Consider the following 72,089-nt stretch of genomic DNA (forward strand, 5'->3'; position numbering starts at 1 on the left):
TGACGACTCGAAGAGGCATAGCGATGGTAGGAGCAAGAACGCGCACGCATACCTGTGCGCGCGCAAATTCTTGACATGCTCAAAATGGCCTGAAACGTACCCAAACTTGACCACGGTTGATTTGGAAAATTTTTAAAATTTGACGCGCGCGTACGTGCGCGTCGTGACCTTTGCATGACCTCTGTTGACATGTCCTGATGACTTGTCACCTGAACTTGATATGATGCAAATATGGATGATTTTTTATGATTAGTTGCGATGATATGATCAATCATTTAATTTTACAAAATGGCGCCTAGATGACGTCATCATGATTTGATAACCTTGAAAAGTTTCGTTTCGCATGTCCATAATGATTGCCATACATGACATGAAAATCAAGAAAATTGACATGCCCGATATTGAGATAAAGTGGTTACTAGCTTTGGCAATAAAAATAAAGAAAATTCTGACGAATATAATAGGTGATCTGTCATATTCATGACAGACCACCTAATAATAAAGGAAAAAAAAAAAAAAAAGAGAGTCAAGCGAGGTTTGAACCACCGACCCTAGCGTTACCAGGCAGATGCGTTATCCAGTCGACCACGATCTTCCGGACAGACAGGGAGCGCAAAACAGGAAACATATTGTCAATGTAAATTGTTGCAAGTAGAAAAATGTCATGATGACAATCCTAGTACAAATTCCAGTTTTGAGAATAGTACAAGGTTTAAAATGAAACAATGGACATATTGTCTAAAGGGTACATTCTAAGGTAAAACATATTGAAAATTTGGCGAGAAAAGACCAATATTTACGTAATTAGAATCAATTTACATGAGTGTTGTGACATCATGAAACAGAAAACACTAATTTTTAGTTCCGACGCCATGTTGATGACGTCACGATGTTTTTAAGGGTCAAATGTGGCATAAAATCATATCTCCAATTCATACTCTATTCGAATAGGAAAAAAAAATTGGGGGTCAACGGACTCCTTGAAGAGCTACAGTGAATTTTATATAGGCATATTTTGGGCCACTTTTGACTTATTTTGCGAGTTTGCACGCGCGTGTAAGGCACATTTGAATTGACGCGCATTTGCGTATTATTGGTCGTAAGAGGCTGAATGAGGTATCAAATTAATCAGAAGATCATGGACGATGGACAGACACAAAATAAATGACGACTCGAAGAGGCATAGCGATGGTAGGAGCAAGAACGCGCACGCATACCTGTGCGCGCGCAAATTCTTGACATGCTCAAAATGGCCTGAAACGTACCCAAACTTGACCACGGTTGATTTGGAAAATTTTTAAAATTTGACGCGCGCGTACGTGCGCGTCGTGACCTTTGCATGACCTCTGTTGACATGTCCTGATGACTTGTCACCTGAACTTGATATGATGCAAATATGGATGATTTTTTATGATTAGTTGCGATGATATGATCAATCATTTAATTTTACAAAATGGCGCCTAGATGACGTCATCATGATTTGATAACCTTGAAAAGTTTCGTTTCGCATGTCCATAATGATTGCCATACATGACATGAAAATCAAGAAAATTGACATGCCCGATATTGAGATAAAGTGGTTACTAGCTTTGGCAATAAAAATAAAGAAAATTCTGACGAATATAATAGGTGATCTGTCATATTCATGACAGACCACCTAATAAAACTTTTGGGAAAAATGACCTTTTAGCCATAATATGTATTGGAGTACATGGAAGAGTAGTCCTTGCCTTACATCACTATGACATCCCATATGCGGCCAATTTGAAGTCTCCATGGGTATAGTGATTACCACTATTTACAACGTTTAAAAATTCATAACTTTCTTGTTGTTTGTCCAATATTGTTCAAACTTTCACCTATTAACTTGTCTGATTTTTCTTTTTCTTATAAAAACAAGTCTTTATTTGGGTTGGATTCCCCTTTAAATGGTTCTACCCACCATTTAAAATGTTGGATTCAGCTTTATACAATGTTGGATGTAACATTTGGAAAAGGTTGTCACTGCTCCAACCTTTCAAATGTTGATTTAACATTCGAATTTTTAGAGTGTACAGCAATTTTATTTAGGGGACTTACTTTTTTGTTTGTGTATATACACAGACAAATTTACGCAATAATCTTTATAGAATGTTTAGCGATACACAGTTGAAATGATATCCATGTCATTTTCATGAAATTTTGCACACTTGAGATATTTTAGCACCTAAAATTTTTGGTTGGGGTGGACTCCACCCCAACAAAAAGTTGATGTGAATAAAAAGAGAAAAGTTCATCAAATATAATTACACTGAAAATTTCATCAAAATCAGATGTAAAATGACATTTTAAAAGTTTCGCTTAATTTCACAAAACAGTTATATGCACATCATGGTCGGTATGCAAATGAGGAGACTGATGACGTCATCCACTCAATATTTCTTATGTATTTTATTATGTGAAATATGAAATATTCTAATTTTCTCCTCATTGTCAAGTGAAACAACAATTAATTCCGCCCTGAACATCACGGTGGAATTAGCATTGTTTAATATTAAATGGCTACGTCTAGTTGGTCCTCATTGTTGAATCTGTAAAAAATGAAACATTGCCTAATTCAAAAAATAGAAAACAAAGAAATTGTGAGGGACATCATCGACGATCACATATTGCTTGCAACTGAGTTGTACATATCACTGTTTTGTGAAAATAAGTGGAACTTAAAAATGTCATAACTTTCTTATTTTACATCTGGTTTTGATGAAATTGTCAGCGCTTTGCTACTTTGATTATTCTCTATAATTCAAATCATCATTTTTCTGGGGTGGACTTGGCTTTTAATCAAACTCGAGGTCATATTCGTTATACTTTGCAGTACTACAGAGGAAAGTCGACTGGGGCCGATTGCACGAAAGGGTCTTTGCAAGAACCGTCTTTCGTGTCGCCCATTTATTATGATGCGCCATGTGGAACGCATTTTAAATAAATTACCTGCAAACATATTTCATTCATCCGTTAATGTAAACAAATATTTGTTTACAAAATGATGTGATATATCATGAAATTGTCTACAAATTGATTTAAATGCTAGCTAACAAATTTTAATTGTCTATCATGCATTTCAGAAATATCCCACATACAGGGCATCATAAAAGATGGGCGACACGAAAGACGGTCCTTTGAAAGACCCTTTCGTGCAATCGGCCCCTGAAGACTAATGAGAGGGGTTTAAAAAGTTGGTCCATATACTTTTTACAGCTAAGAGCTTCGTAAAATAACATATCACGATTTACTGTTAGAGTGCAGATGCTTGGGATAGATGATAATATATTCAATTAATTTTTTTTCAATTCAATTCATTTATTTTCTCTTTCAATCATTTTACATGAATGATAGTTCAGTATACATATTTGAAAAATATAACATTTAAATCATTTTATAATACAATAATACTATGAAATCGAAAGAGAAGGGGACCAACTAAAAAGCAGAGTTTGTAGGATGAAGGTCCCCTTTTATAAGTACATTTTATGAATAAAAAATAAGATAAAATAAAGAAATAAACAATATTGGATGGCTTTAGTTCTTGGAATATTTGCCGAAACTCTTGGTATATACCGGGGAATATACCCTTTTTTGAGCCATCCAATATTACATAAATATTTTATAGCTTCCCATTTTTTCAGCACCAGTATCTTTATCCTCTCCCCCCTTGATCTCTATTTTTTTTTTGGGGGGGGGTATGACTACCCCTCTTCCTCCCCCTCTGATTTACACTCTGTCTTTGGTTATACTTGTATTTAGGTTTTTCCAAAAATATATCCCCACGAAGTGATGTGTATAACGCCCTCTATTTTACCCATGAAACCCGTCACGTCATAGACGGCCGTGCTATTTTGGCTAAGTGGCCTGTATTGAAGTTTGACAGAAATAACACACACAGTTTCTATTGGACTTCTCGAACTTCCTGGAACTAATGGCTAAATAGCGTTTGTGTACATGTACGTGTGTGTGTGTGAATGGACTGTCATGTCAGGGACTTCTGCCTTCTGACTTTTGCGAGTCAAGATTTTCAACGTCGGTTTTTCATCACGATTTCGGCATCGATGAAGACTCTTCTCGAATTTGACAGGAAGGGGTTTTATTGATCAACGGAATAGTTTGATTCGTTGAAGGTGTATTTTGGTCGAACTTTTCAGGAAACCATCTCATTCGGACGATACGTGAAGAGGGTTCGTCAATTATGGCGTCCCAAGACGATCTCAAAACCCCGTATGATGATAACAATAAACATTTGTAAGTTGGTAATTTGATGATACGGGTTAAAATCGTTTGTCTGTGATGACACAATGGAACTTAATTATTTGATCTGTTATGTCATTAAAGTCGTAAGAGCATTTCGTTTATCGGAAAGATGATTCGTTTGAGTAGTGTTGAGCAGGAAATTCGCTCCACCCAAAATAGCAAATCTTGTGTGTAGTCCCACACTATCAAAATTGTGTCAGTCCTCTAGCTTACAGCAGAGTTAACTTGTTTTTTGTTAAATTTACGTGATCTTTGATTATTAAGGATTAATCGGGAAGCCAGGAGTATGCCAGTCTGTAATGTTGGTTGTAATTTGTGTATCATATTTATATTGCTTTGATTTGCTTAGTAAGACTAACTTTGTTACTGACAGACACTGTCATGACTGTTTTAGTTTTTGAGTGTTGAAAAAAGTGTGTGATTATTGTGTATGGCAGGACAATAAAATGGAGAAAGCTCTCTTTCTTGTGATGGGTCAATATGCTCACTAAAGCTGCGCTAACGAAAGCAGGAAATTTAACGATGATCAACATGTATAATAAACAGCGTTAGAAGTTATATTTCACATATTTTCGACACTGAATTTGAAGAGAACAGCGTTGATCATGTGTGTATCGGTGATTTGTAATTGAATTTTCAGTCATGATTCATTTTGCTGTTTTAGTTTGAAAATTGACATTGAACACACCCTTAGCAGGATTAATTTCCCAGAAGGTAATGTTCACTTGAATCTGCTGCCAAACTAACACATGTAAAAGATCAAGTTTTTTTAAAGTAATTTCCGACATACATGTATGTACACTTAAAGGTCAAGTCCACCCCAGGAAAATGCTGACTTGAATGAATAGATCTAGAGAAAAATTATACAAGCATAGTGCTGAAAATTTCTTCAAAATCGGATGTAAAGTAAGAAAGTTATGACATTTTAAAGTTTCGCTTATTTTTCACAAAACAGTGAATTGCACAACTACATTGTAGGTGAGTCAGTCGATGATGTCCATCACTCAGTTTTTCTTTTCTTTTTTTATTTTTTGATTTATGCATACAATACATGTATTTCATTTTGACTGAACCATATAGCGCCCCCTCGTCTATGCATGGGTGACCTAGGCATTTACGTCCGAAAAATCGGCACATTGTACCGTGCTGACCGGTATGATTGCATCTTGAAAGGACAGGGCAAGCGCAACTAGTTGGAACTGAGCTGAAGCTAGCGGTTTGTTTTTGGTGAAGATTTGTTTATATGCCATTTTGATTAGAGTTACGGCAAACTGTACCATAATTATCCCTTTTTCATATTAGAAGGATGCACATGAAAAATATTTCACATATGTATAAATTATTATTGGTAATAATTTTATTATGTGAGAAGTGAGATTTTTATTAATAGAGTAAATGGCGACAATAGTCAAATATGACTAATCGCCACTCAAACCAATATAAGAAGAAGAAGAAGTATTAAACAATGCGAATTCTGCACATTCAGGCAGGAATTGCTCGTATCACTTGACAATGAGAAAATGAGAATATTTCATATAATAAAATACAAAAGAAATAATGAATGGATGATGTCATAGTCTCCTCATTTGCATACCAGCCAGGATGTGCATACTGTTTTGTGAAATTAATTGAAACTTTGAAATGTCATAACTTTTTTATTTTACAATGTACATCCGATTTTGATGAAATTTCATTGTTATGCATGTTGGATTTTTCTCTTTTTATTCAAATCAACTTTTTTGTTGGGGGTAGATTGCCCTTTAATGTGATATGTAGAGGCCTAGATAAAAGAAGCATTCCTCTGTTTTCAATTTTACAAGTAGAGTATAAACTAGTACTAGTATATAATAAACTGCATTGGTATGCAGCCAAGGGTTAGTGTGTGTGGCTGTTCAGCACACTCAGCAATACATCACTGAAATCACCAACTCACTCTAGACATGTACACCACACATTCACTGACTCATTCCCACACTACAAAATCATCCAGCGACATGGAAAAAATTTTGAATAAAAAGTGAAATTTTCTAACCATAATCACCATACATGTATCTTGCATCAAAAATATCACTCTCGGTAGGATACTTCTTAATATCGTAGTTTAGAGACGAGTCTAAAAAAGTTGATTTTTCACGGTTTTCGCGATGTTCGTGGATTTTGAAAACATGTCCTCACGAAAAACTGGCACATTGGTGAGCCCGTGTCGACCACCATTTTTATCCGGAAGTCCTACAATGGAAAATAATAAAAAACATGAAAAATACGACAACGCCTCCTCAAAATTTAGCACCTTAAGTGTGGCCGTTGCGTGTACGCTCACTATTTTCACATGCGTTTGCAATGGAACTGCGCACCTGGCAGCGTTTGCATGGATTAAAATAGTTTGTGCTACATAGTTACTGGATGGGGAAAATCTTTGATTAAGTGGCGGCACACTAGCGCAGATTCTCTATTTCATTTTCTTTATTTTTTTTGGTTAATAATATTATAAATGCCTTTTGCTCTCCCTCTTTAGATGGCATTTTGGCGGTATCACGCGAGGGGAGACAGACAACCTCCTAATCCAAAAGCGACCCGGGACGTTCCTCGTACGAGACAGCCGGACGTGTCCAGGAGACTCCGTTCTCTGTGTTAGGTAGGAATCCATCTGGGAGACGTTTCATAAAGTTGTTCGTAAGTTCAATAGAACAACTTTAAGAACGACTGGTGATCCTTTCTTGACCATTAATGTGCATCATTGGTGGTTATTTTGCGTGTAAGATAGATTCATCGGTCGTTCTTATAAACTTACAGCTTTATGAAACACCCACCAGATGCTAGAGCAGGGAGAAATACAACATGGGGGCTCCAGTATAGTTGGCCCCAAAATTGCCCCCTAAAACAAAACTAAAAAAGGAGCAGGGCAATTCCACCGGTTGGGACAAATCTGTAACGTGAGTAACCGACACATTCCAAAGATTTGCCAGGAGCATAATAGAATTTCCCAAGTTTTGTTTTTATACAAACGATAGTCAGACTGTGTACTTTGTTGTGATACGGAGATGTTTAGTTCCTATCAATAATAATGGAGTTACAGCTCCAAGTATGAGTCAAGGTGTCTCCAAATGTAACGTGAGTAACCGTGGAATAGCCCAGCAACTGGAATTGTCATGGCTCTAATATCAATTCTATTTCAGTCTGGTGATATTAGTCTGGTGAGTTGTAAGCGATGAGCTTAGAATGTAATTCTGGAAAAGAATTTTTTTTCCCCTCTGTGCTGAAGTGTAAAATTTCAGTTGTTGAGGAAATGGATATCCTACCGCTTAATCCAGGCGGGATTGGATTAATCCACATCCAATACCAAACTGGGATTCATATTTTCAGCCATAAATGTATCACTTTGCAACAATTCAAAGTTTTCATATTCTTTAGAACTTTTTACAACTGTATAAGTTGTATATATTTGAAGTACACAGTACCTGTACATGTAAGACAGAAATCAAAGAGGAAAAAGCATTTCATGTACAGTGTAGAAGTGACGATCACTGCTATCCAAATATGTGATGTTGCAATTTTGCACTTTCATACAATTAAATTTGAATGAAACCTTTGGAACAAGTAGGCTTATGTCGAAACACAAAAATCAAAGAATAAGAACAAAGAACGTTCGAGGAAAATCAGACAAATAATGAGAAAGTTATGAGCATTTGAATATTGCTATGGAGATCCTCCCATTGGCAATGCGACAAGGATGTGTGATGTCAGATGTGAACAACTTTCCCTTTGATGGACTACAAAATACCCCCAAAATGTCTCTTTGCTTTTTGTTATGGTGATACAAACTCTTTATCCATGATGTATCCTTTATGATATCTGTATTTCATGCCCACATATAGAAAGAACACATGATCGATCTACTGATCGATGTGATAATAGAGGCAGTTTAAATAAAGTAATGGCAGGCCTGCCAACTTCTCCGGGTTTTCCGGAGTTTCTCCGTTTTTCAGAATTTATAGCGGCCCAAAAGCGGAGAACTCCGTTTTCTTTGTATTTCAGATGATTTTCTTTTTTCTTTGGGAAATGACGCACTTTCCGTCTGCATCTGCCTACGGCTCTCTTTCTCTCTCTCTGAGTCCTCTCAATGTTACATTTACGTACGTACGCACGGTAGTATATACCGTGCGTAACGTTAATTAAACGCATGCACTACGCGCGCGTACGTGGAGTTCAGAGTTCAATGGATAAGAACGCGTGATGGGCCTGTGCTCCGTGTGTGCATATACGAAGCGCAACAAGCCACGGCCAGCGCGCTATTTATCCGACAGCGATCGTGTGTATTGACATTGGACAGTTCGCCCGCGATCGCGAGGATTCATAGCGCGTGTAGTGCGAATGTAACTCTATGCATACGGTACGATGCAGCGCAGCGCTTGCGTGCCTCCGCTACTATACTACTACCGTTCTGGAATACCGTGTGGGAAATGGATTGTTTCGCCAGCTGAGGGTTTAGAAACGGTAACATTTTAAACTAATATCTTCTCATGATATTTTTATATGTGCTTTGTGCTTAGTGAGCTAAATGCTTTGGATTTTACAAGTCTGCCGTTTCAGTGCCGATTCTTGCAAACTTTTAGACCCCTGCTGTATTTTTTTTTAGTCTGTGAACTGTCATGACTGTGTGAATGATCCATGATGCCAAAAGCAAAAGGGCACACTCAAAAGTTTCGCGACGTTTACAAAGATATGGACAAACTTGAACAAGAATTTAATCTTTATCAAATAGATCAAGATATTGATGAAATTGTTGCAAGTTCAAATACAGACAGAATCGATGAGAAATGGCACAAGAATAGGAGCTATTAAGGATATCACAAGGCACACAGAGAAGTACTCCCTCCTATGCAAAACAATGAAAGCAGTTCTGCTAATTTTTCATAGCAACAGTGACTGTGAAAGAGTATTTTCCATCGTGGTAAAGAACAAAACTAAGCAGAGAGCAAGCCTGAGCACAAGAACATTAAGTTCTCTGATGGTACATGAATTGGCTATGGAGAGTAGAAAGAAACTATGCCATACTTGTACTTACTCAAGAGAGGTAATACATGGTGCCAAAAAAGCCACTTATGAAAGGCTCCAGAGAAAGGACAAGGCATAAAAAGCTCAAGAAGGGCTCCAGAAGGCTTGTTTTTAAGGTGAAATTTCCTAAATGTCCTCCAGCTTCATGGGGGCTCCGCCCCCTTGCACCCCCGCCGGGGCCTTGCCCCTGGACCCAACAAGGGGCCCTAAGGCGGGCCCCTTGACCCCCGCCGTTGGGAGTTCGGCTTTCCGCGCGATTCGTGGACTCCTTTTTTCCATTTTCAAATGTTGGCAGGTCTGTAATGGGGAGAGTTGTTCACAAGTGACATCACACATGATTATCGCATTGCCAATGTGATCGCAATATTCAAATGCTCATAACTTTCTCATTATTTGTCTGATTTTTCTCAAACTTTCGTTGATCTGTTTCTTTGATTTTTCTGATTTCACACAAGCTTTCTTGTACCAAAGGTTTCATTCTCTAATATAAAAATTAGTTTTCTCCTTTACAATTACATGCATTTCAGAGAATCTTATAAATTATAATAGTTCTTGGATAAAAACTTAATAATTAGCAAAAGTATCAATGGTGCAATATGGTAGTCTTAAATTAAAGAAAATAACATGGAAATTTGTCATTATTATCCCCCCCAAAAAAATTATTTCAGCATGCAAAGAGATTAAGTCTGTCTTTAGTATTTGTGCCTAAGTTGATAAAAACTGAAAAGTTGCATTATGACTTGTGGATTTGGTTAAAAGGATTTAAGAAAGCCTGTACAGACTTGGTGTTACCATCCTCCCAAATACACCCCTTATTATTGTAAATAGCATCATGTTTGTCAAGATGTGCTCTTCAGCTTAATGCTACAAGTCTCAACTTCCAAGTAACCAAGTGTAAAGTAATCACTCTAGTCAAATCAAATTGAGGATTAAAGTCTTTATTATTATGTAAAATTTTCTTTTGAAAATTCTTCCTCTCCTGTACCTTTTATATTTGACAGTGAAAATAGTAAAGTATCTCATTATATCATCACGAGAAAAGGGGATCAGTTTGTGATTGGTGACCAGATTTTCTCAACGCTACCTGACATTCTAAACTTTTACCGGGGTCATTATCTAGATACAACCGTCCTAGTTGAACCGGTAAGTAATTCATATCTTTCAAAAATCATCTTTGAATAAATCTATCGATCAGAAACATAATTTGAATCAGTGTAATTGATACATTTTGTCTCTACTGTATGTGACATTTCTTAGGATTTACTGAGATCTAGATATTATTCTGTGGATGCATATTATTGTGAATTCCATTTTCGTCTACACTATGGACTGTGGGGCCTACATGTACAATGCACATGCATGTAGAACACACCCGAGTCCCGTAACACGAAGGTTAGTGATTGATCGTACACTTGATTATCACGATTGATCGTACACTGTAGTCAATGGAATCGATTGTAGAAAAATGTTCTACGATCATTGCTAAGTTTTGTGTTACGGGCTTCTGTCATCATTTACTTTATTACTGTTTTTTTTCTCATGATTATTATCAAGATTTTTTACCTTTTTCTAGATATCATGGGCAAGTCCAAGAAAAGGTCACCCTAGAAGGCAAAATTTCATCTTTGATTTAAGAAGTTATCTTTGGTGGGGTAAGAAAGCCCAAATGTTGAAATTTAAAATTTCATTAAGAAAAATTTGATAATATGCATATTTATGCTAATTTGGGGCACCTAATTTGCATAATTGGTAAAATGGGCGTTACGTATGGGACAATTATAAAAACTCATAGAAAATAAAAACAAAACTTGTGAGATTTAGTCATAGGTGGGACATGGACCCCCTAACATCTTATTACTTTTGGGGGAAAAGAAGTGATGTCATCTAATTAATTATGCAAATTAGGTCTTGTCCAAGGACGGAATGTCCCATACGTAACATTTTGAGGATGTTTTTTTAAGTTATTTCTCATAATACAATACTTGTATTGTTGCATCTCTGGGAAGTTCTAATTTATAAAGTATGAAAATGTTATACCCCAAAAAGTTTCAAAAATAGAGTTTACTTTTTAATTAAAAGTTAATTAAAAAATTGTTACGTATGGGACAACATGTTACGTATGGGACATTTACACACAATGTCAATGGGGAGATTTGTGTACAAAGTGAATGGAGAAAAACAAATTTCAAGAGTGCTCTAAAAAGTGATTATTTACCTTTTCTTTAGTTTTTAAAGACTGATTTGTTATGAATACTGAGTAATGAAAACAATTGAAGCGAAAAAATTGTGAAAATGGAAAATATGAATAAATAAAAAACAATAGAAATACATAAGAAATTCATGAAACCATGAAAAACAAGGAAAAAATGTGGAAATGGCTAATTTCCTTGTCAGTCATATCAAATATGTCTCAATAGAACATTTTAAAAGACAGAAACTCTTTTGTTATTTCCATATTTTAAATTATTTCAATTTTTTAATTATGGGGGAAATTGTGTACATTCTCTATGGGGACAAAATGTCCCATACGTAACTGTCCCATACGTAACATGTCATTAATTTGTTTAATTAGAGTCTGTAATTAGAGGGATTTGGCTTATGACATGAAACTTGCCTTAGATATACTAGAGTATTGTGACTTCTATCACACTGAGTTACAAGTTGTCAAATGAAATACTTTCAGAGAATTCTCAACTTGTAAAAATTGTTTTAAAAATTGTCTTTTTTCTGCGTCCCATACGTAACGGCCCATCTTTTCTCTCTAAAAGGTCAAGGTCGAGGTCATATGCCACCATTTTTTCCATGATTATTCTTCTAGATGTCTACCATCATGAGGGTATTCAATCTAATCAAAGTCAATTAACACTATTTTTCAGGTCATTGAAGCCTCTGAAATGTCCCATACGTAACGCGCGCGAATTCTTGGACTTGCCCTCATATATTTTAAGGAAAGGTATGGATTGACTATGCTTTTAAAAGTTTTCCCTTCCAAGTAGAGGTGTTGTGGCTCAGTGCATAAGTCTCCAGACTATGAACAAGGTCCGGGGTTCAAGCCCCACCGAAACACGTCCTTTGGCAAGGCGTATATTTGCCACTCTCCACCCAGGTGTAGTAAATGGGTACCCGGTAGGAATTAGTTCTCAAGCCCGTCAGGATAGCCATGCTAAAGCCGGGGAAATAGTATCCAACGCTTTAATATAAACATTTTTATTATAAATGTTGTATATTAGTATTATTATTATGATTATGAAGTATGAAATAAAATAGTAAACAGCTGAATTGAGGTAAATCATGATGATGTACATTTATGTACAAACTATCATTCGTGAAAGTGGTCAAGGCCTTAATATCAAGTGACTACCTGTGAATTTTCTAGATGCCCTTGGTGTGTCATGATGATACATACAAAAAATACATGCAAGTTTTTTTTTTTTTTTCAATGTAATACACGTATGATAAGTTGTTGATGTGACCTTTACTGTACATACGGATGATGACATGTTACAGTACATTTGATTTAATTTGTTTTTATTTTTCATCGGTGCATGCAGAAGAACTATTGATAATCAAGTGGTGCTTTGCACACACAGTGGAGCTAAAAAGGAACCCCACCAGAAAATAAGCTTATTTTGAAGTGTTCAATTTCTGCTATATTTTAGACATTTAATTGCAAAATCAGGTGATAAAATATTGCATTCAATAAATTGTAATGTTGTGTAGGAGAATGATGACACTCGCATGGAAGTGTGCATTTTGTGGTGGGGTTCCCAACTTCCCATCAAACTTTTGAGCACAACTGTTACTGTATAGGTATACATGTACATGTAGATCTATATACCTACATACATGTACAGTATTCAGTGAAGCTGCTCATCATTTATTCTGTTCCTGCCTTACAATCAAACTACTTGTACTATGGTACATATATGAAAGTGATGATGCCAAAACATCCAAATTTGTTCAAAGATATTATGCATGTTGGAATAGTACTACAGTATACATACACATGCACTTGCACATGTTTTATCATCTTGGCAATTCAGTCAGCTCCTCTTTGTCCTGGGGAGCGTTTCATGAAAGGACTTGTCGGACGTTTTATCTGACAGTTACCATAGTAACACTGCCTCTCAGCCAATCAAAATCAAGGAAAGATGTCAGATCTGACAACTTGTCGGACAAAAATCTTGATGAAACGGTCCCTAGATGGACTTTACAATTTGACATGATTGTAATTTTTCCCGTTATCAATTTGAAAAATGACATTGATGTATATCCTTAGTTGATTGAAAGAATTAATTAATCACAACTGTATTCATAATTATAACGCTTGAATGGAAATTTGAGTCGGAACAGACCAAATCCATTTTAAATGGAATAATATACATGTAAGAATACCTGTATACAATGTGCATAATGTACATGTAGCAGAACTATTGTATTGGAGGTCTCTTTAGGCCTGTTGAAAAGAAAAACTGGCATTTTTTTAATGCATTAAAGGAGAATGAAACCTTTGGAACAAGATAGCTTGTGTGAAAACAGAAAAATCAAAGAAACAGATCAACAAAAGTTTGAGAAAAAACTGACAAATAGTGAGAAAGTTATGAGCATTTGAATATTGCGATCACTAATTATGCTATGGAGATAGCAAATTGGCAATGTGACAAAGATGTGTGATGTCACTTGTGAACAACTCTCCCCATTACTTTAGTATATATTTCACTTGAATTGCCTCTTTTATCACATCTATCCATAAATCATGTGTTCTGTCTACATGAGGGCATGTAATACATATTCTTTAAGAATACATCATGGATAAAGAGTATGTATCATCATAAGAATAAGCAAAAGAGACATTTTGATGGTATTTTATAGTCCACCAAAGGGAAAGTTGTTCATCAGTGACATCACACATCCTTGTCGCATTGCCAATATGAGGATCTCCATAGCATTAGTGATTGCAATATTCAAATGCTCATAACTTTCTCACTATTTGTCCGATTTTTCTCAAACTTTCTTTATTCTTTGATTTTTCTGTTTCTACACAAGCCTATTTGTTCCAAAGGTTTAATTCCCCTTTAATTAGTAATGATTATTTGCTAGATTTTTTATGGTAAAAGTTTGATGCAACAGGATGTACATGTTTATTTTACTGTGTAATATGAGATTCATAAAGGTGTAATTGGCATTGTCTGACTCTGAAAATTATCTTGTCCCTCTCTTACAATAATATACTGAATACCGGTAGTACATGTACAGGGGTTCTCAAACTTTTTCTTTGAAGGGCCAGATGAGACTCCAAGCAAACCTGAAAGGGCCAGGGTGAAGTGGATACTTCTAAAGACAAAACATGTGCGCGGAGCGCCAGAGAACTTTGCGGTCGGGTCCTAGATGCTCTCTTGTTCAATCTGGCCCATATTTTGGGAGAATTTAATCCAACAAATTTCTAACAGTTTCATACATGTATGGAACACAGGCAAAATTATAAAAAATTTCAAAATACCGAGAGTCAATATTAATGATAACAAAATTGTAGTAGTACTTTGTTAAAAGGAATTTAGATTGTACCTACAGTACATGTATTCATACCTGGTAATTGAGGAGACAAATTTTATGTCTTGAAGTATCAATATTTTGTATAGTCAAAGTAGAATGAATAATAGAGCATGTCTGTTGTAGACTCTAGTAAGGGTGTCAGTCTCCCAATCACTTTCAATGGGAAAAAGGACACTGTCACCAACAAGTTGCTTAAACCTTGGCACAAAAGTTGCAATTGCCAGACGAAGGCATTGGTGCGAATGTTCAATGGTCCGTCAAGCAGGGGCCGTGGGGGGGGCTTCAACCCTCTCCCCCACTTACATGTATTTCCAAAACCATGTACAAAAACGTAAAAATTACCATATGATTGTGATGATTTGCATGGCCAGCCATGCAAAAATTATTTGAGAATATATTCTCAAGATAAATAATTGCAAATAAGACATGGAAGAAAAAACACACAAAAAAAGAGAAAAAATATAAGCCTGTACCAACATGTAGGAAACGTTTAAAATATCAATTTTATCCAACAGATTTAATACCTATTTTTGAAAATATTTAATGATTTAGAATTTTTGCTTTCTGTAATTCAGTATCTTATTGCAAGATTTTGCTCTGAAAATATAAATACTCTCACTGATTTATGCATTCAAATTCAACATGATAGATTTACCATTCATAGAGACTGGGGGTATTGTCCTTGTCTGCAAATGTAATAAACCCAGGGAAATACATGTATGGACTAAATTGTACTACATGTAGTAAAGAACTGTCTCACTGATTATGAACGATTTGAGAGCCAAATGGGCTGAATTATGATATTGCTACTGTTTATAGCGATTTATTTAACAATTGGCCATCCATACTTATACCACAACTTTAAACCTGAGTTTAAGTTAAACACGACTTCAGATGTCGGCCAATGAGTTTCTGTACATATGTTCATTGTGGTTAAAAGTATGGATGGCCAATTGTTAGATAAATCGCTAACAGTAGCGATATCATATTTCAGCCCATTTGGCTCTCAAATCATTCATAATTGTGTAGGAAGTATAAATATATGTAGATGATTGTCTTCACCATCGTTGAATCAGGAAAAAGCACAGTAAACATAAAATTTTGACACATTTGGCTTTCCATAATTTCAGCACAAGAGTTAGACCATGTATTCGGAAAAAAAATATTTGTTAATTCCTCTTTAGTAGTGTCCTAACAGGCAAATGGCATTTAAGTTTTTGTTAATGTGAATGGGGCCTATCACAATGATATTGTGTGCCTACGTTTGTCACCCGTTCACACTGATATTTTAATCCTAACAATGTATGCTATTGATGTTCATTCCCATCAGTGTCCTAAGAGACAGATGGTGGCTCAGCCCCCACCACAGTCCCCAGCACCGACATCACAAGAGAAGGTAAGGGGGTTCCCCTACCCCTTCCCATCATACCTTGCCTGAGTGCATGCTTGCATGGCACATTGCTAATGCTAATAATCTGTAGCTGCAATGTACTAGTAAAATCACTTTGCTGCTTTTACACAATATCGTTATTACATGTATTAATGTTCATACAAGGCTTGTTTCATTAAAGGGGAAGTGCACCCTGACGAAAACTTTTTTTGTGTGTGAAAATAACAGAAAAATAATAAAAGACATTGGTGAAGGTTTAAGGAAAATTTATTAAAGATTACGAAAGTTATTTGAGTTTCAAATTTTGTGACGACATAAACCCGTAGCTGCCCCATATACATTATTAATATAAAATTTACATTCTTTTTTGATGGTTTGTGATGACTTTATATTTTATTTTTAGGAGCGGTTGTGAATCATTTCTGTATTGAATATTAAAATATTGAAGATACAGTAAAAATCATTTTCAATTTTCTGAGAAAATTACATTTATGTATGTTCAATCTGCTTGCATATGTCATCACAAATAAAATAATTTGAATTATAAAAACTTTGATATTCTTTGATGGATTTTCCTCAAACCTTTGCCAATATTTCATGATGATTTTTTCTGCTATTTTACAGTAAACTTTTTGCCAGGCTTAATTTTCCTTTTAAAGATTTATGGTAACTTTGCCTCTTTTGTAGGGGAGTGATATTCCAGCAGTCTTTTTCAGCCTTTAATGATGATCAGCTTTGATTTTAGCATATTTTAGCCTTCCTCTGTACATACATTTGAAATACATGTATGGAGCTATTACTACATGTATTTCAGCTTTTTTAACACTCTCCAGATTTTTCATCTCTTTTTATATTTCTTAATCTTTCATGGATTTTTCTCAAAAATTCATCAGTATGTTTTATTATTATTTCTGGTATGTTTATGACAAACTTTTTTTTCAGGGTGGACTTCCCCTTTCGAGTTTTAGACACCGTTCTCACTACCTTCCTAAATCTAGTTGGAAACCAGTTTAACGTGTAATGAGAACGATCAAAGCGATCTTCCAAACCGGTTCATGAAACCTCTCACGATTTATTTTTCAAGATCGCTTTGCCACGTTAAACTGGTTTTAGCGTAAGTGACGACACAACCATTCTTTGGGAAGCGATCTTCGCACATTTTGAGCGCGCCACTCCACACGGCAGGTGTAGAATGCCTTCGCTGCGGTTTCAATTTTCGCCCAAAATGTGTCACCCCACTGAGAGCGTTTCCATAGCAACAAGATCGCATACGTGAAGTGATTTTGAAAACCACTTTAGTGTGATCAAATGGGAACGCTAGCAAAGCGATCTTCCAAACTGGTTTCCAGTAAACTCATTTTAGAAAGCGTAATGAGAACGGTCTCTTAGATTGATGTAGCGGTGCTTATTACATATATGTAGGCAGCTTAAGTAAGTTGTGAAAATTACTCTTAAAGTGATTGGTTAACATTGGTTTGACTTTTAAAAAATCTGAGCTAGAAGGTCACACTTGTCACTTGTGTCTGTGATATGTTCCAAAAATGAATCCCAGAAAAAATTGCGTTCGAAAATGATTATTTAGTGCTTCAAAAATTGAAATATAAAGTGACTTGAAACACCATCTTAATTTCATCCCATACACTGTGTACTAGTTAGGTGTCTATAAGACGCCTATTCACAAAATCGGGGTTTGCCTTGTAGTTTTAGCTTTTTATTCTCAATAATGGTTGTTTTCAGGGTTTATTAGTTCTAATACATGCACTTGTACACATGTTTCATCTTGGTTTGAGAATTTTTTAAATCGGCTGCTCACAAAGTTAAACAATACCTTTAATATGCAAAATTGTAAATGACCCCTTTTGAGGCTGATACATGTATGTATGTAATGCATTAGAAAGCCAAATAGATTTCTCGGAATTGCAACTACCGGTACTGAGTAGCATGACAAAATAAATGTGCATGCATGATATTGAAACTAAAACTTAGCAGCCTGCATGCTTCTTCTGTTCCAACACTTCTGCTTTTACATGTAAACTGTAAAATCATTGTTTGGCTGCTTCCTAATAATTCTTTTTCATCTACATGTATATTTGATTTCCCTTTTTTTTTTGCCGTTCACAGTTATATTAGACCTTTTAGGCGCAAAGATTTTTTTATTATTTTCCTTTGTTTCACATACATTTTTGCTAGAGTAATGAAAATTGCCCAAATATGGTGGGTACGGTTACACTTCGTAATTCCGAAGGTTCGTAATCTGAAACACGTAAATTGCTTCTACCTCGATGTTCGTTAATCCGAAAACGTAAAGGGGTTTGTTAATCCAAACATTTGTGGCGTTATTCCGAAGGTTCGATAATCCGAATACAAAATAAGGTTCGATGTTCTGAAGGTTCGTTAATCCGAAAATGAAATAAGGTTCGTTGTTCCGAAGGTTCGTTAGTCCGAAAACGAAATTAGGTTCGTTAATCATTTCGTTTTCAGACTAATGAACCTTCGGAATTACGAACCTCATTTCGTTTTCGGATTTACGAACCTCATTTTGTTTTCGGACTAACGAACCTTTGGAATAAGTACATGTAACCTTCGGATATACGAACCTTCTTCGGAATAACCAACCTTCAGAATATCCGAACCTTCGGAATAACGAAGCTTCTGAATTACGAATGTATGCGGATGGGTACAGGGTGAAAAAATCTTTCAGATCACAGAGAGGGCCAGCTCCAAAGTTGCAGTTCGCGCTCTCAGTAACCATTTGGTCAAATCATCAATTCATTTCGTCTATAGATGACCATTTCGTCTCATAAAACCAGTTGGTCTAATATCCATATGCAGAGATGACAACCATTGCGCAATATTAATCAGATCAGAAATTGCAATGTAAACCAAGCGGCTCAACCAAATGTTTTCTTGTGAGACAAACAAACAAAAGTCTCTCAGTCATTGAATCGGGAAGTAAACACTGAATTTACATTAGACCACAACTCATTAATATGCCGTAAGGGTTGGCAACTCTGCATTCATGTACTTGTATGTGCATTGAAGTAGGTAAGTAGCGTATGCAGGATTCTTGAGGGGGGGGGGGTAGGTTCAAGCTGAATGAAATGTTGACAACCCCAAAAAAAAAGTCTTCACCACAATTTTCTTTAAATTTTATTTTAATTTTTTTTTATTTATTTTATTTCATTTATTCATTTATTTATTTATTTATTTTTTTATTTTATTTATTTTATTTTTTTATTTTTTTTTTTTTGGGGGGGGTGCTTTGGGATATAAAAAAAATCAAGGGGGGGGGGTTGAACCCCTGTAACCACCCCCTGCGTACACTACTGTAGTAGGGTTTGTCTATCTAGACAGATGAGGACTCAACAATCATTGTATCAATATTTACATGTAATATCCTTTGATTTGATTTAACTTTCCCAGCTCAAAAAAGCCGAGATTTTTGGTTGGATTTTTGCTCTTCTGTATGTATCATTCATTCATTGCATTTTATTTTGACACTCTTGCTTTGGAATTGATTTGTATTTCATGAATGAGTTGACACTATCGGTCCATAAGAGCTCTACATATGCTTTTCACACTGCACATATTTTCCAATAACTCCAGGGAATTGGTGAGGTAAGGGAGGGGGGGGGTCTTAGCCCCACTTAATTGGGTTTCACACTACATTTTTAGCAAAGTGGGCTAGCACGGTACATTGTAAATAGTAGGTACTATATGTACATGTATCTGGTCCTGCAAAAATGCAGGGTTAGCCGGCTTATTGCGGTGCTAACACCACAATTGCAGTGGTAAGAGATGCAGTGTGAAACGAAACTGAGCTAAGGAAAAGTGGGGCTACATGTAAGCACTAGCCAATCACAGAAGTCGAAATTGCATGTCAATCATGCTCTGTGTGGCAAAATCTTCAATATTCATGAGCTGTGGGATCGTCCGGGGTCAAGGCGTTAACCCCGGCTATAAAAGAAATAGTATGGGGTTAAGAAAGACAGTGTGAAAGCAAAAATAGATAGTTTGGGGTTAAGCAAATGCAGTGTGAAAAGCATAATAGTGTGCGCATGTATGGATGTACATCTACAATACTAGTAGTCTGCCAACCAGTAAGCCTTATTTTGCACTTAAACATGTACATTGTGCTACCCCATCACCCGGATGCATTTGAACACTAATGTTTTGTGTGTGACATAATTGCAGTGTTTGCACAATAAAGGTTTAAGGTCATTCTGTCATTGTTATTAAAACATCATATCTGCTTCCTCATGTGATGACATCATAGCTCGGGGATTTCCCTTTCATGCATGTATGATTGAGTGTATGGTAGACAAAAATACAAAGCATGTTTTACATATAATGTACATGTATATTCTAAAATGACAAATGCATTGTGAATAGTTAGCAGAGCTCGGCTTTATTCTGGGCAATAGTACATGTATTTCTTGTTTATGGACAGTAATTGTCTACCCCCAACAAAGGGAAATACCAAACAAGTAAACATCAATGAAAGAATTCAAAGGTAATGAAAAGTAGGAGTTTATTGACATCTTGGTTAATTGGACAAAATACTGTACATGTAGTTCTTTTGCATTACACCTGGGGGCCATTTCATAAAGCTGTTCGTAAGTTAAGAGCAACTTTAGGTGGTGCTGCACCATCCCGAGTTTGCTCAATCTCAAGATTTTAGCCCGATCAGCCCTCTTCGCGATTAATCTCGAGATTCAAGAAACCCCGTCTCCACCATCGCAAGAAGAGCGATTCTTGCTCGAGCGAGGCAACAAGCCCGATATTCCGAGCATGCGCACTTTCGATCAAGGAGTTTCAACGGCCCGCGCTTTTGAATAACTTCCCGCGATATGCAATCAAGGACATGTACATGTAGGCCTACTCTTTTCACTAGCACTTTCGCCGAATTCGACCGTTGTTATGCAACCATCCTCTCAGCTCAGCCGCGCTATAATTATAAGCGAGTGAAGTATTCTTCGTTTAATATGATGCAGGATTATGATGGCGGAGGAGGCAACGACAGAGGGGGGGGAGAGAGAGAGAGGAGGAAAGATGCTATTTGCTCACATTTTGCGAAGGAATAAGACGACACTGCTGTCAGTATTGTTATTGGCTATGCCATCGTCGATAATGAGCGCCTCCCCCATCGGTCTGGTCTCTCCCAAAATCCATTCAGGGTCTGGACACCATCGTTGCTGATTGGGGAATTGATGAACGCTATTCGCGATAAAGTTGACTTTCGCATGCGTTCGGTACAATCGCGATGTGTTTATGTTTTGACCAAGGCGGAAATGGAACGCGAATTGCATTATGGACTGAAGGTCATGAATAAATTAACCCGAGTCTAAACCCGAGTGCGTCTGCACCTACGATAATTCGTAAATAGCGCGCTATTTTGCAAATAAACCCGAGTTGACTTGGGATTGCAATCTCGAGATTAATCCTACGAACTAGCGCGATAATTGCGTCTGCATTACAAACAATCTCAAGATTTTTCAGATCGGGATTATTTGCCGGATCAGAAATAGCGTGCTAATTTGAAAACTCGGGATGGTGCAGACGGCCCTTTTAAGAACGACTGGTGATCCTTTTTTGCGTGCTAAAACATTGACGATGAAAATACCATTTACCAAAAGAAAGGTTCACCAGTCGTTCTTAAAGTCGCTCTTACGAACAGCTTTATGAAACACCCACCAGGGATACGTAAGCTTATAACTCACCTTTCCATTTTATTGTATCATTTTAGTAATATTGAATGAAGGTCTTTCTTGACTCTATTATGGTATGGGGATTTCTGGTAATGATATTAGCTATTTTTTAAGTAACGCTTTTCTCAGAAAGGCTCAAAGCGCTTTACAGCATATTGGAAGGTACATGTATGAACCCCCCCTGACAAAGCTTTAGGCATACATGCATACATATTTCTCCTTTCATCCAAAACAAACAAAGAACTTTGATTTGTTTTGTGGTAATAATAGAGTACTTAAGACATATGAAGAAATGACAACCAACAAAAATATGCTGTGCATAGGTGAATTAGAGGTGAAAATGTTGCGTGTCGTACAGGACATTTCTGAGTCCTGTACGACACACAACATTTTCACCCTTAATTCAGCCATAATCAAATATTTTTTTGTTGGTAATCAGTTTTTCACATGCCTACCCACCATAAAGAATTTTTCTTTGCTCAAGCAATCAGCTGTTACTTATAAAAGAGACTAGACATTGTTGACAAATTGTCCCGTACGACATGTATGGAATCGCCGTACTGAGGTATTTGTTCCTGTTTCATCGTGACTGTGCCATGGACCAGGTGATGGCCTGGTGGTAGAGTCACTGACCGGCAATCAGTAGATGAGAGGTTCAAATCTCGTTTCCAAGATTTTTCTGACATCAGATCAGTCAATGCGATCCTAATATAAACTCGGTGAAAGCCATAATCTGTATCTTTTAATAATGTTAATTTTTTCTTTACCGTGGAGCAGTTAAACGACAGAGCACCGCCGACGCCGAAGCCCGAAGTTCCTCCCGTAAATCCTACACCACCACCTAGCATACCACCAAGCAACGCTGAACGATTTAGAGTTAAATACACCTTCACCAGTGATGTAAGTAATAACAATTTAGAGTTAAATACACCTTCACCAGCGATGTGTATGTAAAGTAGTAACGATTTAGAGTTAATACACCTTCACCAATGATGTAAGTAATACAAATTCAGAGTTACATGTAAATACACCTTTACCAGCGATGTATAAAAATGTAAAGTTAATACACCTTTACCGGTGATGTAAGTAATACAAATTCAGAGTTATATGTAAATACACCTTTACCAACGATGTATAAAATTTTATAGTTAATACACCTTCACCAGTGATGTAAGTAATACAAATTCAGAGTTATAGTAAATACACCTTTACCAGCGATGTATAAAAACTTAGAGTTAATACACCTTCACCAGCATTTAAGAAATAAAAATTTAGAGTTAAATACATGTACACCTTCATCAGTGATATTGACCATATAGATACAGGAAATCAAATCACACTGGGTTACGGTTAAAAGGGGATGCCATGGAAATCCACATTTATCAAAATGTTCAATATTATCCAATGTTGCTGATTTATCCAGTAAGTTGTGAAAAGTACCCCCCCCCCAAAAAAAAAAAACACGATTCTGCATGGATGTGGGTTTAAAGCTAAATGATAGTAGTTGCAGTAAAACACTAATTTTGTGAGAAAGTCTGTAAAACCAAGGTTAAGTATGACTATATCATCGTGGATCTAGATCTGGTACAGTTACATAAACTGAACTTTGTGAAATCATAAAATCTAAGCTGAAATACGATCACACTGAAGATCGCCAACACAGATAGGCACACGTGGGACAGTGTATTATTATTGCTGGAATAAAGACCCGATGGAAGTGACCGAATCCGCGCTTATTTTGCTTATTTCTCAGCAATTACACAATTTCTTCCAGAATCCTTTGGCACATATTTTTTGTTCATACAAACAGACACTTGGGTGGTCATTATATTAGATTCTGTAAAAAGTCATTTTGAGATCATTACCAGAATTGGAATTTATCTTTAAAGATCTAGACTGAACTAAAAGTGAAATTTACATGTAATTGGAAATATATATTTTATAGGAAATTCAATTGGAAATATAACATACAACAATCTAAGTTTTATGCACATTCACCACTAGAATTTACTCAAATTAACTGGTTTTGACAATAGGCTTTATCGAGCGTCTTAACAGCCAGAATAACATGACTTTATATTGTGTAGGTGGGGGGGGGGGGCCTGGTTGATTCCGTAGGTTTGCAAGTAGAAAAGAAGGATTTTTTTTTCATTTTCATTTCCATATTATGAATTTGATTCTTTAGATTTCTGTCAAATTGCATTTTACATTGCAATGTGAACCATGATATCAAATTCTGCAAGTAGGTTCCTAATTTACTGTATATATAAGTATATATGTATCAACAAAGTGTCAGAATACTCTTGGGCCCGAATTCACAAATGTGGTTTTGAAAACCCAAAGTTGAATCCATGGTTTATGCAGATTTCCCGTGTAAATTATGCTTACCGGGTAATTTAGCGCGTGTCAGGTGCGTGTGTAAAACATGTCCAATGCTGATGCGGTCTTGACAAAGTGCGCCAAATTGACGCCTGTTACCAGTGTTAGATACGCTATTTTATTCATGAGTTCACTGCTTTTATTCATGGGTCCACTCTTCAAGCAGTGGACTCTTGAATAAAATAGCGTATCTAACCATGGTAATGGCACTGTGACAAAACGTGCATCAACATTGGACATGTTTTATGCACGCACCAAATACACGCTGAATTAAGCGTAATTTATACAGGAAATCTGCATAAACCATGGATTCAACTGGGTTTTCAAAACTACCTTTGTGAATTCGGGCCTTGATATTTGCTCAATTATCCCGATTCACTTATCCACAGTCAAATGTGTTTCTTGACGAATGAAATATAAAATATTACTCAATTAAAACATATAAACAAAAATCCCCTACATTGATCAGCACCAGGATGCTGCAAGAATTGTTTGTTTTTGGTTGATTTTTTTTTTATAGAAAATCTGATTTCCTTGCAATGTTTTTTTTAGATTAGTCTAACGTTTCAGACATTTTAGGAGGAAATGGAGTTTGGTAAAAACAAGTTTTAAGGATTTTAAAAGAGAGTGTAAACCCTGGAAAGTGTATTCAATGAATAAATTCACAAAAGACACACACACACACACTGCAAGTACTACTCTAAATGACAAATAGTAAAGTACATGTTTACAAGATGGGGCATCATTTAAAGGGATGGTCCAGGCTGAAAATATTTATATCTAAATAAATGAGTAAATTTCACAGAGCAAAATGCTGAAAGTTTCATTAAAAGCTTCAGATATTCTGAAGGTTTCTTAATCCGAAAACGAAATAAGGTTCGTAAATACATTGTCAGACTAACGAACCTTCGGAATTACGAATCTCATTTTGTTTTCGGATTAAGGAACCTTTGAAATGACGAACCTCACTTTGTTTTCGGACTAACGAACCTTCGGAATTACGAACCTCACTTTGTTTTCGGACAAACGAATCTTCGGAATTACGAACATCATTTTGTTTTCGGACTAACGAACCTTCGGAATAACGAACCTTCAGAATATCCGAAGCTTCGAAATTACGAATGTATGCGAATATAAACCATACACACTAAAGCTTAACACTAAAAAAGATATGTCAAACGGTCATTTGATTGATTTTTATGTGTGGAAATAGACCACTTTTTGTAGCTCATGTTGTCTTGTATGTAGACTTTGATGCAGCCATGTTATGTTTTTCTGTGCTTTTGAAAAAAAGGAAGTAGTACAATATGTCCATCCCACTTCCTTTATTCACATTCATTGATGAATGTCAATACCATGAAAAGAGTGAAATTAAAAAAAGGAGTTACTTGTTGAAAACTTGAATGAAAATTCATAGCACATGTAGTCTTTTATGTAGACTTTGATATCTAAAGCCTTTCTATGTTCTTCTGTGCTTTTGAGAAAATAAAGAATAGAACCTACATGCCATTTATCCATTCCTCCCATGAGTTAAAGTACTGATTAAAGGTCAAGTCCACCTAAAAAAAATGTTGATTTAAATTAATAGAGAAAAATCAGACAAGCATAATGCTGAAATTTCATCAAAATAGGATGTAAAATATTAGTTGTGACATTTTTAAAGTTTGCTTAATTTTTGCAAAATACATGTACATGTATGCACAATTTAGTCACATGCAAAAGAGAGAATCGATGATGTCCCTCACTCACTATTTTTTTATTGTTTGAATTTTACGATATTTCAATTTTTTGCAGATTAGACAATAAGAACCAACTTGACTAAACCATAAAATTTTAAAACACTGGTAATTCCACACTTTCAGGGAGAAATAAAACTTTGTTTCACATAACAATGAGGAGAAAATTAGAATATTTCTTATTTCATATAATAAAATGCAAAAGAAATAGTGAGTGAGTGATGTCATCAGTTCTCTCATTTTACACCAACCGGGATGTGCATATAACTGTTGTGTGAAATTAAGTGAAACTTGAAAATGTTAAGAATTTCTAATTTTACACTGTGTTTAGTATGCTTGTTGGAATTTTCTCTTATTCAAATAAACTTTTTGGTAGGGTGGACTTGTCCTTTCAATTTCAAATTCTTGTTCAGAAGATTACAGTAAATGATGGATCTGTTACTCGTTGCACAGTAGTGTGAAGGAAAATGAATAATCACTTGAAAATGTCAATTTTCCTACAACAAAGAAAGATTTGTAAGAAAACTGTTTTAATTATTAAAAAATACAAATAATATTATGTAAATCTCCCAATGTCTTTTGTCCATTATTTGCTCAGGATTCTGACGATTTACCCGCTCAGAAAAACGAGATTCTGACGTTAGTGAACCGAGACGAAGCGGATTGGTGGACGATGCGCAATGGAAGGGGGCAAGAAGGGCAGTTCCCTGTTCCATGGATGGAGGCGGTAAGTAGGCAAATAAAAAATGAAATGAAATATTTCTTTTGAGTATTTCCATGCCTATAGTGAATGAAATGGGTGTAGCATGTAAGAAGACAAACAATAAATAAACTGGGGGGATTTTTATTCCTGCAAGCATTAAAATGGATGGAGTCTGAAAATAGATAAACATCAAAAGAATAAACAATAGTTTATTGGGGTACATGTATCTTCGTGGACCCATTGCATAAATCTTTTGCGAAAAAAACCCCCCTCTTTCATATAAACAAAAACTCTGGCAAACAAACTTATGTCATTGAAAATGAAACATAAAAAAACTCTGGCAAAAAAATTGCCAGAGATCTTTATGGCAAAAATTTTATGCAATGGGCCACATGTCTACGACAAATAAAATAGATGAAGTCTGTAAGTAGGTGACAACAAAATTAATGAAAATATTTGTTGGGCTACATGTACTGTATATCCATGCCTACAGCAAATAGAATGAATGAGGTCTGTCATTATTACAAACAATATTTAAACCAAGAGCTTTCAAACTTCTTTTTTTAAAATTTTTTTTTTACAGTTGCCTGTGGAACCACCCCCTGAGGTCTACCGTTCAGTTACATCATATGGTAAAGCAATACAGAGAAGAATTCCCAACGCATACGACACGACGCAACTAAAATTTGAGGTAAGGGGGAAAAATAAACTTTGCCGTACCTCAACCAACCCTTATGAAACCAGGGGTCCGATGCAGAAAGAGTTACATTTAAACGCAAGTCAAAAAATCGCAAGTCCAAAATGCGCGCTGTTGATTGGTTGAAAATCAAGTTGCGCCTAAATTTTTAGAGTTGCGATTGATTGCAACTCTTTCTGCAACGGACCCTTGACGACTTGATATATGCAGAGAAGCCAGTCTTTAGTAGGCATTTTCTTGATTTTAGGCCCTGACAACGTTCCATTTCAGAGCCCTGTCCTACAAAGAGTTGCGATTAATCCAATCAACCACAACTAAGGAAGGCCAGCAACATCTAAAATACATGTTTGCTCAAAATATTTTCTAGATTATGATGGTGGATTTCCATATGGTTGAGATCGATTGGATCAATCGTAACTCTTTGTAAGACTGGGCCCACGTTTAATGTTGTCCAGGGACTTTAATTCCTTTGGCATCTTGTCATGCCTAGCGAGTGATATCGACTTGCACTCCTGCATAATAATTTGAGAGTGGTGTTGGCTCAATCGGTAATGAGAGCGGTGTTGGCTCAGTCGGTAACGCGTCTGCCCGTCGATCCAAAGATCGTGGGTTAGAGTCCAATCCGGGCGCATGACTGAAGCCAGTGCATTGTGTGTAAACGTCTCTCCCATGTTTCATAGATGCAGGCTATGTTACAATGGAACACACCGTCCCTCGGATAGGACGTTAAATGGAGGCCCCGTGTAGAGGAGAGTCACCACTTTTGCATGTTGAGAACCCACTGCACTATTCGTATAAGAGTAGGGGGAAACCCTGGTGCAGTGGTCCACCTGCATTCCCCCCAATCAGTTATATCGGGAGGAGAGACCTGCGGGTCATAGTGATTCAGTTCGCTTTTCGCCTCCCAGGCACAGGTGACGCCAAACAAACAATAATAATAATTAAAAATAAGTTATGTGCCACCAGACCCAAATTTTCATCTAATCCAGTCCAATAGTCCTTCCTTTTGATGATAAGAAGCTGCGCACATACCCCTCCGTGTTTGGGCCATTAAAACAATAATTCAATTTCATACCTTTCTCAACAGTATAATAATAATAATGTTGATAAAATTGGCAAATTATGATAAAGAATGGTTCACATCATAATCAGAGTACTTTTGTGCTTAGCAACCCTCAAACTCAATAAAATACATTAGGACAGGTCCTTTATCATACCAATATAATGTACATACCTACCAACCCTGCATGTTCTGGGACACAACATGTGCTCCTGCGACACTTGCCCCTGTCTCTGAGGGCATAGGTTTAGAGTTAGGATTGTAATAGAATTTTGGTTCACAATGTAAACATAAGGATAAGGGTTTATTTAGTTTTGGAAGTCGGGTTTGGCTGCACGTACCATCGGAGCAATCGTCGCTGGAGCAAATGTCTTGGAACCGATTTTTCCAGTTCGTTTATAATCCTTTCCATTCATGCTTTTCTCGACTTACAGAAAGGAGACATTGTCAAGGTGGTGAAACAGCACATGAGTGGATACTGGGAGGGCGAGTTACTCAAGGATGGCGCCCAAGGATTTTTCCCTTTCACATTTGTAGAAATCCTTCCGCCCGAGGAAGCGGACAAAATATTACAAGGACATAGCGCCAGTCAGAACGGAATGGAGGGTAATAATTCTCTCCTAAATTGAGCGCAGACTCTGGACTCTTTCATATTATTTTTGTTGGAATGACTTGAAAAATTGAAGGAAGAGATACGTATGAACATCATGCTTCTATATAATGTGTATAGTAACCATATATCATGACTGACTGAATTTTATTTGTAATCGTGCTGAGGGGTGGCGGTGATTGATAGCCGATGCAGTCGTTGATTGTGATTATCATGGATTGTCGTGATTGGGACGGAGTGGCGGATGTTGCCTGGGTTATGCCACAGAGTTCTTGCATGGATCGTGTCGTGTTAACTTCCACGTCAACACCCATGGTGTACGAATGCGCGACTCAAGCACAGAGTGAGACTTCTGATCAAACAGAAAATTTAAGGGTCAAGTTTCGCTCAACTTTTGCCGGTCTTTAGTTCGCAGTTGGGTCGTGTTCACCGATTCCTTCGCAAGGGCTGGCTTAGCCTGTGTCAATGAGAGATGTACATGTAAATTGGCTGAGATGTGGATAATCTGATTCTGCAGTATCTTAAAGCAGGAAAGGAAACCTGACCTTACCATCAAATCCCTCAACTTGACCTGACAAACATCCTTCCGTGGATGGACACATCAACCGATGCTGATACGCTGCTCGGTAACAAGCTAAGATTGCTGTACATGTCATATATTTGCGTGTACATCAAATATATCACCATTTTATTCAAGATAAGCGGCCTGTTGCATAAAACTTTTTACCTGAGAAAACTCTGGTAAAAACTGAAATCTAAGGTTAGTTTGATTTCTGTGATTGACTTTAACACAGGGCAAAAACTCTGGTAAAAACAACCTGAGTTTTCTCAGGTAAAAAGTTTTATGCAACGGCCCAAGATGTTGCTGATATTTTGGGGATGATCTCAGTTTTATTGACTTTGTGTAAGTGTAGCAGGAAGCGAAAAATGTTTGTGGTTGTTCAGTGGCGTAATTCACGAAAGTAGCACTACTGCAAATGATGCACTTTTGGTGTCAGGAGTGGGATGAAGCATATTGAAATTCAAGAGTAGGATAATCAAGTGCAAGATCTCTGCTAGTACCGCTTCACAGCAGATGCCTGAGCAAGTATCACAATGTGTACTGTAGGTAAAAAAAGGAATGCTATCATCGTTGGATGTCTTTGCTCGGAAAATGCCAAGGACAGATCGAGCCATACGCAGATATTCAGTGGAGGATCCGTTGAGAAGCAGTCCCTTGTGCAGTTCGCCTACAGCATCCGCTTGTTTACGGTACCAAGGCCTCTATCAACCAACATCCTGCCTCCAAAGAACATGAACTTAATCCATTGCCAATTCTTGAAATCTGTTGTGTATAAATACCGCTAGGTGACTTGTAAATCTAGCGCCCTCTGGTGTTCACTTTTGTATCCTGTCGAGCTTGTCCCGACAAATATCCTTCTCTTGGTGATGACGTATTTTACTTCGCCAGAGAAAAAGTGGAACTGTCAAATGATTTGTTTGCCATTTTAATGTCTGTTACATGCTGAATTCTAAAATTACTATTGTGATATGTGTTACTCATATTTTGTCAGTGCTTGTTTTTTTTTCACAGCAGTATGAGGAATTTTTTTATCTCCTTATATCCTATATAACTATAAGATATGAAAGAATATTATGTGATCTTATAGAAATTTCATCTAAATAGTTTTGGAAGCATTGTAAAATCATGTCTTTAATCAAAATACAGTCATGAACGAATCTTAATGCCTGGCAGGCACAAGATTGGTGATGGTTATATGGAAACTTTGACACCGTTCTCATTATACTTTCTAAAACTGGTTTACTGGAAACTGGTTCAGGGAGCCAGTTTGAAAGATCACAATGCTAGCGCTCTCATTTGATCACCCAAAAGTTGTGTTCAAAACCACTTCACGTAAAGCGTTCTTCTTGGTATGGGAACACTCTCATTGGGGTGTTTCACGCGAAATTTGAAACAGCAGCATAGCCATTCCACTTACAGTGTGTGGAGTAGCACGCTCGATTGTGTGAAGATCGCTTTCTGAAGAATGGTTGTGTCCTCACTTATGCTGAAAGCAGTTTAACAAGGTAAAGCAATCTTCAAAACTTCATAGCGAGGTGGTTTTCTGAACCGGTTTGAAGATCGCTTTGACCGTTCTCATTACACGTTAAACCAGTTTCCACTAAACTGGCTTCCAGTATTAAGTTTAAGGACGGTACTGAGAACTGTGTCTTTGAGTGGTCCTCTCCTCTGGCGACAATTGCTAGGCTCTAAATTCCACGCACTAAAATCAAAAGACAAACTTCAACCTTCCCTACACCTAACCATAAACCTAACCTAAAACTGTTGCAACCCTAACCCTACATCGTAGACAAAATTAAGCCCAGAGCAATTGTCACAGGAGCAAATGTCGTGTCAACCTTCGGATAAAACTTGTTATGCCTGTTAAGCATACATGTATATGTACAAACTCAAGTTTCCTTTAAAGCATAGCCACGGCCTTATACAATGTACATGTAGGATGCAAGTTCCGAAGTCAAAATATATTAATCATTTAGGGCAAAAAACAATTCCTTGTACACTATACCGTATTTGGAAGTTCAATAATGAAGCACTACAATGTATGAAACTTGTTATAAATTATCTTGGATCTTGACACACACAAAAATTGCTTGTTATTTTGGAAAGGAATTACAGGTGTTCACAGGCAGGTAAGAACATGTTTTAAAACAGGACATCAATGTGTCTAGACTATGAAGAAATGGGTACCACTCTCACTCAAATCAGGTTTTTCCACCTAAAGATTGTCATATATCTTCACAATGTATCTCACAAATGAATATGGACATCAGGGAGTACTCTTCCAGGGCCCTGTCTCACAAACAGTTACAATCGATCCAATCAAACTCATCTGTATGGAAATCCATCCATACCATAATTTTTTTCTACAAAAATTTTGCACAATCTCTTCAGTAAACAAAGAGAATCACACTGAATCTTCAAGAGAATGATGAATATACATCATATCTAGAAAATATTTTCAACAAATTTATATTTTAGATGTTAACGTTGCTGGGCGTCCATAGTTGTGATCGATCGGATCAATCGTAACTCTTTGTAAGATGGGGCCCCCGATCAACCACAACTATGGAAAGCCAGCTACGCCAATATCTAAAATGCATGTTCAAAATGTTTTCCAGATAAATACCAATACATTCATTGTTATCTTGATTATTTGATGTGCTCCTCTTTGTTTACACAAGCACTTTGGGCAACATTTTGGTATGAAAATTATGACAATGATGGGTTTTCATTTAGTTGAGATTGATTGAATCAATTGCAACTCTTTGTAAGACGAGACCATGGTACCACATTGCAATTTGCTCCTCATTTGTATTAAGACTTCTAAATAAGAAGTATTTTATGTAGCTTTAGCAGAATGTGTTTGAGGGCTTTTCTCTTTATGACCTAAAAAATGCTATTCAAATTTTATTTGTTAAGAAAAATTGTTCCCTGGACATTAAGATAGTTTACAGTATAGGAGTGGGGTATTAAGACTTCTAAACAAAAAGTATTTTGTGTAGCTGTAGCAGAATGTTGTTGAGAGCTTTTCTCTTATTACCTGGACAGTATACATGATAGGATTTGGGTTTTATTCTTTGACCATTAAGGAATCCATAACTTTATCAGATTTAACTTGTTTCAGTTTTGAGTGTGGCATTGACTATACCTGGTTGTACTTTCATGAGAATAGAAATGAAAGTTGGGTATTGGTACTAAGGATATTAAAGGAAAGCAATATAATGTGTCTCTCAATAAACATACGAGCCCCTTTTGGAGTTCTTTGATGAAAGGTTAAAACCCATTCAGAATCTGTTGTCATGGCAATTGTACAGACAATTAATAAACAATTAAAAAGGAAGCTCATCCTGGATTGAGTTTTTTTAATAGTGATACTAATGACAGGCATTTGTATAATCTATTAGTAGGTGCACTATCATTATTTACTCCTGCTTTAGCTCGAGCTGCCTTTCAGTGCATTCAAGGAATTGATCCCGCCGGGAACCCATCCACTTCACCAGGAATAGAACATACATATTGACAAAGATTTGGCAAAATACCGATCTTATTCTTTGATGTATTTTTATTAAACATTCACCAATATGTTTCTCTTTTTTTCGCTTTTGTGATTATTGTCCAGATGAACTCTCCTCCTTTCTTCACATACACACATTGCTGTAATACAGGAGCATTTCATACATGTAAAGCAAAGGGTGATTGTCACAGACTAAATTTCAGAAGCATGTAACCAGTTATCATTTAAAATCACTGATTGTGAAATACTCCCCTGTTCCCTCTCTCCTAGGGATTGTTTCACAAAGCATCTGGTCATTCATTTTCACCAACTAATTTGCTCTGAGCCAATCAGATGCAAGGATTTCAGTAGCTTATAACAGTTGTCATTTAAAATCACTGATTGTGAAATACTCCCCTGTTCCCTCTCTCCTAGGGATTGTTTCACAAAGCATCTGGTCATTCATTTTCACCAACTAATTTGCTCTGAGCCAATCAGATGCAAGGATTTCAGTAGCTTATAACAGTTGTCATTTAAAATCACTGATTGTGAAATACTCCCCTGTTCCCTCTCTCCTAGGGATTGTTTCACAAAGCATCTTGTAATTTTCTCTGAGCCATATGCAAGAATTTCAGTAGCTTATAACAGCTGTCAGTAAAAAATTATCTAACGACCAATGAGCACACATCTTTTTTTTTCAGAAAATTTTGTAAAATCATGGCCAATTGCAAGTGTTTTGTTGAACTTGAATTTAGTGTTGTTCAAAAATGATCTATGGTTGAGGAAGATAATGTACTTGTAAGCAGGATAATGCACTTGTATGAGCAATGGGATCATTGACACTTTAATGTTGGAGTGTGGTTTACAATGTAGCTTGAAAAGCAACAGTTCTATTTTACCAAATAAATAGTACTTTTCTTTGAAACTGAACAAGCATGTCTTTAAATATCATCTGGGACCTGTCAAAAGTTGTGTTAATGATAAAGTTGCAATATCAATTACATTGTAAAGGCTACTGAAATCACATGATTCAATTTGCTGATACATAACTTGTTAACTCTTTGCCTGCCAATTCCTCCTTTACCACTGTAATTTCAAGCTGTAACCTTAAGAGGAGTTTGGCATGGATTTTTCTAATTCAGCTCATGGGCTTGAGTACAATAGACTTAAAGGAGAATGAAATCTATGGAAAAAGATAGCTTGTGTGAAAACAGAAAAATCAAAGAAGCAGATCAACGAAAGTTTGAGAAAAATCTGACAAATAATGAGAAAGTTATGAGCATTTGAATATTGCGATCACTACTGCTATGGAGATCCTCAATTGGCACGCGACAAAGATGTGTGATGTCACTTGTGAACAACTCTCCCCATTACTTAAGTATATATTTCACTTAAATTGCCTCTTTTATCACATCTATTAGTAGATCATGTGTTCTTTCTATAGGAGGGCATGTGATACAGATTTATAAAGAATACATCATGGATAAAGAGTTTGTATCACCAGAAGAAAAAGCAGAGAGATTTTTACGGTATTTCATTGTTCATCACAGGGAAAGTTGTTCACATACATCCTTGTTGCATAGCCAACAGGATGATATCTATAGCATTAGTCATTGCAATATTCAAATGCTAATACATGTAATTTTCTCATTATTTGTCCGATTTCTCTTAAACTTTCTGTGTTCTTATTCTTTTATTTTTCTGTTTCGACACAAGCCTACCTATTCCAAATGTTTTATTCCCATTTAATACTCTTTGTGTGTATTGGGAATGAAATGTTGAAGTTGGCAAGCCCCCTGTATGTTACTCTGGTCAAAGAAAGTGGGTAAAAAGTGAAAGAAATTGTGCATTTTTTTTATAACAACATGAAATGGGACCTGCAATGTACATGTAGGTAAGATTTGATTCAGTGCACTTTATGATAAGGAGTAATGTAAGTACTTCTATACGTTTGCATTGTATGATAATTTTTGACGGCAAGTTTCAGAAGACGAACGGCATGATTGATTGTTTCCAGTAGGGTTATTCAAATAGAACTCACTACTCTGTATAAACATTGAGAGTTTCGACTTGTTATCGCCGATTTATTTTGAGGGATAGTTTCAAGGTGATCTTGTTTTCTTAAAATTATGACTCTCTTTTCTTCTGATTTACTTTCGTCAGGGTTTAAGGGTTAAGACTTTTACTGGGAAGTGCATAGAGAGAGCTTTTTCTATTGCGCGCTTAACAGATCAATCTTTATATTTTTATTATTAATGTGCTTTTCTCATACTACAGTACGAAGAATTTATTTGATCCAGGTTTATTTGAGATGGAATTGGATTTTTTATCTGAAGTTTCGAATCATTTTATTGGTATGAACTCATTGATTTTAAAAGGTTTTCCTTTAGATATTTTACTCAAATGATTTTATTTTATGCAAATTAATTAGGATTAGGGACATGTTTAATTTTAATTTCATATTAGAAAGTCTAAAATAATTCACAAGCTCTTTTCAAACCTGTTATCAATGAATGGAGGATAATATCCAGTATGCATACATTGTTGCTATGTCAGACCACACGTGAAATACCCTAAAACAAATTTTTTATTCAGAACTTGAGAAAAGAAGCGATGGGATTAGTGGTGCACTTAACAATGACTTGAGCGATTATAAACTATGCTATGTTGTAATTGTTTGTTTGTAATATATCGCATATATTTAATTGGACAGGCAAGATATGTTATTCTATTTTATCAGCATTTTGAATTGTCATTTTATTCTCTTGCAAGTTTTATCAATTGATATTTATCAGGCAATGTTACTTTTTAAATTCATCGTTCCCCTTATTATTAAAAGATTTGAAATCTTTTCAGATGTTTTATGGTTTGTCGGTTGTTTATGCCTGCACCTCCAAAAGTTTAGTTGGTGTGGGTTATCATATTTTTTTATATTGAAGTCTTTTTTTTCGAACCTACTAGTTATCAACTGTTATGCTTTTGCACCCCCCCCATATGTATGCATCACCACCAAAACTTCAGTAATCATCACACCTCTCGAGTGAACGAAATGATAATTCAGTGATGGTGATTATGGGAGCACATCGTGATCACTGCTTTATGATACCCATTCCTATTGTACACTAAATAATCACAGAGGTTAAATTGTATTTGTTTTTATTTGAGAAATTGGACTTCTCCAATGGGGAAGTCATGGAATTTCATTCGGTCAGAAATGAATTTTGCCCCTCCCAATATACTTTAGTGCTGCCAAGTACGTTTGATACTGAAATCATGCATTTGGGGTTATCTTTTTATTTGTTGTCATATTGACTATAGTGATTTGTCTTCTCCCTTTTTTATATATTTTTTTCTTACTCCTCTTGTATGTCCCCTTGCCCACCTCATATTAGCCACTAATGAAGAGACAGTGAGTTTCCGTTTTACCGGTAAATAGAAGGGAAGTTCCGTTTCGGTTCTTGTCCTTTTCATGTAAAAATTCATGGAATTCACCTTTGCAAAATGGGATTCAAGTTTTTGCTGTGTACGTTTATTTTCAGTTACAAAACAGAATTTTCATTTTTAGAACCAGCTGAAACAGAATTAACAGATTTTCAGTAGCGGAAAAGATCATTTTTTTTAACGGAAAATGACTGTCTCAACTAATGCACCGTAGCAGTCACATGTTATATCGACTAGGGGAAGACCCCTTTTTATGAGGGGATTCCCCTCTTAAGAGGGAAACCCCATGTTTGCAATAGCAGATTTATTTCAAATTGTTTGTGTTAATAATAACGGCATATTTACCCAGGGTAGCCACTTCAGTTTTGAAAACTGTTCTCCCAGCGGGCCCTGCTATTACTATGTTTCAGGATCACAACACGCCTGACTTCATACTATCTCATGTAATGACTTATTTTTCATTTCTTTTTAAAGCCCTTCTTTATAAATGCCAGTTATCAGGGTAGAGGTTATTGTCTTTTTTTTATATATAAAAAGTTGCAAGAAAATAAGAGATTGAAAAGATCTCACATTTCGAGGCAGCTATAAGCATTTTTAAATTTTCATTTTGTACTGATTGTGTTTTCAGATTTGTTATGTCGTAAAAATGCACATAAGTGATATACTGATGCATCTCCTATTGTTTTTAGACTATTTTTCTTGTTCAGACTCACACACTAGTATGTCATAGCCATGTTGGTATAGTTAGGTCTGGTGCACACAAGACTACTAATACATTACTACACTGTAAAAACTTTGGTGTTAAAACTGACACCAATTGGTGTTAATAGAGGACCACACCCTGAGGTGTTAAAATTACACCCTAGAGATTAAACATAACACCGAGGAGTGTAAATGTAACAAAAGGTGTTGTAATAACACCTATAGGTGTAAAACTGAAACCACCAATTTAACACTGGTGTAAAATAAGTGGTGTGGTCCTCTATGTACACCGGTTAACACCACAGTTTTTGCTGTGTAGAATCATAGAATATAGCTTTGTGAATGATGATTTTTATATTTGACCAGGGGGGTGTTTCACAAAGGGCAAAGTGCGGCTTAAAAAGTAATGCATAAGTACCAACATGCATGTAAGGTTTCATCGATTAAAACGTGTGAAAGCGTATCTCATCAACTTCATCTGACCAATGTGATCGATACTTAACCGTTAGCATGCCATTTGTAATAATGATAGTTATGATTCATTTTCTCTTTAATGCTGGTAGTATAAGGCTTTGCAAAACGGCAATACTACTTTATTGTGTCTGTTGGTTAATTTCCAGTCATTCTCACTAAGCAACATTTTATTATATTATCTCAAACATGAAAAAGAAAATCTCTTTTTTTCTAACAAGAAAGGGAATACATATTGATAGTGGCATGTTAAGAGTTAATAATGTAGCTATCGTTATGTAACTGGGCATCTAGCTTTGATTTGTAATCCATCTTAGCTCTTTGTGAAAACATCCCCCATTCCCAGATTATAATACTCCATACAGTTTATTTGTTTAATACATGTATTGACATAGGGTTGTATTTATTCCCAATTTCCTGTCATAATTGTGATTTTTTTATTCATTGATTATTTTGTCAATATGAATATCGTTGATATAAATGATGCTATAATATTGCGTGTTGCTGCAATGTTAAGAATAAAAACATGTAAATCGTGTTTGAAATATTAAAAAAAGAAAAGGAGTGGAGTGGTTTTTTCTAGAAGACGTACTTGTAAAGGGGAACTTTACCCTGACGAAAAGTTTGATGTGAACTTACATGAAAAATACAATTGAAAAGATTGGTGAAGTTTTGAGGAAAATCCAGCAAAGATTAAAGGTCAAGTCCAGCCCAGAAAAATGCTGATTGGAATAAATATCAAATTCGCATAATGCTGAAAATTTCATCAAAATATGATGTAATATAAAAGTTATTGCTTTTTAAAGTTTTGCTTATTTTTCACAAAACAGTGATATGCTCAACTCAGTGGATGATTTCAAGTTCAGTCTTGACCTTTTGGTGTTGGTGTTGGGTCAATTGTTACACGATTATAACACCAAACATAAAATGAGGATGGTCCCGAAAAGTCACTCACTAGTTGCAGAGATGTCAATAATGTGATCTGGATCAGTTTTACAAACTCTCAATAAGTTTTGGAGCTAGGGGAAACAATCAAAATTTCAACACTAACACCAACACCAAGGCCAACACTGAACTTGACATCACCCAATGACATGCAAATGAGATGGCTCTATATCCCTCACAATTTCTTTTTTTTTTTTAGCTCTACAATATTTCAATTTTACGTATTTGACAATAAGGTCCAACTCGACTGAACCATATAGCATTAAACAATAAAAATTCCACAGAGGAATTGATTGTTTCACTTGACAATGAGAAAATTAGAATATTTCATATTTTGTATAATTAAATACAAAAATAGTGAGTGGATGACGCCATCAGTCTCCTCATTTGCATTCCGGCCAAGATGTGCAATAACTTTTTTGGGAATTTAGCAAAACTTTGATGTCATAACTTATTTTACATCCGATTTTGATGAAATTTTCAGCATTATGCTCGTTGGATTTTTCTCTTTTTATTCAATTCAACTTTTTGTTGGAGTGGACTTGTCCTTTAAGAAAGCTATTAGAATGTCAGGATATTTATTTGTGGTGTCATATACCAGTAGCTGCCCCATAGGTTTATATGTAGTAGATTAAAAAAACAATTTTTTTAGTAGTTCATGATTTTTTCTTTCAGGATCAGTTGGGAAATGATATTTGTCTGTTGATATACTGAAGGTACAATATAAAACCATCTCAATTTTTAAAAAATGAAATTTCATTGATTTTTTGGCACACGATATATCATATGGGGAAGTGCAGAGGAATGTCTTGTTTATTCATTTTTTTTTGGGGGGGACGCAACAATAGACCCCCCCATGAACAAGGATAATCACCCTTTGCACTGAATATGCCCATGCTTACTTATGGTGTCACAAATCAATTTAAATTCTAATAGCTTTTAAATCTTTAATGAATTTCCTTCAAACCTTCAATATTTTCTGTTAAACCAGATACAAACCAACAGCGCCAACTCAAGTCCTCAACTACTCATACCTAGCCAGTATCCTGACCCATAATGCTAGTGTAGTCTAGTAATATAGACCCACATGAATGATAACATGTTCATTAACTACTCAATACATTAATACCACAATTATGTTACTAAGTAGCAAAACTATTACCTCTCAAAACATATTAGCTTCTATATACAAATACAATTATAGGTCAATTCATTCTCTGTAGTATTAGTAGATGTCTAAAAATGTATATTTTAAGAATCTGTATTTATAACACACAGTCAATGAGAGACCACACGAAGTTCACTCCCCCTTTAAATTTTCTCATATATTTACATTATACTTCTGGGCAGTCTGGACTGTCCGTTCATGGTAACTTGGTTGTTCGTTTGATGGACGAATTCCCACCAAATTTGGGTTGTGGAGGTATTATCATCATGCTCTACCAAAATATGGTATCAAAAACACTGACAGGCCAGAAGGGAAAAATTGATATCGCATTTCGGTACTCTATTAAACCATGCATAACCTGTATCTACAAACAGCTATATCCAACAGTTCCCAGAAAAAAGGTTATTATTAAAATAAAACCAAAACCACAAACAGGCGGGAGAGTTATTTGAGGCATGAAAGCAAAAACATCTAAACATCAATGAATGATTAACATTCAAAACAGTTATAGATTTATTGACATGTCGTAAGATCTGTGTAAACTTTGTGGTGCAGGTACAGAGAAACCGAATGCCAAACCAGAGCAAAGTGTATTTCAATGTTTTATAGGGGATTTACCTATAGTTATGGAAGAGTAAGTTAAAGGGGAAGTTCACCCTGACAAAAAGTTTATTGTAAAAATAGCAGAAAAAATAATAAAAAATATTGCCGAAGTTTTGAGAAAAATCCATCAAATAATTAAAAAGTTATTAGAATTTCAATTATTTGATTTGTGACGTCATATGCGAGCAGCATTTCTACATAGCAAATGGTAAAAAATCAATGAAATGTCATTTTCTCAGAAAATTGAAAATGGTTTTCACTGTAACTTTTGTATATCAATAGACAAATCATTTCACACCCGATCATGAAAAGAAAACAAAATTAAGTCATCAGGAACCATACAAAATTTGAAATTCATACATTTTATATTACATAACACATGGGGCAGCTGCTCGTTTATGACGTCACAAATCCCAAATTTTGAACTCTAATAACTTTCTTACTCTTTATCGGATTTTCCTCAAACCTTCACCAATATTTTTTACTATTTTTTCTGCTATTTTTACAACAAAGTTTTCTTCAGGGTGAACTTCCCCTTTAACTTTCACAAGCTGTAGAACGGTTTTGATATTATAACGAGTAAAGTGGTAATTTTCTTAGACTGTGCCAGATATTAACTCTCAAGTTGATATGATGACATTTCAAAAACTTAACCTTGGAAAAAGTTTGATGTTGATTCCCTCCAAATTGTCATATTTCATTTACCCTAAATGACCTTTCACCTTGGTCACGTGACCAGGATGTTCAGCAATAGGCCTACTTGATTACCCTTATATCCAAGTTTAATGAACCATGTCCATATACTTCTTAAGTTATGATGACATTTGTCTAGCGGCTCTGCTATGCATGCGAGACCAAAAAAAGATGTCATTGCAAAAAAAAAGACAAAAAATAAAAAAATCCCCAACTGTCAAACGTTTATTGAAAATACTCCAGCCTATTCGGGTGGTTTGACATCACTGCCCCGTTTTCCATTGATAGATGGCGCTGTCGTGATTAAGTCGTACCAGCGGTGATACCTAATGAAGCAAGAAGCAGAAAAAAGTAATATAGAAAATATGGTTTTAAGAATATATCGCAATGAAACATTTGACAGATATGCATTTTCTTGTTTCAACAATCGATAAAACGGTATTAATTTTCAGTCATACATATAAACCTGTCAGTTCTTTCTGCTAAAAAAAAACTTACGAACAATTAAATTTTATTCATGTTTTCTTTCTGAAAAGTAAAAACATTTTTCAAAATATATTAATCTGTATATTTTTTACTAGCCTACCTTTTCAAACTGTTAAAGTAAATTGTCACATATATTTCCATGTTGGTTATGGCAATGCCGTATTATGAGCCAACCAATGAAGGGGCAAGGCGAATGTGCATGAGCTAATTTCAAAACGCCTCGAGCGGGCAAAACGAGCAAGCCAATTTTGGGGCCTTTTTAAATGAAATTCGAATTTTATGATAGAGTTTTACACAATACTCCGAAGTAATACCAAATTTGCCCCCTTTTCATTTCCTTTTCTTTCTTCCCCTTTACTTTTTTTTTCTTGGTCAAGGATTTTTCACTTTTATTTATTCATTTACTTATTTATTTATTCATTCATTTATTTTCATTGTTTGGGTGGGGTGGGAGCTCATCCATCTGTTGTAGTTGAATCAGCCGTTTTAATTAATAAAGCACTTACGTGACAAGAACGGATATCGGAACGTATAGGGCTGCCATGACGAGGAACACGATCCCTCGAAAATATTCCAGAGTAAGACTGTAGACGAGGTTATACAACGATGGACCGATCAGACTGCCAAGACTTTCAACACAACTTGCACAAGCCAATACGGCACCTGAGTATGAAAAAAGTGTATATATGTCAGGGGGCGCGGAAGCGGGGGGGGGGGCACTTTTTTCCAAAACCGTGTACAAAACGTAAAAATTACCATATGATTGTGATTTCTTTGCATGGTCAGCCCATCCCCCTCCCCCACTTTGAAAACATTTCCGGTGCCCCTGCATGTATATTATTACCTAATTCTAGAAATTAATTTAATGACTGTAATTTTTGAAGGGATGTGCAAAATTCAGATAACAATGACTGAAAATACAGGTTTAAGCAAATTTGAAAGGTGGGGAGGGGGGGGGGCTGTGTCATTACATCGGACTATACCGTACCCGACCATTCAAGGAAAGGACCCCTTACTTCCTAAAACGTCGGGTCCAGTATACCCCACCATTCGATAATTTTTCTATAATTTCAAAAAAAAAAACATCTGGTAAACTGGACCCGACCTTTCGGGAATTTAGAGGGCTTTTTTTCTCGAATGGTCGAATAAACTGGACCCGAAGTTTAAGGATTTGAGGGGGCCCTTTTTTCGAATTTTGGGGTTTCGCGATTATCGGACCCGACGCCGCCAACTCGAATGGATGTGATGATACAAGACGTTATTATCATTATCACCACCGCCAGCATCATCGTCACCATCGTCGTCATCATCATCATTACGATCATCATCATCATAATTATCATCATCATTATCACCATCATCATTATTACCATCATCACCATCATTATCGTCACCATCATCATCATCACCACCACCACCATCACCACCACCAACACTACAAATAATCTCCAGTTGCGTAATGATAGCAAGGGGAAAGAATTTGAGGTAAATGCAGTTTGTGGAAAATTTCCGAGCGAGCAAAGCACGCAAGCCGAATAATCGACTATTCGGAAAGTGGCAATTTCGTAATAAATTGAGTCCTAATAGAGAAATATCGGTCCCGATCCCGGTCAGATATTAGATAGATTATATGAAATAAATATGATGCTACAAATACAAACAAATGGCTTTGGTATGAACGTAAAAATAATGAAAATTCCGGGCTTCTGGCAGAGCCAACGACGCCACCAGTACGCCCACGTGATCATAATCGTCAGAGACACCGTCGAACTTCTCGTCATTGCCGCAGCTTCACTTACCCTGTTCGTGCTCGTCAGCTAGTTTAGAGAGCCTTGACCTCATCGATGGTGACGTCAGAAACCGGAATGATCCCAACATTGCACCTGAAGACGCAAGATGATGAAGAAGTATACTGTGGTGTTGATTTAACACCAGTCCGGAATCTATATATTATGTCCGCGCCAGAGAAGTGTTAAACAAGGCCAGTTTCGTGGTCGTGGTCTGACACCAAGGTGCCGTATCAATAAGCTAATCGTAAGTTAAGAGCGACTACAAGAACGACTGGTGATCTCCTTTTTTGTGGTTAATGATATTCACCATTGGTGATTATTTAAATCATAAGAAAGGTCCACAAGTCGTGCTTACAGTCGTTCTTATTTTACAAACAGCTTCATGAAACATCCACCAGATAGGTGTTTATACAACACCAATTAGTATTAAAACAGCATCGGTTTAGTTTCAAACTGGTGTTGTTTCAATACTTCTCTGGTGTGGACATATATAAGTTCCGGGCTGGTGTTAAATCAACACCGGAGTTTTTGCAGTGTAGAACAACAAGACAAGGACAAGGAAGAAAAGAAGAGATTAAGAAAGAGTGAATATGATACCAATGAGCAATAAAATCATTTACACCGCTAAAAATCGCCATTTCATATCGGCATGTCATGAACAAGATGCTTTAAGTTACTTCGTGCATAATCTCTTTATCATTTTAGTGGTAGGCCCAGTAGGTAGGCCGATACTTTACGCTTGAATAATTGGAGTTTTTCTTTGTTGTGATGTAAAAAAAAAAATCGGTTTTGCTCCGTATAAGGTATGACATTCAGGATTCCAGAAATAAAACCAGGGGAGCGTTTCGTGAAAGGACTTGTCGGACGTTTTATCCGACAAGTCCCATTTTATCCGACAGTTACCATATAGTAACAGTGCGTCTCAGCCAATCAGAATCAAGGAAAGATGTCAGATCTGACAACTTGTCAGACAAAAATGTTGATGAAACGGTCCCCTGGTATCCATGAAGTCATGATTTTGCATGAGTTGCATTAAATGATTATCATGGTATCTTTTCGATGAAATTACATTGGAATAGATACTACTATTATGTTTCCTCTACAATCAACATGTTAACATGAAATATTTATGATTCTCAAATGAATTTTACCAAGTTAATATGCCTACTGCTTGTAGGATTATGATTTCATGGACATAAATATAGATTAGCAATTCGTCTACAATAATTTTCAAAGAAATGGAGATATTAACTGTCAAGTCCACTCCAGAAAAATGTTGATTTGAATCAACTGAGAAAAATCTAACAAGCATAATGTGGAAAATGTCTTCAAAATCGGATATAAAATATAAAGTTAAGACATTTTAAAGTTTCGCTTATTTTTCTCAAAACAGTTACATGCACAACTCTGATATGCAAATTAGATATTCGATGATGTCCATCACTCACTATTTCTTTTGTTTTGTATTGTGCGAATTTAACATTCAATTTTTAAAAGAATTGGCAATAATGTAAAACTTGACTGAACCACATAATGTAAACAACGTTTGATTCAACATGTTCAGGGAGGAATAAAACTCAATTTTACGTGACAAAGGAGAGAGAATCGGACTATTTCATAATTATTTTCATAAAATAGAATACAAAAGAAATAGTGAGTGGGTGACATCATCAGTCCTCTCATTTGCATATACCGGCCAGGATGTGCATATAACTGTTGTGTGAATTTCCAAAATATCATATTTTTATTTTACATTCGATTTTGATGAAATTTCCAATGTTATGCTTGTTGAATTTTTCTCTGTTTATTCTAATCAACCTTTTGTTGGGGTGGACTAGTCCTATAAGGAGGGTCGAACACTTACCAAGAAAGAGTACAAGGGAAGAATTTCCGAAGGCAATGAAGGACAGACCAATTAGACTGGACCAAATCCCAATCTGAGTGATAGTTAGATCGTCTATTAGACCACTGAAGAGTTTCCCACCAATCAACGTCCCTGCAATGTCAGGCAAACGTTTCATTTAATGGTTGTTAATAATTACTGGCATTCACCATGTCATTTCCTAATCCTCAGTAAGCCTCTTAAATCTCTCAGTGAATCTGAGACCCGTTTCATAAAACTTGTTATGATAACAAAATTACAATTTACAATTAAACTATATACTGAAATCATTCAATATTATTGGCTGATAGTTAACTATTGGTTATGAAAATTGTACATTTGTTATTATAAGAAGTTTTATGAAACGGGCGTCCTGCCTCCACTGCGAAAAAAAAGGGGGGGGGGAAGAGAAAAATATGGGAAGCTGTAATTATTATCATACATTTTGATAAAATTATGTAAACTCTGTTCTTGCCCCCTGTTCCTAGGGTGCTAAAAATGATTTCAGTTAGAGTATCAAGTGAGCTAATGTATTGAACCTGTCTTAAATTCCTTAAACACCGCCATCTTTACGTGAACTTAGGAAAAAGGTTTCCAAGATGCGGACACTTAATTTTAGAGAGTTTTCGCAATCACGACGCGGCCGTTCTCTACAACGCACCAATTTCCTTAGAAAATGCAAGTCAAATCGCAATGGAGAGCTGAGCTAGGGTTTGTCGGCGAATGTTGGTGGAACGGGACAGTGGCGTCGTCTCGTGACTGTATAGACAACGTCATATTTGCTATAGTTCGTCCGGTGCAAATCTTCGGATGATCTGCTGACGCGTCCCGGTCCACCAACTTTCGACAAAACCCCCTCATCTCTCCATTGTGATTTGACTTTAATAGAGAACGGCCGCGTCGTGATTGCGAATACTCTACTTCCGTGGGTGCATGCAGACTACGGAAGTAGAATTCTGGGATGCGGACCTATAACACACCATTCTCACAAGATCTCTGCATCGCTGTAATGCATCTAAGCATGCACATTCTGTAGTCGGAAATTATATATCTATAAAAAGAGGCTAGTCAGACAAATCATTACGTGTACTATTGCCATGAGGTTCGAACCTACTCGAACAGGTCAAAGCAATGACGTCACTTACCAACTGAACCGAAGAGAAAAGACGAAGCGATGTAGAACCCCACAATGATAGACGTCCAACACAGCGGAGGGCTTAGAACAACCAGTAGAACCAATAGGAATGTTGAATGCAGACTCATCATGTGGAACCCGAGAACGACTAGGCAAGAGACTAGCTCACTTCTCTTCCTTGAATCTGCGCGCGCGAAAAGCGCGAACACAGCATCGAACTGCGAGGCAGAGAAAAAGTTTGCTGGCCTTTCGCCGATGTTTGTATTCGACTCTTTGAGGAAGATTACAATGTATGCAATGACTGCCACAATAGCTGCAAAAATAAACCAAAATGGAGCAGCGAAACCCGAGTAGAAAATCCAAAATCCGATAACGATTTGGGATACACCTGTTGTGAATTCGATTACGATACCCAGGATGATCATGCGATATGTTCGCGATTGTTGCGTAGCGATATCGCTCATGTAGGCATTGCAGACGGCGAGGAGCGTTGGGAAGTCCCCAAAGGACCCCATTATAAGATATGCGATAGTGATATAAGATTTCGATAATTGATAGTAGACAACTACAAGCCAGATCGATATTCCGATCAAATAACCAAACGCTGGGAGTAACATCGCCACCTTACGACCTGCGCGATCGCTCCACGATCCGACCAACGGTGATACGATCATCGCGGGAAAAATTTGAACAAGATTATATATCAACAACCAATAAGAAGCGTCCGCCTGCGCGTTCTCCATATTCATACTAGTCTTCGTGTAATTTGAAATGCTTGCGTTGATTGGTCCATCGCACTCATCTCTCCAGGGGTCAAAGTTCAAACGCAAGCCATTATGGATATTGTATTCATTGTAGATGCGCTTTGTGACGTATTCCGTTCGCATTGTTGACATCATGCTATATGCCATGTAGAAAAGGAGTACGACTGGTTCGACCGTAACGAAACATGTCTTATTCTTACGATCATCGTCGTCATCATCGTCCATATCGAATCCGTGGTCGTCCACGCGTGAACTTTCCTTGAATACCTTCTCGTCATCGTCTTTGTTCAATAATTCGGTGAATTTGAAATAATTTTTGCTTCCTCCCATTTTAATCCAGACTTTCTTTTCTCTTCGGTGGTGTTGAGCAGTGTACGACTACATAAATAATAATGATAATAATAATCTCCAGAAATCCATAAGATAAATTATTATAGTAGGCGGTTTGTTCGGATCTTCGGATATATATCTAAATCTGGCAGTCCTAGATTTTCCTATCCGTTTGTAAAGGTTGGATCAGATCAGTCCAATATGATATTCGTGTGCGTATAGGGAAACATCTAAAGCTGTTTCGACTATGCACATAGTAGGTTGGGAATCTTCTCATCACTAAAGCTCTTCATATCCAAAATGTTGAGGTTTTCTTCATCAAAAGTAAAATGTTTCACACACATACACTTAACCTATACGGTCTATGTGCACACAAAGTACGTTGACGCGTTCCATAGACCATCAGTGCATTATAGTGCCGTGGGTTCTCGTCAGAATTAAGTCTAACTTTTCCAAGCGTAAAACAATATTCTCATGTCGCGTTCCATACATTCAGATCCTCGGAAGAATTTTTAATGCCCGTGATAATTAATGCTTTGAAATATGACAGTGAGTATTCAAAATGATATTTTCTCTCTTCTAAGAACATAGGCCATATTCCCTCGTCCTTCGTGATACATGCAGCCAACAAACTTTAGTCTGAATGATAGTGTTTCAGGAGGTATATAAACATGATATACTAGGAATACCTGCATAATATACCCCTGCCACCAGCAACTGTTTAGGGTGACCTAAAATTCGATAGCCTGTGGATCAATTATGATTGGACAACCATTTTCAAGTATCCTTAATGACATTATCTACCAGCACATTGTGTCATTGAAATAGTTTGTTTAAATAGATCCTTTTTATTCATTCATGTTTCAATCTATATTCATCTTCTTTTTTTGAGATTCATGACGAAGTGTTTTAAAAGTTTATTGTCTGTCACGTCTGTGCATATTTTTTGCCATATAACATTTTGAGAATTAATAATATTATAAGGTTATCGTTGAACTATTATAATATCAGATTTGACTTTCCTCGATCTATTTATATTTTCTCCATCCGGCCTATCTTTCTTGTCATCTTTCTTTCCCCCCTCTTTCCATCTCTCTCTCTCCCTCCCCCTTCCTCCTTCTTTTCTTGTTCTTTCTTAAGTTATCCCTACCATTTCCCCCTTCGCTCTAAGAAAACAGGAACTGAATACTAATATAGATATTTTTTCTGACTGCCTTTATCTCAATTTCTCTTACTCATTCTTTCTTTCTCTCCCTCTTTTTGTATTTCTTTCTTTTTTCTCTCTCTATTTTTCCCTTATTCTTTCTTTCTTTATTTCTTTCTTCTTTCCTTCCTTCCATTCTTTCTTTCTTCCTTTCTTCCTTCCTTCCTTTCTTTCTTTCTCTCTATGACCCGTTCTTTCTCATCTCATCTTGTTGCGTCCCTCATTCTCTCCCTCCATCATCTTTCACTATCCTCATATTTATCTCTCTTTGACATTTGTTCCTATGCAAGCGATTCAAGACCCGTAACCACGCTCCTAAGAATGCTTCAATATTGACTTCTCTCTAGGCGAAATAAATAGCCCCAATTGTACTCGAATATTTGTCTTTTCTCTTACATTCAAGATTTACTTGCATCGACAATGTGTAAAATCCTGCTAAAAATAACCAGTTGAGCCAGACAAGCCTATCATTAACAAAGAGTACTAGTATTTAGGATACGGATACCCAAATGTGCATGGATTCTCAAACAGGACCAACACCTCAAGACACACTTTAAGATCTCAAGACATTTACTTCAATTTGAATTTTATCGGCATCGTCTCTGTAATCAAGGTCGATTCGATTTGCCAGTTTCAATGAACAAGATCAACGCTTTGTGAAGACTCTTTAAGTCTGTAAAACAAACGCGGTAAATCAACATTTCGAATTCAAAACCATTTCAAAACGTACAATAAAAAGCTTCCGACCTGCCGGAGTCACGTTTTCGCAACATCAAGGATTCGTACAGCATCATCGGTGGTATTGAAGAATCGTTGCCATGGCAACACAGCTCCTCGGAAGGACTTCGTGCCAAGTAGAACGTCATCAGTAAGATATAATAATTACTGAATAATTGCTATATCGATTTGTTTGAGGCTAGGATTCGTGTGAAAAGATGAGAGTTCGTCTCACCGTCAGAGCAGGTGCGTGTTAGCAGAGCTTCCGGCGGCGAGAGAGAGCCCGCGGTTTCGTGGAATGTTTTGCTACAGGCTTGGGTATTTTCTTCTTTGAATATCGACGAAGAGACAAACAATTTTTGCAGAGATGAATATATTTCCTTTACTTACAATGTTCATTCATCTCGCCTTCGAGTGATACCTTTCTCATGTCACTCGTCAGTGATCAGTGCACTCAGGATTCGGAAAACCCGCCCCCGATTGATAATCGGTTACTGAAAACTTTCATTTATTTAGATGATACACATCGAAGATGTCGTGCGAGGCGTTTTTTGTCTTTTCTTTGGATGTGAATGTTCATCATCATAATCTTAGGTTGATGAAATTGTGATGTGAGAATTAACTGAAAAGATTATGTGTAACAACTGAAAAGGAGGAACATAAACACTTGCTACTTGCTATTGCTATGAATTTATTTTCTAAATCGGTAAGTTTTTATCATGTTTCTGCAAAATTGAAATGTCTGATATTGTTAGTAATAATGGATTATTTTGATTAATGATCTGTTTTCTTTGCTTTTACTGACAGAGAAAATAATAGGCCTACATAGGTCATAGGGTAGACGTAATTTGATACAAAATGCATTCCCTGGAACAAAAAAATGTTTATTGATATTCATAATAATTTCATAGAGCATGGCACATTCATCTAACCGTTTTCTCTCTCATCTTTTCTCTTAAAGTCTTTATGTTTTTCTAGATCAAAAGTTTATGGTTACATGGTATATACAAACGAGCCTACTTATCAAGTAAGATCACGAATTCAAACGTTATTTTTTTTATAATTACAATCGATGAAAAAAATCCGGAAAACTCTGCAGCAATAAGAACGCAGGAAGAAAAAGCAAACTGAATTTAGAAAACAGTTTGCCTCTATTCCTTGTTTATGCTTTTAATTAACATTCAAAAGTTGTCTTGCATAGATTTCTTTATTTCACAACCTAGTAAAACCAAACAAAAATGATTTCCTTTGTCAAAATTGAGAAACATATGAACACAGATAGACAAATCAATTTCAGATAATTTGAGATTTTGTGGATATTTTCCAATGAAAAACGAATAATGATGATTTTCGACAACAAAAGTTTCAAACGTAATGGAAATAAATCCTGGGATTCTGAAGGGCGGAATGAGGTCGTAATGATATTCTATCAAACTTGAGAAAATAATGAACACAGAAAGAAACATTTTAGGTAACGGTGACGCTTGTAAGATATTTTCCAGCAAAAACGAATTCTTATGATTTTCGACAAGAAAACATTAAGACCACTGGCGGATCCAGGGGGGGGGCACAGCCGCCCCCCCCCCTTGAGAGGCACAATTAAAATTTGTAATGAAAAATGTCGTTGAAACAAAAGAGTGCCCCCCCCTCCATTTCGAAAGTGCAGACTTTTTTGTCAAATTTTTTCGTGCCCGAAATCCCCTTAATTTTTTGGTTAAAACCATTTTCTTTTTCGCTTAACAAATTTTCCCGGGAAAATGTGCCCCCGGCCCCTTTCGACAAATCCTGGATACGCTCTGATTAAGAAGTAATGGAAATGAATGCTTGAAACCTGAAGGAGGATGAGGATGGTGTACTGTGCATGATATAATAACATATTGATGGAAATCACGCTCTTTGAGGCAAAAGCAACAATAAATGTTTCAAAGGAGGAAAACAAAATAAAGAATACGGAAACGGAGTGATAGAGAGTATATTGAATAAAAACACCTGTTTTAGAAAGGGTGTTATTCATAATCGTTATAGAAATGATCAAAAAAACACCTGCGTGATGTCCCCGTATGATTTCAGTATACTTACACCACGGAGATTGTTTTTTTTCCCCTCTGCTCGGATGCTAAATCTTAAAAAGAAAAATGAATATAGAATTTCGATGTCTGCTCCGGAAAGTAGATATATAAAGTCCAGAATTTTTAGTTTCAATTGTGCTGAGAAATATTTTTGAAGGTTTTTGCATTGCCCCCCAAATCCCAATTCTTAACCAACGTTGGTTAAAGCGTGCGAAATAGTTTTTGTCAAAACTTGACCAACAAGCCTTTATCACGTTTATGGAAAGTTTAGTGTCACGTAATTATTCCGCAGTGTGATTTCAAATTAAGCTTTGGATTGTTTTAAGTTACATGGGGATGTGCTATCTCCATGAACACGGGATATTATTGAAAGAATTCACTAATGAATAATACTTTGGAGACTTGCTTGTCTTTCCTATACAGAATCGAAATCTCGGGATGAAATTGGAAATAATTTAAGTGTATACCAACTACTATATTAATTAAGTTTGCAATTACATTTTTTAACCGGCATTTTGTAGTTAGATATACCTCCTTTGTATTAACATTAGAGGTGTGGAGTTAGTACTTATATAGAATTTAGGAGTATTATAAGTGGTTTAATTCGAAATAAAGAATTAGTAAATTTTTTGAAAGCTAATATGTTTTCTTGTCAATAACAACGAGACTACTTAATGTCCGAATAAATGATAAGTAACATGCCGTAATAGTACGGGTATAATCTCTTCGTCCTAATCAATAATCAATAAGGCGAAAGTGATCTTAGTTAATTTCCGCACACGAAAAATGTTACTGTCATTGTACTGTAAGACCTGGGCGGAAATCCCAGGGGGACAGGGGGGGGGCACGTCCCGCTATCCCCCTACTATTTGTGGTATTTTATAATGGTAAGAAATACATCATTCAAAATCGAAATAAAACATTATTTAAGGACGAGGTGACTTTACATTTGGGATGATAACCCTTTTTTCCTCTTTTTTTTGCTTGTCTAATTTATTTTCATCAAAATTACCTTAAATTTGGGGTGATAACCTCTTTTTTTTGCTTGTCAAAGTTTCCTTGTCCCCCCCCCCCTCCTACCTGTGAAAAACACATGTATGATTCCAAGTACATTTTCATGGTTATTAAGTTCTACCACAATCATGACGTTACTAATACCATGGTCACTTTGTTCTACGGCGGCCGTACGGCGAGTCGAAAACAGTCGTTTTATTAATTTTTATTCAAACCACCTATATGTAGCTGTTACAAAAAAGTGTTAAAACGGCTGTTTTCGACTCGCCGTACGGCCGCCGTAGAACAAATGTGACCATGGTATAACTGCAGGGACTTCTTTATCAAGTAGTTGCTATGTTATGTTAGTGGGACTATCGAGTGCTTTTTAATCGTTTGTCCAATATTGACAAGACGGAAAAAAATGTTTGCATTGAGAGAGATGGGAAACTATTTATGGAATCACGGTCTGCTCCAGTATGTTTTCTGAGATAATGATTCATTCTCTTTTACCATTGCAACCCGTTTCTCCTCCTCTCGCTCTTTCTTAACTTCTCTCTCTCTCTCTTTCCCTCTTTTTTGTTTTATAGCATGTTTTATTGTCCTCTTTCAAATCAAATATACAATAATGATATAAGTCTCATAAAGCAAATTCTACAGTAATTTTCAAACAAATATCACATATTTATATAGGAGCTACAATCAGTAGTGTTTGCAGACTGTGCGTACGTATCAGGGAGTAGGCTTGTATTATGGTGAAAACACACTGTTTTCTTTTTTAAAGAAATATGCCAATGTGAAATTGTTTTAGTTTTCATTTTGTATTATAACCATTCCCCCCTTTTTTGGTATTGAAAACCGAATTCAATAATAGGCCCATAACATATTTACAACATCATCTAATGATTATATAAGATACAACACAACTGTAAGACAGAACAAGACAAGTCCTAGACGAGATAGAATAGAACACCACACAACACATACGGACCAGCTAGACAATTCCACACCACACGTAACAAACAACGTCACAAAATATCTCTCTGTACACAGGGACAGCAGAAACCCACGGTAACCATGGTAACCGGGATCATAGAAAGAATGATATATTTTTGTTCTACTTTTGTTTCCAGATAACGTTCTGAGGTGGTGGCACCAGCTTTGGTCGATGACAAACTCAACATGAGCGGTGTCCGGAAGAAAAGATGGAAAGGCCCTCTACCGGTCAGTGCTATACAGGGAGTTCTCCTCAAGGACAACCGTTTCGCTGGTATGCTGCTGGAGGACCAGATGAAACAAATGACAATAGACCGGAGACGAGCGAAAAACCTGCTAGACTGGCAGCAACAGTCGTTTTTATTGAGCCAAGCAATTAAGGAAACGGAACTACGAGAGATGGGAGTAAACCACACGTCGTTCTTGCCAGAGGTCACGATGAAGGTAACAGAACCAGCCGTCAGGGCCAGGCGTCCTTTCGGGAAGGTCCGCCGCTCTGCGTCTCAGATGCTCGAAGACTTGAACATGTTTGAAAAACGGTTCTCGCTTCCCGATCTAACGACTCGAAGGAGTCGAACCTTACCCGAGTTTTCTGTCTCCGCGCCATCTCTGACCAAACGGAAGACAACCCGTGAACAAGAGGAAAGTTCGTCCACGCAAGGCGCCCCCGTTGAAACCAGTCGCTCAAATTTCACCCAGCTACACGGTATTGATCTACGCATCCCTAGGAAAAGCAAAACTGAAATCGAGTTTAGACCGAGAAGGAAACAGTCACAAGCAGCTGCAGCTGGTCGGATGTGTGGGGACCATTTACCGCTCTACGGACCCGAGGCCGAGGCGGAGCGAGAGGAGAAGGAAAAGCAGTACGTCAGAAACCTGCAGCGCAAAATGAGAGAGCTGAAAGTCGAAGAAGATGATCGCTTTAAGCGACTGGAGATGAGTCTAGTCCGTGATTCACCGGACCCGAATGAGTCGGATGACAGACTGAAAATTTCAGGTTTGGAAAAACTTGTGGCGCCGGTAGAAAAGGTAGAAAACACTGAAGGACCAGAATCAACTGTTAGACCCGACCTTACAGACTTTTCTGACAGTGAAGGAGATTCCGATAGTGAAGATGAAAAGTCGCCTCGCACAGAATCCAATGTATCAAATGTGTCGCGATTGTCGACAAAGTCATCGACATTTTTTAACTAGGCCCAATTTATGGAAAACTCGGCTTTATATTCACGATGCGAAATTGTTATTTGATAAACTAAAATAGTACATATACTTTTTTCCGAGATCAACAGCCTGTTACTAGTGGGACCTGGTCCGTCTGAAGAAACGTTACCAGTAATGTAATGAGAATTCTCCCAAAAATTTAGACGGCACTATATCTAGTGACACGTCATTTAGATGTTCTCGCAAACTGTTCCTACTCCTATAAATTGTCGGTCATGTTGATCGGAAATCCAGTCCGTCGGATGAAAAATGACCCCGACATTGATTGATTCATTTATGACCCGTTTTGATATTAATGTTCTTTTAAAATCGAAGGAAAAGAATGCGGAACCTACCACACCGTAGCATAATTCGTGCGTGGATTTATGAAATTATATTTTCGATGTTTACATTGAATTTATATATATAAATATATTACAGGGAGGTCATCAATACCTATCGTTAATGTTCGTGTTGTTGGTGTGAAATTTTTCGCTCCATGGGCTCCATGAGAGTAAATTGATTTTGTTAATGTAATGTATCATTTTTGGTAATATATAAATTTCTGCAAAATAAACTGTATATACTTCATTAATGATAATAATAATACATATAATTTATATAGCGTCTTTTCCATTTTGATTAAATGCTCAAGGCGCTTAAGAGAGTAAGAGATAAAAGTAAAGAGAACTAAGAGAAGTACAAAAAGAGGGCAAATTTAAAAATGAGGAAAAATTACTGTCTTCAAACCTAGTACCTGCTGGTGAACAAAAGCGATTTTAGGTTGCCCTTAAAGGATGTTGCAGAGTTTGAGTTCTTCAGCTCCTGTGGTAGTGAATTCCACAGGGCTGGTCCGGCATGAGCAAAGGCTCGATTGCCCCAGGATTTTTTAGATAGTGGGATATGCAAGAGACTAGATTGGGATGATCGCAGTGTGCGTGCAGGTTGATAGTGGTGTATAAGAGATTTGTTGTAATCGGGTGCGGATCCATTGATGATATGATGGACCAAAAGTAGAATTTTGAAAACTATGCGATCCTTTATGGGCAACCAATGGAGGTCTTTAAGAACAGGAGTGATGTGATCGCGTTTATTTGACAGAGAAACAATGCGAGCTGCTGAATTCTGAAGTTTTTGAAGTCGGGTAATTTTGGAGTTAGGTATATTAAAGAGAAGACTATTACCGAAATCAAGACGTGAGGAAATGAGTGAGTGCACAAGTTTCTCTGTTGCAGAACGAGTTAAATATTTTCGAATGAAACCAATGTTGCGCAATTGATAGCGGACAGATTTACAAATAGTTGTGACCTGATTTGACATTGACATTTGGGAATCAAAAATGACACCAAGATTGCGGCATGAAGCAGAGAGAGGAACAGGATTACCGGCGATGAAGATGGAGTCTATGTTAAGTTTACTTATTGGAGCCAAAAAGCATGAACTCACATTTACTGTGGTTTAGTTGCAGTGAGTTTGATTTCATCCAGGTGTCAATGGCAGAAATGCAATTTTCCAAAATGCGCAAAGCTTGGGAAGCTTGAGTTTGGTCCGGAGGAAAAGAGACAAAAACCTGTATATCATCGACATATATGGTAATGAACAGGGTGATTTTGAAAAATATGCCGAAGACCGAGTAGGTAAATTGAAAATAAGGTCGGTCCGCCTACAGAGCCCTGCGGTACTCCACAACCTAATGACTGTGAGGAGGATGTGAAACCATCAAGAACGACAGACTGTGAATGGTATGATAGGTAAGATCTAAACCATTCAAGAGCCTGGTCCTGGATACCTAAGCTTGCAAGAGTATTCAGAAGTATCTTGTGATCTACAGTATCGAAGGCCGAAGACAGATCTAATAGGACCATTGCTGTAGCAGATCCAGAGTCCATTTTCTGCAATATGAAATTAGAAACGTTTGTGAGTAGAGTCTCAACACTGTGGTGAACAAAAACTGTGTATTAGTCTTGGTTGTAAGTGAGATTCCCTGCATTTGAAGCATGACTTTACAAGCTTTGTGATTCTGTTTTCACGTACACTGATTAACGGGAAACCACTTTGGGGCAATCGAATTCGAGAGTTTCCAAAAGAAAGGGAAATGTTTTGGTTTTGAAATTTCCCTCTATATATAAATCCCCTTTCTAGTGGATTATTCTCAACTAGCAATAGGAATATTTAGAAAAAATGATTCAATTACTCAGTCACCCATAAACTTCTGGCTGCAACCGCGTAGCCAGGATTTCATTTTGGAGGGGGCGGTAAATGCACGCGAAGCGTGCCAACACTTACAGAGCGCGCGAAGCGCGCTCCCTAGGGGGTGGGTGCGAAGCTTTTAGTGTTTCATAAATTAAAATGAAAAGGAGCCGTTTCTCTTGTCTCTAGTACCTCCAATTCGGTTGACTCTATTGCGATTTTGAACCTTGTTTTCAAAAGTGATTGTGAACAAACAAAAGAGGTATTAATGGAGGAACTTAAGATGATAATAACTCCGCGCGAAGCGCGGAAGCTAAAGTGTTTTATCAATTTTTCTTGCCATAAAAAGGGTCCCAAGAAAAGGGTATTCTCAAAGATATATTGAAACTTTCTTTGGAAAGATCAGATTTGATTACAAACAATTTAGCATCAGTGCATACTTTTAACTCGCAAAACTGAGGAGAAGATTGGTAGAGGAAGATATTCCTCCCCGCGCAGAGCAATGAAACTCTGAAATTTCAAAGGGCGGACGTTTCATCAAATGTAAATATCTCTAATACCCAATCGTCTCTTATTCAATTGATTTTCTAAGATTATTGAACTTCATTACAAGGAAAATAGTGCGCATAAAGTTGAAACTTCTGTGATTTATTGAAATTATCTATCTATATAATAAAGGATGATTATTTTTTTTTTTTTTACTTATCCTGAAGCGCTTCATTTTGAATATAAAGAAACTTAAGTGTCATTCAAAATTTCAAACTGAGGGCGCAAAACAGGACAGGAGATTAATGTATACAGGGAAATGACATGAAGTTTAATACAATTTGATAAAAAAAAATATTGTACTTTTTTATTTAATACGACACGAATACCTTCCTCTTTTTAAATTAGGAACCTGTTTGCCCCCAAATTATGGTTGTTTATAGTAATGAGCTGAAAAGCGGGAGAAGCTGACTTTATGGAGGTGACGGCAGAAACTGATATAAAGATTTTACCCGCTCGGAGCCGACCAGACCAGAAGTTGCGCGATCAATTGAAAAAAAAAATAACTTCATATATTTACTTCGGCCTAACTTTACTCAAATTCATGCCCTAATGTATACAATTTTAACTTTCACTGGCAAGAAGAACATAGCTGAGGTGGAAAAACAGGGTTAAGGTGGGGGAACAATGGAGAACTTCAATATTGTCATTTAACCGCGCGCAGCGCGGAAGCAAAATTCATATAATAATTTAGAGGAAGAAGAGTGAAGGAGTTTCTCTTTTGAGAAAAAAATAAAGAATAAAAAAAACACAAAGCTACCTTTCTTCCCTTTCCTCCCTTCCCTTTTCCTTTTCTCCTCTCTTTTTTCCCTTCTTTTTTTTTCTTTTTGGGGACGTTTTGGGGGGGGCGACCGCCCCCACCGCCCCCCCTGGCTACGCGCCTGTCTGGCTGGTACTACGCTAATTAAACCATAATGTTGATATGACGTCATGCTAATGTCAGTGACATCATGATATATAACATGCATTTACATACTGACAGATGGATGGTCCTTTATAGAAGGCCTGATTGAGCTTATTCTTAATCTTAGACCTGCTCGCAGAACAGACGAAGTTGATCAGGAGATCGGAAAGAAGGTTGTGAGTATGTGTGTGGGGGGGGGGGAAGGGGCGGGTTAACTCTTCCCGCATTTCACCAGTTCCCTAAATTAATCAGATCTCTGATTTATGTTTACGCCTTTAGATCATGTGAACATCATGACAAAAAAGTAAACGTCACGAAAACAAAATAATCGAGTATTATAAGCTAAAAGAATCGAAAACTAAGATATCCGATTTAAGTACGGGAAACGAAAAATGTCAAGATCTTTATTAGGTTGTAAGTTCCTTATGTTACTGTGCTCTTTCCTGATGCATCGATGGTGAAGACAATCATTTATTTATACTTCCAACTTCCAAGACAATTGTGAATGCTTTGAGAGCCAACTGATCTTAAATATGATATCTCTATTGTTAGTGATTAATGTAACAATAATCGGCTATCCATCACAACTTTAAACTTTAAGTTAAACTCGACTCCAGACTACGGGCCAGGGAGTTCAACTACGGAAGAGAAAAGAGAACGTGAAATCCCACCGCTGCCACCAAAAGTCTGCTACTTTGTTTTTCTGCAGCGCTCTGGCGCCATCTTTTGACAGGATCCATATAGGTCGGCAATTTCTAACAGATGTTGATAAACTTTATATTTACGAATAAGAACAAGAAATGAATAAACGCATCTTCTTGTTTGTTTAGAATTGCAAACACCCCGCCCACTCACCAGAAATCAGTCCTGTCCCGTCACTCTCTCACATGCAAATTATTCCCACCCCCTCATTTTGCAATCTCTTGCTCTTTCTTATACATGCAAAAGCGCACACAGTACACACGTACACCCTCACACACATTCTTCCCCACGCACACGAAATGTTATTGTAAAGTATTTTGATAACGAATTCAACAAGTAAGATTTAAAGCCAACTGAATCTATTAAAATCATATTATTTTCAGCCCAGAGTACCCCTTTGAGCAGCAACCGCGATATAATAATTTACCAATAACAATTGCAACACAGTGACTTTTTAAAACTTAGGGCCAGCCGACAGCTATTTCTGATCATGCATTATCATTCAGCAACAAATACGATAAAACAAACAAGATCTAGATTGACACATATTATGGTCGTTAGCTTATAGCTCTATGATTAACGTGTATACGTTCCACAAATAGTATGACACTAAACCATGTAAACCGATTGGACTGAACTGGTGACAAGGTTTGTGTTTACTTGTGATTCGGAGATGATAAGGCATCCGTTATGGTTAAAACAAGGTTAAGAGCTATCAATGTTTGTAATGCACAGATCGTTGTTGACCCAATGTCGCGGTGGAAATGGTCCACGGGAAAAGTAGTCCCCCGATCCCATTTAGCTAAAATCTATTACGGGGAGCGCGAAGAAATCGATTATGCAATTACTTATTTTTAGTCGAAAAAAAAAACAGATTGACATTGATCAATTCTGCTAACATCTTAATATTGATTAAAAGACCCAAAATATATCCGAAAACAGTAAAAAAAAACCCATCTATAATTTATTCCGCCCCCCGGATTCCGCGCTCTCCAACACCGAGCTCCCACAATGCTGGCGTCTTTTAGCCAGACAGGGGGGACAACATAAAGTGTGACACCGGCCCACTCAAACGCACGTTGAATTACCAGGGCATTGAGTTCAATCTTATTGATTAGCGCATAAACTTCAGCGCATAAACTTCAGCGCATATGCCTACTATAATCACACTATCACAATGTTTTAACTTCTTGGTATCCTGTGTGGCTAAATGTACTGGTACTCACTTGCAGCACGTGATTGTTAGTCCTACTTAGACATTCCTTTGAAGTGGAACTGGACACAATAAAGTCATCAAGACAGGCCTATGCTATTCTCTTGGACTTGACGTCGTTCTTGCAATATTGGAGTCCCCTTTTGCATGTTTTGATTCATGTAGGACGAGCTATTGTCAGCATACAGTCAACATCTAAGGTAGAGTATATTGTCCGGCATGGGTCTCGTTGCATAAACCTGCCATCTGAATGAACTATTAAAAGCTGCTGAAATCATTTAATCTCATTGCCTGATAGTGAATTTATTAGAGAAATCGCGCATTTGTTATATCACAAAACGTCTATATGAAACGGGGCCTGCATATTTTGGTTCTCTGTTGTATTTGTAATGATAATATCAGCTCCGGAGATTTTAGCCAATCACAGCAAAGAATGACAGTAGCTTTTAACAGATGGTGGTGAGTGGCAATCACAATCAGGACTGACAGAGATATTCGTGAAATAATTCACGAAATTGTTTCCGTGAGTTTGCAACACAATTAAATTATGGCCGTTATGAAGGAAACATATATTTAATATTTACGAAAATCTATCTAAAACAAAGAAGAGTTTTGAAACCGCGAAAGCTAATTGCCAGAGTATCACCAGACATAGCAGCATTGCATATAACAGTACTGCAAGAAGCAATGTGCAGAATAAAGGCCCATGCATTATCATTTTGGAAATTATAGATATTGACCATCGACTGTAACGGAAAACATCGGTTTCTGTCATTAAATGGTAGATTTGAATATTTGAAAGCATATATTTCACAATTCATTGTAAATATTGCGATTGAATATAATGCTACTTTCTGTGATGAAGATGGGTGTGGATCATGCTTAGCCATGCATATACATGATGGCCCACGTTTCTAAGAACGGATTTATTTTGAATGGATAATTTCCTCACACTTTTGATCCAAATCGGCCCTTTACGACTTTCTGATTGACGGGATAAGAATGGGTCCATTTAAAGACTATAGAAACGGATTCCAGGGCTCCATAGCACAAAAGTTAGCGATTGATCGTATGCTTGAGTGTCATGATTGATTGTACACTGTAGTCAATGCAATCAATCCGATGTTCCATGATCATTGCTAAACTTTGTGCTACGGGCCCCCTGGTCCATCGAAGCTATTATGTAATGTTCAATGACATACCATTGGTCGTTTTTATAATGGGTTTCGTTGGTATGACAGGGACCATGGATATACCAACTCGGCTGTGACATAGGGGCAGTCACGTCTGAATGATGATAGCCAATATGTGCTAGTCTGCAGGCGAAGACCCTTTGGTTTTCGTATAGTGCTTATAATGTCGGGTCTGAGGTAGGTAGCCTACTCTCTTAATGCAGAGGAGCTATTCCGGTCCCTCGATCATCTCACTACTCTCGGAGTGAGGTCCTGATGGAGAGAGATTTCAATATTTCAAGAGTGAATTTTTCCTTGGAGGGGGAGGGGTTGAAAATGTATAAAAGGAATGACACTTTCACTCCAAAAAGGTAAAATTCACTCTTGAAAAATTGAAATCTCATTCTATAGGTTCCTCATCTCACCCTGCGAGGAGTATGATTATATGGGGACAATAGTTCATTTGCATTTAGAGAGCAGATTCGCTTATAGTGTAACTGCATCTACAACAAAGAACTCAATAAAAATGATTGATTTCCCAAGTCAGTTTCTTTTATTGATATCAATAAGTCAACATTGGTTGTTAAAAAACCCATTGATATCAGGAAGAGATGATAAACTGTTGTAACTTTGCCATTGTGGCAACTACCATGGCAACAGCACCCAATTAAAATCAAGGTTACCATGGGAGTTGTCATAATGGCAAAGTTTTACAATAGTTAATTCTTTATGAAATGGGCCCCTGGAGTGCTCTTGTCAAAACTTTTGAATCATTGAGATCAGCGCAATGAGCAAAAAAAAAGTTATTCATGTTCCACACGTGGACGTTTTATTTCGCCTTCAAATCATCCCCATAATTCACGCAACTTCAACAATGATGTAAAACAAAAACGAAGGAGAAAATTTTGCATGACTATGGTTAGGGCATGATTGAGTTCGTTACCACTTTCGCCCAAATATACCTCATTATTGTGGTGACATCGAGAAATTTATTGCTGACTTACTTTTACAGCAATCTCTCATTTTCTGTCATTTTGTTTTTAAGCAATCATGGACCCAGGTAAATCCAACACCGGAATCAATAGCCCATTGTCGACGACAAGATCGTGGAGGAGTAGACTCGTCGTCGAGCCCCTTACTGTCACGTTCATGCTGGCGTACGGCTTGCTGACTACGATTCGTGTAGAATACCTCAACAAACGGCTGTCAGAAGAGGCTAATTTCACCCAACCAACAGGGAATACCAGTGTAGTATGCACGTTGAATACATCATCTGATGAATATGACCGTTACGTTCAGGTCCAAGCACAGACGTCGTACTGGACGCTCTATCTCGCGGTTGCGCAGTCTGTTCCCGCGCTATTTTCGGCCAACTTTCTCGGAGCTTTAAGTGACTCTAAAGGTCGCCGTATTGCGATGATGTTCCCTATCGTTGGGTTTGCGATTTACTCCATCATCTATGCATTGGTAGCCCAATATCACTGGCCGTTGTCCGTGCTCTTCGCTGGGACAGTTCCGCTGGGACTGTGTGGCGATTTCCTGACGCTGGTGGCGTGCTCCTTCGCGTACGTCGCGGACACGACGACAAGCAAGCAGCGGACATACCGAATGGTGATCCTTGAATGTCTGACCACCCTCGGGGCAGGGTCGGGGCAAGTGTTGGTCGGGTTTATGATCGAAGCCACTGGATACCCACCGGTCTACTATACCATCCTCGGAATAATGGTCATATGCGCCCTCTACGTCTACCTCCTGCCCGAAAGCCTGCCGAGCGTCAGCGGAAAGGTGCCCGGAGAGCATTCGGCGGATGTCGTGCCGACTCCCCGAAGAGACTTCAACATGGCGAAGTTTGTCCGAAGTCTAGTCGATCTTTTCCGACCGGATCCGAAAGGACGTTGCTGGAAGATGATTTCGTACAACTACATTCTCTTTCAGTTTATTCTCATCATCGTATCTTTCCTGTCGACCAACGTCCTCTTTGCCGAAGGTAGGTCGAAAATGTCACTCGGTCTACCCCCACTTCATCTCCTTTATGTTTGGTCTCATCCCTGTCAGGCCACCGCACACTTTACGATTGTTATACGATCCGTTTTTTAATAGGACGAATAGGATTTTTGATTTAGGACGTAGGATTTGATTTGGATATTGAAACATGGAATATCTCAATGTTCTAAATCATCGTACAAAACAATACTTATGTTGAACTCTGTAACTATATGATACAGAATAAAAGCGTAACCGTAAATCCGGTCTGTTTCTGCTTCTGTCGTATGGACGTCGTAGCAATCCGATACTAATTTGGCCTTTACTCCAAATTAAAGGCTTGCAATCACCAAAAAGAGAACTATCAGTATTCTTTCGGTAATATCGATCAAAGCTCAAATAAAATGACTCTTTTCATTCACACGGTCGGAACATTGAGCTATGGTCGGTAGATGAGGGCAGTCGTAATGTGTGCGGTGGCCTTTATACAACCAGTTGGTGGACTAGCAATGAGGTGTTAAAACCATTTAAGCCCATTTTGATTTATTTCCAGTTAGACTACATATATTTAGAGAGAGTAGATTCGGTGTAAAAAACTGGTGTAAATAGCTGGTGTGGTCCTCTATGTATACATAGAGGACCACACCAGTTATTTACACCGGTGTTAAATTGGCCATGACGAAAACCTCCATTTGAGAACACTATACCCCTGTTTCCCTCTTCATCAATTCTCTTCTCCAAGTACGACAAACCGTAACTGCCCCAAGCAAGCAATTTAAGTATCAAAATACAAATTTCTTGACCTCGGTCCGAAGATAACACAACAGCCCGGCATATACAGTCACAGCAGGGGGGGGGGGCACACACGATGGGATGCATGTGCAGCGCTGAGCGCGGTCCCTGCAAAGCATGCCGTCATTTTTTCCTCATTTCGAGGTAGATTTTCTTCGTTCGAAATTGAAAATGGACTATTATTGGATTTCTGAATACAATATGCCTTTGAAAACGTGATTAGATATCGAATACAATAATTTCATTCCAAAGGTCCTACTACAGGCAGAGAAGTCTTACATAATAGCACAGCTGTTGTTTATCATTTCGTCATTGGCTCAACGCTCATATACTGGCTTGTGGAGGTGAAATTGAGACAGCGGGATTACCTGGCCAAGCAGGGTTGATCAGGGCTTGGAAATGATTTTGGGGATTTCCAAACGTAAAATGGGGTATAAAATCGCAGTTTGCAATCTGAACTGCGGTCTTTCTCCAAACGGGGGTTTGACTTAATGGCGGTAGTAGTTTTACACCTATGGTGTTATTACAACACCTTTGGTTGTTATATTTACACTCTTTGGTGTTATGTTCAATCTTTAGGGTGTAGTTTTAACACCTCAGGGTGTGGTCCTCTATTAACACCAATTGGTGTCAGTTTTAGCACCACAGTTCTTACAGTGTACACCGCTTAGCACCACAGTTTTTGCTTCCTATCCACTTATGAACCAAAGTTTCATTTGAAAAATGTTGCGAAAAAGTAAGTTGTGGAAAAAATAAACCACCATCAGGCATAATTTGTTGGCCAACTGAGAATTACATGTAGACTAAATTCATGGTTGTCCAAATGGCAATGAGACCAAATTGGTATAGATCAAGTGGGTTTATTTATATGCGATCTGAGGATGAGACCAACTGCGAGTAGACAAGTTGATTACAGCAGTCCCTGTTTAAGTCAAAGAAATGCACTCTCCCCTCTTTCACAGCAAAAACTGCAGTGTTAACCAGTGTACATAGAGGACCACACCAGTTATTTTACACCGGTGTTAAATTGGTGGTGTTAGTTTTACACCTATAGGTGTTATTACAACACCTTTTGTTGTTACATTTACACTTGTAAAACTTACACCACCAATTTAACACCGGTGTAAAATAACTGGTGTGGTCCTATATGTACATCGGTTAATCTCTAGGGTGTAATTTTAACACCTCGGGGTGTGGTCCTCTATTAACACCAATTGGTGTCAGTTTTAACACCGCAGTTTTTACAGTGTTTGATGAGATGTTGTTAATAGTCTGCCTCCATAATTGACATAAAACTAGAAATACATTGAATTCTTAATTATATAAGATCAAATGGTAGAGCAGCATGATAATAATAATAATGATAATATTATGTCCATTTATATAGCGCAGCTACTATGTGCATATACTCAACTGCGCCTTGATACTGGTATCATATTACTATACCCTGGCTGTAGCTGAGCCGCCATATTAATAGGTGCTAAAGCGTTCAAGGAATAAATCCTACCGGGTACCCATTCACCTAACCTGGGTCGAGTGCAGCACAGTGTGGATAAATTTCTTGCCGAACTATATGCCATGGCTAGGATTCGAACCCACGACCCACTGTTTCAAAGTCGGGAGACTAATCCATAATGGTCCACACAAAACGCTCCACACAATTCATAATGCATTTTCCAATTTGAGATAGCCTTTAGTTTTTTGGGGGAATTATCTGTCAAGGAAAGTATAGATGATGCTTTCATCGCACAGTGCTATATTTAGAAGTCAGTACATTGCATCAAATGTATGCTTGTTTTCATGAACTTTGTCAACCTTGGCTGATAGCTTTTATTGTTTTTTTGACACCTGATAATTGATTAACTATACACAATGGTATCGACATACCCCCCCCCCATAGCTGTATAGCTGACGTTAACGTTGCTTTAAATTGTCATTTCTTCATGGCTCACTCGCTGCGCTCACTTGAAACAATATTGTATTTTCCACTATAACTCAGTTAGCTTTGTTCGCATGAAACTTTGATGAAGTTTCCTACAATTTTATTTCAATAAATAATGTCTGAGTGGGTAAATCGGCCAAATTAGTCAATACCTTTTTATGATGTCCGTTTAGCTTACCTCTGTTGTTTTAGGGTAGGGTTGCGTATGTATTGGGAATGATGTTTTTTTCCCTTTTTTTCCCTTCCACAGGGTTCTTTTTTTTCAAAAAGCATAATTTCACTGTATAAACATTAACATTTTTTCAGACAAACAGTAAATGAACATGTTATTTGCAAAATTCCTAATACATAGTCAAACTGACTTCGTATATACACTGTAAAAACTGTGGTGTTAAAACTGACACCAATTGGTGTTAATAGAGGACCACACCCTGAGGTGTTAAAATTACACCCTTAAGATTGAACATAACACCAACGAGTGTAAATGTAACAACCATAGGTGTTGTAATAACACCTATAGGTGTAAAACTAACACCACCAATTTCCTCTATGTACACCGGTTAACACCACAGTTTTTGATGTGTACAAAGGAGGTTTTATCAATGCTGATGTAAAAGTAGAGAGTTAAAACAATTTATTTTGATTATTTTCTCAAAATAGTTAGGCTTATAATGGGTATTGGACAACTCCGATTACGTCACCCACACTGCAAATCAATTTACATTTAAAAAGCTACATGTATCCTGGATACAAGTACGTTTGCACACCACCATTCTTGCCCCGATACGGTTTTGTAAAACAACGAATTTAACTTTGAAAAATACCCTTAATTCTGAACTGATGACATTTCCATTTGTTCATTTTTTATTCTCAAAATTCGTACCCCATAGTACAACTCTGGATCTGCACCTGTTTAAATTTCAAGTACACTTCGGAAAAATGTTAATTCGAATAAATAGGGGAAGACAGACAAGCATAATGCTGAAAATTTCATCATAATCGGATGTAAAATAATAAAGTTATGACATTTTAAAATATTGTTTATTTTTCACAAAATGGTTATATGCACAAATTAGTCACATGCAAATGAGAGAATCGATGATGTCCCTCACCATTTCTTTTTTTTATTGTTAGAATTATATAACATTTCAATTTTAAAAGATTTGACAACATGGACCAACTTGACTGAACCCTACAATGTTAAACAATGGTAATTCCACATGTTCAGGTCGAAATAGAACTTTGTTTCACAGTACAATGACGAGAAAATCATAATATTTCATATCTCCCATGGGTAAATGCAAAAGAAATAGTGAGTGATGTCATCAGTTCCCTCATTTGCATACCGACGTCCATTTTTGTGAAAAAATTGGTGTTATAACCTGTTTTATTTTATCCCAATCGACTTGTTGTTGTTGAGATGGACTAATTGATCTTTGAAGCAAAATGATTTTTTTTCTTATTTTCATATCAGGTCAGCCATTCTGCTGGTCATCGGCTCTTATTGGTTTATTTAACGGACTGACTTTCATATTTTCTGGATTTGGTGAGCACATATTAAATAGCATGTTATTCGATCCATTATACTTACTGATTTCTCCGTTTACTCAATTAGTCATTCATTTATTTATCTATCGATTAATTAATCAATTATTTTATTTTAATGCTTACTATCTTTTTATCTATTTATTTACTTATTTCACATCATCATCATCATCACCATCATCATCATAATCACCATCACCTTCATCATCATCATCATCATCACCACCACCATCATCATCATCATCATCATCATCATCATCATAACCATCATCATCATCACCACCACCACCACCACCATCGGTATCATCATCATTACCATCACCATACTTACCATCTTCATCATCACCATCATCGCCACCATCATCATCATCGTAACCATCATCATCATCACCATCATCATTAAAATCATCACCATCATCATCACCACCATCATCATTATCATCAACATCATCACCACCACCACCATCATCATCATCATCATCACCATCTTCATTAAAATCATCATCATAATCATCACCATCACCACCATCATCATCGCCACCACTACCATCATCATCATCGCCTTCAACACCATCATCACCATCATCACCACCACCACCATCATCATCATCACCATCATCATTACCATCATCATCATCATCATCATCATCATCATCATCACCATCATCATCATCATCATCATTACCATCATCATCACCATCATCATCACCATCATCATCATTATCATCATTACCATCATGAACATCATCATCATTATCACCATCATCATCATCACCATCATCATCATTACCATCATCATCATCATTACCATCATCACCGCCATCATCATCACCATCATCATCATCATCATCATTACCATCATGAACATCATCATCATCATCACCATCATCATCATCACCATCACCATCATCACCACCATCACCTTCATCAACAGCATCATCACCATCATCATCATCACCATCATCATTACCATCATGAACATCATCATCATTACCATTACCATCATCATCATTACCACCATCACCTTCATCAACAGCATCATCACCATCATCATTACTATCATGAACATCATCATCGCCATCATCATCATCATCATCATCACCATCATCATCAGTACCATAAACATCATCATCGCCATCATCATCACCATCATCATCACCATCATCATCACCATCATCACCATCATCATCATCAGTACCATGAACATCATCATCGCCATCATCATCATCATCACCATCATCATCAGTACCATAAACATCATCATCACCACCACCATCATCATCATCATCGCCATCATCATCACCATCATCATCACCATCATCATCACCATCATCACCATCATCACCATCATCACCATCATCATCATCATCATCATCACCATCACCATCATCACCATCACCATCATCACCATCATCATCATCACCATCATCACCATCATCATCATCACCATCATCACCATCACCATCATCATCATCACCATCATCACCATCATCACCATCACCATCATCACCATCATCATCATCACCATCATCATCATCATCATCATCACCATCATCACCATCATCATTAGTGACATCACATCCATCCTCCTGCTCATTATTATCATCCTCATGCTTGCCCGATTTGGTATTGATTTCTCTCTTGGAACTTTTTTTTATTGCGTAGGTCTCGTCGTTGGCGGGTACGTGCTTCGGCTCTTTTTCTCAGACCATTGCACCATGCAGATATCCATCCTCTCTTTCGTATCATGCCTCATCATGACGGCTTATTCAAAGTCAAACATTATGCTCTTCTGCGGTAAGTGATTTATTCCTTATATTTTAAAATCTTATTTATTCATTCTTTTATTTCGGGGAAGTGGTTTTCGGTACACCATGTGTAAAGTCCAGGAGGGACTTAGATAGAAGCCCGGGGGAGGGCACTCGACCAAAAAAGTGGTAGGAGTGTGCCACGGGGGAGACAAAAAACGGGGGCCTTGGAACGGGATCATTGTAAAAAGGAGGGTCCTCGGAACTACAAATGTTTGTGAAAACGGTGGTCCTTGGAACGGATCGCCAGCGTACGTGTGAGTGCGTATGTGCATCCCTATGGAACGGGCATGCGTGCATGATGCAGCTAGCGCGGCCTCCACCGGGTGTGCTCGCGCAGAGGCGATGGTCGGACAGCACTCTGTGGCCGCTTTGCACCAAAATTGCGGCTCATTGTAGCTGATCAATGCGATCGGAACGGCGTATTGAAAAATATGCAAAGCTTCGGAGCAGATTTCTTTCTTCTTTTTGTCCAGATAAGAAGAAAATGCTATGCTTTGGAGCGGGTTTCTTTGTTCTTTTTCTCAATAAGAAAAAATGCTATGCCTTGGAACGGAAATTTGAGTGTGAAAATCGGGGTCCCCTCCGCGGCACATACCCACTATGCATTATATACTGAGTGCCCCCCCCCCCCCCCCGGATAGAAGTGGATAGAAATGGAGGTAAAATGGAGAGACGAGAAAGTGGAGGTTGGGAAGTAGAATATTCATTTCGAAATGAGTCGTAGCAGGAGCAATAGTGAATGCGACATTTCAGGCAGGTTGACTTTCCGCCTTCTGGAGTGAAGATTATTTGATTTATTGTTTTTGTTGTTGGATGAGAGGGGCTCCTACCTTTGTTATCTTTCGCTAATTAATGTGAATTAACGTGAATAAGACTCAGAAAAATCATAAGTGTGCACGTACTCTATATGTCTCTATCTGTAACAATTTTTTTCTGTGAAGTGAGGAAGACAGCTTGTTCAGCTGTTTCCGTCTAAAATTTACTTCATTGGCGCTGCGAGCAGTACTCGCGCACACAAATAAGGACGGTTGACTTATATATTTGTTTCAAAACAATGCTTTGTGATGGTTATCAATTAGCTGAAGATACCATTGCTGTAATACTTTTGGTCAAAAATATAAATGTTCAATATTCAATACCTTAAAGTTTTGAATTCAATACACCTAAAATTTTAAAGTACATTGGAACGTATATTCCAAACTCAGTGATTTTCAGTGATGTTTTAATATTTAGCCCTGTAGAAATAATCGATTATTGTATTATCTAAGAAGCATACTGGCATCGATTACAATTTACTCAATAAAAAAAGTATTTTTTAAAAAGTGATATATATTCGCAAAATTTCATGTCATTTTATTCATTGTGGCCGTTAAACGGGTAATTGTATACCCATGACGGTTTTCTCTCCACAAAAAAATCACAATATATGTACGATAAAAATTAGAAATCAAATGAGCAATGAATAATATTAACATGAGCATAATTAAAACATAATTAAAAGCACGTGTATGTTTTCTTTTCTATTTAACATGTTTTTAGTTCCTTCTTTCAAATCAAATATACAATAACAATATGAATCTCAAAAGCAAATTATACAGTCATTAAAAGAAGTTACACATCATTATACAATTGTACAATGGTTATTGAGAATGAACAAAAAATATAAAAGGATATTAATAATAATAATGAAGATCCTTACAATTTACTGGTTCAGATTGAAGTTCTTAAACATCTAAGCTAATAAGAGAGGATAAATAAAAGTATATATAACTAGCAATCAAAGAGTTTGAGATCATAGTTAAAAGGCACGGTTTTTGTCTCACCTGCGAAGCAGAGTGAGACTATAGGCGCCGCTTTTCCGACGGCGACGGCGGCGGCGGCGTCAACATCAAATCTTAACCTGAGGTTAAGTTTTTGAAATGACGTCATAACTTAGAAAGTATATGGACCTAGTTAATAAAACTTGGTCATAAGGTTATCAAGTATTACTGAACATCCTAATAGAGTTTCATGTCACATGACCAAGGTCAAAGGTCATTTAGGGTCAATGAACTTAGACCATGTTGGAGGAATCAACATCGAAATCTTAACCTGAGGTTAAGTTTTTGAAATGTCATCATAACTTAGAAAATATATGGACCTAGTTCATGAAACTTGGACATAAGGTTAATCAAGTATCACTGAACATCCTGCATGAGTTTCACGTCACATGACCAAGGTCAAAGGTCATTTAGGGTCAATTAACTTTGGCCGAATTGGGGATATCTGTTGAATTCCCATCATAACTTTGAAAGTTTATGGATCTGATTCATGAAACTTGGACGTAATAGTAATCGAGCATCACTGAACATTTTGTGCGCGTTTCAGGTCACATGACCAAGGTCAAAGGTCAATGAACTTTCTCCGAATTGGATGTATCTGTTGAATTACCATCATAACTTTGAAAGTTTATGGATCTGATTCATGAAAC

At 37.1% G+C, this 72,089-nt stretch overlaps 4 protein-coding genes across 6 annotated transcripts; 3 read left to right on the top strand and 1 right to left on the bottom strand.

Annotated features, from left to right (window-relative positions):
- The first annotated feature begins 3,858 nt into the window (after positions 1 to 3,858).
- On the top strand, positions 3,859 to 32,097 carry LOC121417010 (crk-like protein). 2 transcript variants are annotated; one of them, XM_041610549.1, is made up of 8 exons: positions 3,859 to 4,275; positions 6,800 to 6,919; positions 10,341 to 10,482; positions 16,223 to 16,288; positions 22,768 to 22,890; positions 26,704 to 26,832; positions 27,392 to 27,499; positions 29,000 to 32,097. In XM_041610549.1, exons 1-8 carry the CDS (start codon positions 4,223 to 4,225, stop codon positions 29,192 to 29,194), a joined length of 936 nt encoding a protein of 311 aa, XP_041466483.1. In that variant the 5' UTR covers positions 3,859 to 4,222; the 3' UTR covers positions 29,195 to 32,097. The 2 variants fall into 2 exon arrangements, with proteins under 2 accessions (XP_041466483.1, XP_041466484.1); XM_041610550.1 differs by lacking the exon at positions 16,223 to 16,288 and having other exon boundaries at positions 3,860 to 4,275.
- Positions 32,098 to 41,308: 9,211 nt separating this feature from the next.
- Positions 41,309 to 48,341, bottom strand: LOC121417011 (proton-coupled folate transporter-like). The gene is made up of 5 exons (XM_041610551.1): positions 46,557 to 48,341; positions 45,394 to 45,525; positions 43,539 to 43,622; positions 42,246 to 42,402; positions 41,309 to 41,579 (listed from the first exon to the last, which is right to left on the bottom strand). Exons 1-5 carry the CDS (start codon positions 47,638 to 47,640, stop codon positions 41,498 to 41,500), a joined length of 1,539 nt encoding a protein of 512 aa, XP_041466485.1. The 5' UTR covers positions 47,641 to 48,341; the 3' UTR covers positions 41,309 to 41,497.
- A 791-nt stretch (positions 48,342 to 49,132) lies between these two features.
- On the top strand, positions 49,133 to 54,966 carry LOC121417012. Its single transcript, XM_041610552.1, has 2 exons — positions 49,133 to 50,267; positions 53,757 to 54,966. Exon 2 carries the CDS (start codon positions 53,806 to 53,808, stop codon positions 54,811 to 54,813), a length of 1,008 nt encoding a protein of 335 aa, XP_041466486.1. The 5' UTR covers positions 49,133 to 50,267; positions 53,757 to 53,805; the 3' UTR covers positions 54,814 to 54,966.
- A 5,341-nt stretch (positions 54,967 to 60,307) lies between these two features.
- On the top strand, positions 60,308 to 69,696 carry LOC121416510 (proton-coupled folate transporter-like). 2 transcript variants are annotated; one of them, XM_041610002.1, is made up of 4 exons: positions 60,308 to 60,574; positions 62,592 to 63,533; positions 67,738 to 67,809; positions 69,474 to 69,695. In XM_041610002.1, the coding sequence occupies exons 2-4, from the start codon at positions 62,597 to 62,599 to the stop codon at positions 69,611 to 69,613; spliced, it is 1,149 nt and encodes a 382-aa protein (XP_041465936.1). In that variant the 5' UTR covers positions 60,308 to 60,574; positions 62,592 to 62,596; the 3' UTR covers positions 69,614 to 69,695. The 2 variants fall into 2 exon arrangements, with proteins under 2 accessions (XP_041465936.1, XP_041465937.1); XM_041610003.1 differs by lacking the exon at positions 60,308 to 60,574 and adding an exon at positions 61,492 to 61,744 and having other exon boundaries at positions 69,474 to 69,696.
- The last annotated feature ends 2,393 nt before the right edge of the window (positions 69,697 to 72,089 follow it).

Source organism: Lytechinus variegatus, chromosome 6 (genome assembly GCF_018143015.1).
Source record: "Lytechinus variegatus isolate NC3 chromosome 6, Lvar_3.0, whole genome shotgun sequence".
In the NCBI taxonomy this organism is placed as follows: domain Eukaryota; kingdom Metazoa; phylum Echinodermata; class Echinoidea; order Temnopleuroida; family Toxopneustidae; genus Lytechinus; species Lytechinus variegatus.

Bases quoted from the DNA above. Each gene is read 5' to 3' on its own strand.
- LOC121417010 (XM_041610549.1), top strand. From the start codon at position 4,223: ATGGCGTCCCAAGACGATCTCAAAACCCCGTATGATGATAACAATAAA. The intron at 6,920-10,340 runs GTAGGAATCCAT...TATATTTGACAG, and splicing joins GACTCCGTTCTCTGTGTTAG to TGAAAATAGTAAAGTATCTC. The intron at 26,833-27,391 runs GTAAGTAGGCAA...TTTTTTTTACAG, and splicing joins CTGTTCCATGGATGGAGGCG to TTGCCTGTGGAACCACCCCC.
- LOC121417011 (XM_041610551.1), bottom strand. From the start codon at position 47,640: ATGGGAGGAAGCAAAAATTATTTCAAATTCACCGAATTATTGAACAAA. The intron at 43,623-45,393 runs GTAAGTGTTCGA...TTGCGTCTTCAG, and splicing joins TTCCCTTGTACTCTTTCTTG to GTGCAATGTTGGGATCATTC. The intron at 41,580-42,245 runs GTAAGTGCTTTA...TTGCTTCATTAG, and splicing joins CCGATATCCGTTCTTGTCAC to GTATCACCGCTGGTACGACT.
- LOC121416510 (XM_041610002.1), top strand. From the start codon at position 62,597: ATGGACCCAGGTAAATCCAACACCGGAATCAATAGCCCATTGTCGACG. The intron at 63,534-67,737 runs GTAGGTCGAAAA...TTTTCATATCAG, and splicing joins CAACGTCCTCTTTGCCGAAG to GTCAGCCATTCTGCTGGTCA. The intron at 67,810-69,473 runs GTGAGCACATAT...TTTATTGCGTAG, and splicing joins TTTCATATTTTCTGGATTTG to GTCTCGTCGTTGGCGGGTAC.
- LOC121417012 (XM_041610552.1), top strand. From the start codon at position 53,806: ATGAGCGGTGTCCGGAAGAAAAGATGGAAAGGCCCTCTACCGGTCAGT.